Genomic DNA, 72,089 nt, shown 5'->3' on the forward strand with positions numbered 1-72,089 from the left:
CACACCTGATACACATACACACACCACTCCCACACACCCAATACAATATAAAACACACACCCACGTCACCCACAAACCCCTACGACCACAATTCACGACCGAAGGCCAGAGAGAGACACCACCATCAACAAACTAGCATCCACAGGCACACCACACCATCACCCACACAACTTCCACGCACCTCACACAACACACCACTACATATCACCACACTTATCGCCACACACACCACCCCACACATCACCTACACCACCCCATGGCACGGCAAAGACAGCCCAGGTTCTCGGAGGAGGAGCTCAGGGTCATGGTGGAGGAAATCGTCCGGGTAGAGCCACAGCTATTTGGATCCCAGGTGCAGCACACCTCAATTGCAAGGAAGATGGAGCTATGGCGAAGAATAGTCGACAGGGTCAACGCAGTGGGACAACACCCAAGAAATCGGGAGGACATCAGGAAAAGGTGGAACGACCTACGGGGGAAAGTACATTCCGTGGTCTCAAGACACCACCAGGCGGTTCAGCGGACTGGTGGCGGACCCCCACCTCCCCACCCACAACTAACAACATGGGAGGAGCAGGTCTTGGCGATTCTGCATCCTGAGGGCCTCGCAGGAGTCGGTGGAGGAATGGACTCTGGTAAGTCAAATCTTAACTATTACATCCCCCACTCTATCTGCATGCCATCACATACCCCCACCCTCACCCCTATCACTCCAACTCCTCACAAATGTACCAATATCACAAACCACACATCCCAACACCAAGCCCTGCATGCAACAACAACGCATGGACACCCATCACTAAAGCATGCCCACTGCACACACCCATACACCCCCCTAAACCATCATCACACAAGCTCACACACAGGAATGCCAGCACTGGGGTACACTGTCACCCACCCATTGCACACCATGCCACACACAGATGCAATAATCATGCCTTTCCACCCCTGCAGGACCACTACCCAACATCACCAGACGGGAGGGTCCAGACATGTTTACTCCACCCACAGAAGAGGCCCACAGTGATGACAGCACCTCTGTCCAACTGGATCTAGATGACCAGCCCGGACCATCGGGGGCCTCGGGACGGTCGGTTCCCCTCACACAGGCACAGGCCACCACAGACCTTCCCCCTTCTGGAAACACCAGCACAGCACCCACCCAGCGGGCCCATACCTCCGTCCCCAGGACACATGAATCAGCTGTGTGTCCACCACTACAGGGAACCCAGGATAACCCACCACCCCAACAACAACAGGGACCTGGGGGCAGTGGCAGTGGGCACACGGTCCAGGGGACGGAGGCACAGGAACACATGGGAACTGGGAGGGCTGCTGTGCGACAGGGGGCAGACAGGCCCTGGGAACCCACTCTCCACGAGGCCCTCACTACCATCATGGGAGCATACCACCACTCCCAGGAGACGATGGCAACGGTACTGGCCAAGTTTCAGGAGACCCAGCGGATGCAGGAGGAACAGTATTTGGGCTTCAGAGAGGAACTCAGAACCATCAGCTCCACCCTGGGCACCATCGTAGGGGTGCTGAAGGAAGTATTCAGCACCAGGAGGGACACTGTGGCACTACAAGGGGCCCCTGACACTAGCATGGACGATGAACTGCCCACCACCTCCGCCGGTGCTATTGGACAGGAGGCACCGCCACAGGACCCCCACACCAGCACCCCTCCCCCTGCAGACGGAGAACCACCCCGCAAACGGTCCCTGAGATCCAGGAACAAGACAGAGCACGATGCCAAGACCCCCGCCAAGAAATGAGACCACCCTGATTGTCATCCCACTGTCCCACTTTGTCACCCTGTCCATATTTAAACTGCCCCAGCTCCACTTCTTATGCCCATATGGGCAATGCACCTGTGAGACTAATAGACTGGACTCTGCCTTGGACACTCCTCCGCCATCACCCCTCACCATTTAACTTCCCCCTCCAATATTTTGTATTTAAATAAACACACCTAAAGCACCAAAAGATCTGGAGTCTGTCTGTGATTTCGAAATAGTGTATTTGCAATTACAGTGACAAAATGTTCTTGAAATAGTATTGTCAACATACCTATGTCACACAGCTCTAGTCCATGAGGAATCTAAGCAGATGACACACGTTGGGACCCACACCTGTGAAACCGTAAGGGAAAGTGACAACTCAGTGACCATACACTGGGTGAAAACAACAGACAGGATAGAGGTAGTAGTGTAAAAGTACATGTAGTAGGCAGGAATGTATTCTCACCTGTGTTTCACTGGAAATTTTGCTGGATCACTGAGTCCCTGTTCTGCATGTCTTCTTCCTCTGCTTCATCCTCATCACTGTCCACAGGCTCCACAGCTGCCACAACACCGCCATCTGGACCATCCTCCTTCAGAAAAGGCACCTGGCATCACAAAGCCAAGTTGTGAAGCATACAGCAGGCCACGATGATCTGGCACACCTTCTTTGGTGAGTAGAATAGGGATCCACCTGTCATATGCAGACACCTGAACCTGGCCTTCAGGAGGCCGAAGGTCCGCTCGATCACCCTCCTAGTTCGCCCATGGGCCTCATTGTAGCGTTCCTCTGCCCTGGTCCTGGGATTCCTCACTGGGGTCAGTAGCCATGACAGGTTGGGGTACCCAGAGTCACCTGCAAATGGCGAGGGACAACTGTTAGACACACACTAACCTGTAGGGATAAACCCAGACAACCATTCCCACTGTCTTGCTTCCAGGGGCTCACCTAATAGCTACACACAGTGCATCTGGAGTTGACCCATCACATAAGGGATGCTGCTATTCCGCAGGATGTAGGCGTCATGCACTGAGCCAGGGAACATGGCATTCACATGGGAGATGTACTGGTCGGCCAAACATACCATCTGTACATTCATGGAATGATAACTCTTCCGGTTTCTGTACACCTGTTCACTGCTGTGGTGGGGGACCTAAGCCACATGGGTCCCATCAATGGCACCTATGATGTTGGGGATATGTCCAAGGGCATAGAAGTCACCTTTCACTGTAGGCAAATCCTCCACCTGAGGGAAAACGATGTAGCTCCGCATGTGTTTCAGCAGGGCAGACAACACTCTGGACAATACGTTCGGAAAACATAGGCTGGGACATCCCTGATGCCATGGCCACAGTTGTTTGAAAAGACCCACTTGCAAGGAAATGGAGCACTGATAGCACCTGCACTTGAGGGGGGATTCCTGTGGGATGGCGGATTGCTGACATCAGGTCAGGCTCCAACTGGGTACACAGTTCCTGGATTGTGGCACGGTCAAACCTGTAGGTGATAATCAAATTTCTTTCCTCCATTGTCGACAGGTCCACCAGCGGTCGGTACACCGGAGGATTCCGCCATCTCCTCACATGTCCCAATGGACGGTGCCTATGAAGGACAACAGCGAGCACAGAGTCAAACAACTCAGAGGTATGTACCCACAGTCTACACAGAACACCAATCATACACAAAATGTGGCCTGTATGTGTGTTGAGACTAGGCCTAGGTATGTGTGACACATTCGGAAATCAGGCCATGTGGGCCCCTGAAATGGCGGCTGCCTGACCTCTAAAGTGGGACAATGGGATGTGAGGTAACTGCGCTGGCGTTGTACACCGTTGCGGTAGGCGGTCAAAGACCGCGGCGCAATGCTGCATTGGTTAACATTGGACCCTATGGGTCCCAGGAGCCAATGACGATGTACGCCGGCGGTAATGGTACGCACCGCCGCGGACGTGACCGCCATTTTCTATCTGTATAATCACTCGATACCTGATCTTCGACAGGAGAGGAACTACACTGCAAGTGCTGCTGTGACCTCGGTCTGGAAGAGACAATGGCTCGTGCGTCTGGGGAAAGGGCCCCTGCCTTCACATCGGAGGAGTTGGAGAAGCTCGTCGATGGGGTCCTCCCACAGTACACGCTACTCTACGGTCCACCAGACCAACAAGTAAGTACACAGGGAGCATGTTGTATGGGCTATGCCTGTGTGGAGAGGGCTGGTTGTAAGAAGGAAGGGGGCAGAGTTCTGCATGCATGAAAGACGGTGGATGCATGTGCCACATGGCAAGGGTAGGGATGGGGCCCACTCACTTTGACGGCGCAGTTGGTAATTACTTCTCTTCTTCCCCTGTACATTTCATGTAGGTCAGCGCCCACCAGAAGAAAGATATTTGGCGTGCCATCGCCAAGGACGTCCGGACCCTGGGGGTCTACCACAGACAGTGGAGCACCCACTGCCGGAAAAGATGGGAGGACATTCGCCGCTGGAGCAAGAAGACGGCGGAGGCTCAGCTGGGGATGGCCTCCCAACGTGGGAGGGATGCCCATCGAACCATGACCCCCCTGATGTTCAGGATCCTGGCGGTGGCCTATCCGGAGTTGGATGGGCGCTTGAGGGCATCACAGCAGAAACAAGGGGGTGAGTACACTCTCATTCAGCTGACTTTGCGCGCAGTGGAGGTGTCTGGGTGGGGGAGGAGGGCTGTGGGTTTCCCTAGGCCAGGGTGAGTTCCGTAGGCTAGGCCCCTCCGTAAGGCATGGCCCTGTGACCCTGTGGCCCCCCCACCCCACCTCTGTAGAGTGCCAAGTACAGCTATTCATGCACCTGTGTCATCTATGTGTGCAGATGTCGTCCATAGCCTTGTAGGCCATTTCCCATGAATTACACTGTAGAGCCCAAGAGCGCGACGTAGTGCAGGGGGCTTCTGTGTCTGTCTTGTCCGCCAACGGTAGTGGTAATCCATGCACTCAACATGTCTTTCTTCTGTTCCCCCCCCCCCTTTTTTGTGGTCTCCCTGTTCTTGTGTGCATTAGCATCATCAGGCGGAGGAGCAGTGGCACCGGAGCACGAGGGAGCTGCATCCCACATGGCCATGGAGGGCCACACTATGGACTCAGAATTCACCAGTGGGACGGAGGGCGAGGGGAGCACCACGGCGGGGACAGGAGCTGACACCAGTGACACGGACTCGTCCTCTGATGTGAGCTCCCTTGTGGTGGTGGCAACATCTGTGCCCCCCGCATCTATAGGTACAGCTGCCACCCCCCTACCAGCACCGCCCTCCCAGCAGCCCCTAAGCCTTCGCCCCGTGCCCGCTCACCCAGGAGGTTGGGCATCACCTTCGCCCCAGGCACCTCAGGCCCTGCCCCAGTCACCCCTGCTGCCCTCAGTGAGGAGGCCATTGACCTCCTCAGGTCCGTCACTGTTGGGCAGTCTACCATGTTGAATGCCATCCAGGGTGTAGAAAGGCAGTTACAACAAACAAATGCATTCCTGGAGGGCATTCATTCTGGTCAGGCGGCCTTTCACCGAGCCTTTCAAACTCTGGCCTCAGCACTGATGGCAGCCATTGTCCCTGTGTCTAGCCTCCCCCCTCCAACTTCCTCCACCCAGACCCAATCCCCTGTACCTCTGCCTATCCCAAGCACACCATCAGACCAGCCTGCACACACCTCACCACACAAGGGAAGCTCAGGCAAACATAAGCACCACACATCCCACAGGCACTCACGCAAGCATCACACACATGCAGACACACCAACATCCACTGCCTCCACTGTGTCCCCCTCCTCGTCGTCTCCCTCCTCCCTCCCAGTCTCGTCTACACTCACACCTGCATGCACTACCTCTACAGCCACTACGTCCCTCACCAGCACACCCACCAGCACACCCCGCTCACGTGCAGTCACCACCCCCACTACCATACACACGTCCCCTGTGTCCTCTCCCAGTGTGTCTGTGACGCCCCCTCCGAAGATACACAAACGCAGGCACACACCCACTCAACAGCCATCCACCTCATGACAGCCTCCAGCGCATGCACCTGCACCCAAAGTCACCAAACGTACACTTCCTACTACCACCACCTCTTCCTCCACTCCCAAACCCCCTCCAGCTACCTGTCCCAGTGTGTCCCAAAAACTTTTCCTGTCCAGCCTTGACCTATTCCCCCCCGTCCAACTCATAGGTCCCGAACTAGCACCTCAGCCACAACATCTCCGGGACCAGTGGTGCCTGTAGTCACAGGTATGTGGAGTGCACAGGCCACCAGGACAGCCAGTGTGGCACGGAGCCACAGCACAGCCAGTCCCACCCCCTGTTAAGCACCAGAAGTTGTCCAGTGCCTGGCGGGAGAGGGGGAAGACTCCAGCCACCCAAGCCGCTCCCAGGGGTCCCGGTGGGAGTGTGGACTCAGCTGTGACACCTCCCAAGGTGGGGAAGGGCCACAAGAAACCCGGCAAGTCTGGGAGGAGCAGCACGGCGGAGAAGACTGCCATCTTCCCCGCTGCCCAGGAGGGCCCCGCCAGCCCTATCCTCGCTGCCCAAGAGGCCACTGCCAGCCCCATCCTCGCCGGCCAGGAGGCCATCGCCTGCCCCATCCACGCTGCACAGGAGGCCACCGCCAGCCCCATCCTCGCTGCCCAGGAGGCCACCGCCAGCCCCATCCTCGCCGGCCAGGAGGCCACCGCCAGCCCCATCCTCGCTGCACAGGAGGCCACCACCAGCCCCATCCTCACTGCACAGGAGGCCACCGCCAGCCCCATCCTCGCTGCCCAGGAGGGCCACGCCAGCCACAGCCCAGCTGCCCAGGAGGCCACCGCCAGCCCCATCCTCGCTGCCCAGGAGGCCACCGCCAGCCCCATCCTCGCTGCCCAGGAGGGCCCCGCCAGCCACAGCCCAGCTGCCCAGGAGGGCCCCGCCAGCCACAGCCCAGCTGCCCAGGAGGGCCCCGCCAGCCACAGCCCAGCTGCCCAATGAAGGACCGCCAGCCCCAGCCCAGCTGGGCAATAAAGGACCGCCAACTCAAGCACCGCTGAACAAGGCACCGCCAAATCAAGCACCGCTGAACAGGGCACCGCCAACTCAAGCACCGCTGAACAGGGCACCGCCAACTCAAGCACCGCTGAACAGGGCACCGCCAAATCAAGCACCGCTAGCCCATGAGCGGCAGGGGCACTGATGCAACTGGGATCGTCGCAGGGTGCGTGATGCACTCTGGGCACCAGTCCCCCTCCAGAACCAGTGGAGAGTTACATCCACTACCTCTGTCTTTCACAGGATGAAGCACTTTGGGCACCAGTCCCCCTCCAGAACCAGTGGAGACATGCATCCACTACCTCTGTCCTTCACAGGATGAAGCACTCTGGGCACCAGTCCCCCTCCAGAACAAGTGGAGACATGCATCCACTCCGTCTGTCCTTCACAGGATGAATTACTCTGGGCACCAGTCCTCCTCCAGAACCAGTGGAGACATGCATCCACTACCTCTGTCCTTCACAGGATGAAGCACTCTGGGCACCAGTCCTCCTCCAGAACCAGTGGAGACTGTTATCCACTTGAGAGACTGTGGCTTTGACCTCCCCAGGATAATGCAGTGGGCAACCCACCCACTTGAGAGACTTGAGAGACTGTGACTTTGCACTCCCCAGGATTGAACAGTGGGCAAACCACCCACTGTATAGACTTGAGAGACTGTGGCTTTGCACTCCCCAGGATAATGCAGTGGGCAAACCACCCACTGTATAGACTTGAGAGACTGTGACTTTGCACTCCCCAGGATTGAACAGTGGGCAAACCACCCACTGTATAGACTTGAGAGACTGTGGCTTTGCACTCCCCAGGATTGAACAGTGGGCAAACCACCCACTGTATAGACTTGAGAGACTGTGGCTTTGCACTCCCCAGGATTGAACAGTGGGCAAACCACCCACTGTATAGACTTGAGAGACTGTGGCTTTGCACTCCCCAGGATACATCAATGGGCATGGAGCCCCCTCGTGGATCTGGCGTTGTGCACTCATCCGGCTGAGGTGGCACCTCTTCCCTTCCCCCTGAGGTGCCTGTTGTATTTCTATCTGATGCCCCTGCAGTGTTCTCTCTGTTTTGATCTGGTATTGAGTGTGGGCCTCGTCCATGCATTTTGGGCCCAGTGGTCCATGGACTATAAATGGTGCAATACCTGGACTACTATTCTTGGTGTATATTTTGTTAATAGTGTATATATGTATATTTTTGCGTACTGCATTTTAATATATTACAATGGTTACACTAATTTCCTTTTGTCTTTGCATTCTTCTGGGGGGTTGGGGGTGTCACTATAATGTATAGATATGTATTAGTGTGTGTGTTGTAGTGGGTGAAGGTGGGGGTGTTGCGTGTGTGTGTCCCTGTTTTTTGCCTTCCCCCTCCCCTGTGTCGTAGGTGCAGTACTCACTGTGGTCTTCGCCGCCGGCGCTGGTGCTCCTGGTACAGGAGCAGGAAGACTATCGCAGGTAGGATTTGGAGTTCCGGGTCCATGGTGTCCTCGTTTCTCGTGGAGTGTGTAGAGGTGAGCGTTTTCCCTTCGAAATTCCTGTTTCCGCCGTGTTTTTATCCGCGGTGAATCCGCCCCAGAAAAGGTGGCGGATTGGCCTGTCATAATAGTGTGGGTGTGTAGGCGGGCGTCGCTCGCCTCGCCTACAGACGTAACACATTGGCGTTCACCCGACGCCTTTCCCAACTTCCGCCCACGTCGTCAAGGAGACGCGTGGAGGCGGAGACGGCAATCGGCCCCGGACTTCCGGGTTGCTGGCATTTTTAAAGAAAGAGACGCCGCGATCGAGCGTGGTGAGCAGGAGGAGAAAACAGAGCCGAGGAGATACCACAGACCCCGAGAGCCAGAAGGGAAACTGATGAGGACAGACCCCGACTGGAAGGAGGCGGCCGGAGCAACCCGACCGGGAGAGGACGAGACAGCCTGCCACGGCCCAGGAGGGTTGTGGCTGCACAAGGTACGTGCCCTCTTCAAGGGCAGGCACAATAAGGAGGAGAGAAGGGGAGGGAGAGAGGGGAGGGAAGAAGGAGGGGGTAGCAAGAAAGGGGACAAGGACTGGGGAAACTCCCAGGGCACCCTACTACTCGACCCTTAACCCCGAAGAGAGCTCAGAACGACCTCCTAAACCTCCTTACTAAACCTAAAAACACCACCCGTCACTTCCTATTTCCCTCACATCTCCTCCCCTCCCTGCACAAAACCCCCCACAATTAGGAAATAAGGAAACACCGTCCCACTTACCTGCTCTATCCTCTTTTTGTTCTCCCGAGGAAATCACGGTCCCAAAAGGAGGACGCCGGGAACACGCCACCTGGAGGAAAAGGAAAGGAGAACATTAAAGACCTTAGCGGCCTAAAGGAAAGCAGGAAGAGAAAGAATAAAAGAAGAGAAAAAAAGAACCACCAAGAAACATTAATTGTTCCACCTCTCCTACAACTTAAATAAAGCACGTAACTCCCTATCAAGGGTTGATACATCCGCGTCCGTGTACTCTGTAGCCCAGATCACATACCCACCCCTCACAGTGGTGTCAGAAGTGGGATTGGGTTTTCCGACGGGCATACAGAGACCGTACTACAATGGAGGTCAAACCCAGTCTCGAAGACATGATCAAACAACTTGCGGAAGGTCAGCGCCACCTCCAATTAGTGTGGGAAGCACAACAAAGGGAGGCCAAGGAGGACAGAGAGGCCCTGCAATCCGCTCTAAAAAGTCAGGCTACTATCATGGCCAGTAATCAACTGGTCCATGAGAATGCGTTAAAAAAACTGACCGACACTATCGCTGCGAGCAAAGTGCATCCCAATGTGCCTAGTTCGGTATTGCAAAAGTATCAGGAGGGGGAAGATCCCGATTCTTTTTTCACAAACTTTGAAAGGGTAGCCTCCTCAGCTCAATGGCCTGAAGAAAAATGGGGCCAATACATTGCTCCCCTCCTAACGGGCACGCTTCAATCGGCTTATCAGGCTGCAAATCCGGGTGGCACCACCCCATATTCAGAAATAAAGAAAAGTGTCTTAGAGCGTGTGGGACATGACACTGAATATTACAGGACAAGGTTCCGAAAAGTCAAATGGGGACCCAACGAAGACCCACGGACCTACTATTATAGGGTGAAGGACCTGGGACTAAAATGGCTGGGACCCCTAGGGACAGATCGCGAGGACGTTATCAAGATCATTGTCCTAGAACAATATCTAGACTCCCTACCATCCAGCACCCGAAACTGGATAAGGCAGCACCCTAAAATAGACACTGAGACAGCCGTTGACCTGGCATGCGCCTATCACAGGTCAGGTGACGTAAACATCAGTCAATCCGGCCCGTGGGTAAACCACCTATAACTCCTCCACAATTTCATCCCCGACGAACAATGGAAGAACCAGGACCCTCACGGGGTACCGAGAGAAGTCCCATGCAACAACCTCAGTGTTTCAGTTGTGGGGAGTGGGGTCATATCGCCCGCGGATGTCCAAAAAGACATGAGGGGGTAGAACCGATGGAAATAGGTGTTACTCGAGGAAGAGTCCTATGCCTGGGAAAAAGTGATGTGTCATTCAAACACCCCCTTCGGATAAATGGTTTGCCGGTCATGGCCTTGATTGACTCCGGATGTAGTCAGTCGGTAATCCGTCGTAGTATCATTCACCCTGTACAACCGATTAACGATCAATGGGTAACAATCTGCTGTATTCATGGAGATCGCGCTCAGTATCCCCTTTCAACGGTCGAAGTAGAATGGAACACTCACCTTGACCTTCTTCCCGTGGGACTCATGGATAACTTAATAGAGGAGTGCGTCATTGGAACTGACTATCAGAGGTTCCATGAGATCCTAGACCAAACACGAAAGAAGAATCCGGTAGATGAGTGGTGGGGTACTGCCCCTTTCTGGGAAGACTCTATATGTAGCTCCCCCACACGAAAAAAGTTAAACCGAAGAGAAAGGAGAGCAGAGAAACATAGATTTGCAACTAAACAAGTCCGGAAGGAAGAGGGAGGATTAGTGGCCCACATAGAGACTGCCCCCATATCCTTTAGAACGAGTCAGCACGAAGATCCTACCCTGGGGAATGCCTGGAAGAATGCCAAACCAGCCTCTACTGGAGAGGTAGGTCCCTACTTCTTGGTACACAAGGACTTGCTGTATAGAGTAACCACCAGCGCGAATGGGGAAAAGAGACAGCTCGTGGTTCCCGAACCATATAGGACACAGGTACTCTTCCTAGCCCGCAACCAACCGGGGGGAGGTCATTGTGGCCGGGAGAAAACGGAGGAATATTTGCTGAGACGATTTTACTGGCCAGGTGTATATGCACATATCCGAAGGTATTGTGCCCAATGCCCAAAATGTCAACTGGTAGAACCAGGAGCCATTAGGAGAGCCCCATTACAACCATTACCGATTATTGATACCCCATTCAAACGAGTTGGTATGGACCTAGTTGGGCCCCTTCTGCCGTCCAGCAAAGGACACACCCATATCCTCGTCCTGGTCGATTATGCGAGCAGATATCCCGAGGCGATTCCACTTACCAGTATCACCACGAAGGCAGTGGCACAAGCCATGATAACATTCTTTGCCCGAGTGGGTTTCCCTGAAGAGCTTCTTACTGACCAGGGAACTCCGTTCGTATCTGGACTTATGAAACAGATATGTAAGTCCCTAGGTGTTCTCCAGATAAAGACATCAGTATATCATCCACAAACGGATGGTTTAGTGGAGCGATATAATCGCACAATCAAAACCCTTTTAAGGAAAATAGTGAGCGAGATGGGAAAAGACTGGAACCAGAAACTTCCCTTAGTGTTGTATGCAATAAGGACACACGAGCAATCCTCTGCCGGGCATAGCCCGTTTGAACTTGTATTTGGGAGACAACCTCGCAATTTACTAGACATGGCGGCGGAACTGTGGGAAGAGGAGAATAACGAGGAGCGACCCATATTAGACTATATTCACAAATTAAAATCCCATCTCCAGACAGTGTGGGAAGATGTAAGACAACATTTAGAGGAAGCCCGAGATAATCAGAAAACTTACTATGATCAGGGTACCAAGCTACGGGTACTACGACCCAACGAGAAGGTGTTAATCCTACGACCCACCTCTGAACATAAGCTAATCGCCAAATGGCAAGGACCGTATCGGATAATAAAAGCGGTCACCCCGGTTACCTACTTAGTGGAACTAAATAACCACCCAAGACGAACCCAAATCTATCACATCAATTTATTAAAGAAATGGGCGGACCCAGAAAATGGCAATAATGCACCTGCAAGGGGGTACATGATCACCCCGGCTCACCCACTAGGGTTAGAACTATGTCCCACCTCCCAACTAGTCCCCACCCCAACTCTTCCCAGAATCAATGAGTCCCTTTCTGAGATGGAGACAAGGCAAATAATGGAGCTAATTCACAGTCATGCCTACTTCTTCTCTGAACTGCCGGGGAAAACTTCTTTGGTTCAGCATCATATTCGCACACCTGAGGGCAAAATTGTACGCCTACGTCCTTATCGAATCCCCGAAGCGAGAAAAGTCCTTATAGAGGAAGAAATAACCAAAATGTTATCTCTTGGGGTTATTGAGTCGTCCACCAGCCCATGGTGCTCTCCTATCGTCCTAGTGCCGAAACCGGACGGTTCGGTCCGCTTCTGCATTGATTTCCGGAAACTCAATGAGGTATCACTTTTCGATACCTACCCCATTCCCCGGGTGGATGAAGTTTTAGAAAAAATCGGGCAGGCCCGTTTTATGTCCACTATTGACCTGACGAAGGGATATTGGCAGATTCCCTTAGCCCCCTCAGACAAAGAGAAGACAGCATTCATTTCCCCTTCGGGGTTGTACCAATTTACTGTCCTCCCATTCGGTCTCCATGGTGCCCCGGCTACGTTCCAACGCTTGATGGATCGATTATTGAGACCCTTCCATGATTTTACAGCTGCCTATCTCGATGACATTGTCATTTTTAGCTCTACCTGGCCTGACCATCTCCTCCATCTAGGGAATGTATTCTCAGTGCTGGCGGCCGCAGGCCTTACAGCCAACCCAAAAAAATGTGTCCTAGGTCAGACCCAGATTGCCTATCTTGGTTATGTCATCGGTAAAGGAGTATTGAGCCCACAAAAAGATAAGGTAGCCACCATTAGACAGATACCGCTTCCCAAAACTAAGAAGGAACTCCGCTCATTCCTGGGGTTGGTAGGATACTACCGACGGTTCATACCACAGTACTCGACCATTACGGGCCCCCTTACGGACCTATTAAAGAAACAATACCCAAATGCCCTTCCTCCTTTTTCCCCCTCGCAACTACAGGGTTTTCACTGGCTGAAGGAAGCCCTTTCTACCGAACCCGTGTTACGAGGTCCCGATTTTTCCAGACCTTTCCATCTTTTTACCGACGCTTCCAATATCGGGTTGGGGGCCATATTGGCGCAACCGGATGATCAGGGACATGATCACCCAATCGTGTATATCAGTAGGAAGTTGTTACCTAGGGAAACTAACTATCCTACCATCGAGAAGGAATGTCTTGCCATAAAGTGGGCGATTGAGTGTTTACAATACTATCTCCTGGGTCGTCCATTCATTCTTTACAATGATCATGCGCCCTTAACATGGTTGTCTTCCCATAAGGATACCAATTCCCGAGTGTTGCGCTGGTTCCTTGAATTGCAACCCTTTACCTTTCAGGTCCGTCACATTCCTGGGTCACGTCAATGTCCCGCTGACTTTCTCTCCCGCTGCTCGGATTCCTCGGTCCTCTATCAGTCCCGTTCATGGGAAGGGGTGTGTAGGCGGGCGTCGCTCGCCTCGCCTACAGACGTAACACATTGGCGTTCACCCGACGCCTTTCCCGACTTCCGCCCACGTCGTCAAGGAGACGCGTGGAGGCGGAGACGGCAATCGGCCCCGGACTTCCGGGTTGCCGGCATTTTTAAGGAAAGAGACGCCGCGATCGAGCGCGGCGAGCAGGAGGAGAAAACGCAGCCGAGGAGATACCACAGACCCCGAGAGCCAGAAGGGAAACCGACGAGGACAGACCCCGACTGGAAGGAGGCGGCCGGAGCAACCCGACCGGGAGAGGACGAGACAGCCTGCCACGGCCCAGGAGGGTCGTGGCTGCACAAGGTACGTGCCCTCTTCAAGGGCAGGCACAATAAGGAGGAGAGAAGGGGAGGGAGAGAGGGGAAGGAGGAAGGAGGGGGTAGCAAGAAAGGGGACAAGGACTGGGGAAACTCCCAGGGCACTCTACCACTCGACCCTTAACCCCGAAGGGAGCTCAGAACGACCTCCTAAACCTCCTTACTAAACCTAAAAACACCACCCGTCACTTCCTATTTCCCTCACCTCTCCTCCCCTCCCCGCACAAAAACCCCCACAATTAGGAAATAAGGAAACACCATCCCACTTACCTGCTCTATCCTCTTTTTGTTCTCCCGAGGAAATCACGGTCCCAAAAGGAGGACGCCGGGAACACGCCACCTGGAGAAAAAGGAAAGGAGAACATTAAAGACCTTAGCGGCCTAAAGGAAAGCAGGAAGAGAAAGAATAAAAGAAGAGAAAAAAAGAACCACCAAGAAACATTAATTGTTCCACCTCTCCTACAACTTAAATAAAGCACGTAACTCCCTATCAAGGGTTGATACATCCGTGTCCGTGTACTCTGTAGCCCAGATCACATACCCACCCCTCACAGGGTGGTACATTGTCCTCCGCCTGTCTGTTGGCGGTGACCACTGCGCTGTTTCTTTGTACCGCCGTGGCGGTCGGAGTGTTAAAGTGGCTGTCTTTGTTGGCGGTTTCCGCCACGGTCGTAATAAATTTTTTTTTACCACCGGCCTGTTGGCGGTCTTACCGCCGCTTTAACACCGTCCGCCAGGGTTGTAATGACCACCATAGTTTGTTCTACATGGTAGGTATGTTGTCTGTGTACTGTTGGGTATGGTGGCTTACCTATGAATAGGCCATTGACATATTGGCCATCCAGGAACCCCCTCATTGATGGTGGAATGCCGGAGTATGTAGGCATCATTTACGCTGCCGGGGTAATTTTGCAAGGATGTTAGTGAAAAGCCCACAGTGGTCCACAATGGCCCGCACATTTATGGAATGGGTGTGCTTGTGGTTCCTGTGTAGGTGTTCGGTTGCTGCGGATAGCACCATTTTGACATGGATGCAAACCATTGCTCCCAGCATATGCGGGAAAACAGCAATTAGATAGAAACCTTGCTTGGTCTCCTGCTGCAGTTGCTGGGTGTTTGGGAAGCAGATGTGGTGGGGTGTAAGACATATGATTGCTTCCAGAACCTTTGGAATGAAGACCAAGAAGGATGGCTGGGAGATACCATCCACTTGTCACGCAGCCCCCTGTGGGTTGAACCTCCGTTGCCGCACTTGCCGCCTGACTACTCGCTCCCTTTTTGACAGGTGATGGGTGTGGCAGCCATCAAGTGTACCAGGGTGTGAATCACACATTTGTGGGTTAATCAAAAGTTGGTACAGTGGAATGTCCTAAGTTCCTATACATGATTTATCACAGACACTTTCAACACACGCACAGTGCAGCTGTTGGGATGGGGCACACCATTCTTATACATGGGTCCCTATGCACGGTGCATGAACGGTCAGGTATGTCCACTATACTCCTGCAGAGTCCTACAATAGCATCCATGATCTTTACAGTATTGCACAAACTCTGTGCCATGGTGGACCGTTTCTTGTATAAGGCACACACATGGTGGCTTTAGGGGGTGCTAAGGGGCACATGTGAGGTGGCACTGGACTAGATGCTGCACGACTTCTCGTCATTCTGCCCCATGGTCTTTAATGGCAGGTAATCTTTTATTCCTATGTGTGCGTCACAATGCAGCAGACAGATGAATGTGCACACTGCAGGCATGTCAGGTATGTGTAGGTGATATTTAGTTGGTTATGGCAACACTTGGGTGGCATTTGATATTGGTGCCGCCAGATGCTTTACCCCATGACTGATGTGAGGCTGTGGCTATGTGTGACTTTGTTTACATTGACATGGCCTATGCAATTCACATTGCTGAGCTAAGCATTGTTAGGTGTAATGTGTGTGTGATATGTATTTAGTTGTCAACCAGTGGACACTTGTGGTGGTTTGTGCCCAGCTTCTGTATGCAAAGGGACAGAGCTCCACCTCTCCTCATGTGGTGTGCCAGTCAGATTGTGGCTGTATTATGTAAATGTAGATGTATATGCGTGTGTGATGTGCAGTGACTGCTGTGTAGTGTGGCATGTGGCATGTGGCATATGTGTTGTTGTCTGTACATCTGTGTTCCCCTGCCAATGTGTGTTTAGTGTGGTGTATGTCTAGTTTGTTCTACATGGTAGGTATGTTGTCTGTGTACTGTTGGGTATGGTGGCTTACCTATGAATAGGCCATTGCCATATTGGCCATCCAGGAACCCCCTCATTGATGGTGGAATGCCGGAGTATGTAGGCATCATGTACGCTGCCGGGGTAATTTTGCAAGGATGTTTGTGAAAAGCCCACAGTGGTCCACAATGGCTCGCACATTTATGGAATGGGTGTGCTTGTGGTTCCTGTGTAGGTGTTCGGTTGCTGCGGGTGGTACCATTTGGACATGGATGCAAACCATTGCTCCCAGCATATGCGGGAAAACAGCAATTAGATAAAAACCTTGCTTGGTCTCCTTCTGCAGTTGCTGGGTGTTTGGGAAGCAGGTGTGGTGGGGTGTGAGACGTATGATTGCTTCCAGAACCTTTGGAATGAAGACCAAGAAGGATGGCTGGGAGATACCATCCACTTGTCACGCAGCCCCCTGTGGGTTGAACCTCCGTTGCCGCTTTTGCCGCCTGACTACTCGCTCCCTTTTTTTCTGTACCCCTGCGCTTGGCTTCTGTGCCACTTCGTTTTTTTCATTCTGTGCCCCTGTGTTTTGCTTTCTGTACTCCTGCACTCTGTTGTCCTTCTCCCGCCGTCTTTTCCCGCCGTTTTTTCCCCAGGTTTTCCCCTGGGTTTTTCCCGGTTTTTCCCTTGCTGCTGAGCCCCTGCTGCCCCACCCCCTTCACTCCCATTGGCCGGCCCGCTCCCACCTCCCAGCTGCTCCTCCCTCCCTCTGCCCTCATATGGAGGCCGCGAAGCGGGCACGCCGCTGGCGCGGCAAAGGCGGGCCTAAACCAAGCCTGTCTGCGCCCGTCCGCGCCTGGACCGCACCCAGCACCAGAACCCCTGGAACCCGCACCCCCCACAACGCCAGACTGCACTACGACGCAAGCACCCGCCACGCACTCAACACCAGACGAGACCACCCCTGCTACCAGGCCACCCGAAACGCACCCAGGGGCCTTTCACCTGCCGGAAATGCAGATTCACCAGCATCCAACCCTCCACACCACCAGCCAGAGAACCCAACCACCTCCGCTGCATCCTCCTCAACACCCGCTCCGCTCGCAAGCATGCCATCGAACTTTGGGACCTCCTAGACTCCACTGCCCAGACGTCGCCTTCCTGATGGAGACCTGGCTGAACGCCACCTCAGCACCAGACATCGCCATAGCCATCCCACAGGGCTACAAGATCTCCCGCAGAGACCGTACCAACGGAGTGGGAGGAGGAATCGCCATCATCCACAAAGACTCCATCAAAATCTCAACCAACACCAATGACACCCTCACCACTGCCGAGCACATGCACTTCCAGATCCACACCGACCCCAACACCACCCTCAGAGGAACTCTCATCTACAGACCTCCCGGACCCCGCCCACAGTTCAGTGACACCATCGCCGACCTCATCAGCACCCACGTCCTCGCTTCCACGGACTACATCCTCCTCGGGGACCTGAACTTCCACCTCGAGAACAACAACGACGCCAGCTCGACCGACCTGATCGACAACCTCGCCAACCTCGGACTCAAACAGCTCGTAACGACACCCACTCACGCCGCTGGACACACGCTCGACCCCATCTTCTCCGCAAGCCCCCACGTCTCCTTCAACCACACCACCGAACCACACTGGACCAACCACAGATGCGTCCACTTCACTTTCAGAAAACCCACCACACACCACCGCACCCAACAGCTACCACGCCGCTGCTGGGGCAAGGTCACCGAGGACCAACTGACTACCGCCCTCGCTCTGAGTCCACCCACCGACCCCACCGACCCAGACATTGCCGGGACCAACCTCACACAGTGGATCAACGACTGCGCCAACACCCTCGCCCCTCTCAAGACCTTTACAACCAACCACACCAACAAGAAAGCCGCCTGGTTCACCGAGGACCTCCGGATCTCCAAGCACACCTGTCGGAAGCTGGAGAAGAAATGGCTCCACGACCGAACACCAGACAACCACACAGCCCTCCCGCAGACATCACCAACTCATCAGGACCGCCAAGAAGACCGCCTTCAAGGACCGCCTAGACAACAACGCACACAACACCAAAGAGCTCTTCAGCATCGTGAAAGAACTCTCCAACCCCATCTCCATCACCAACGACATCCTGCCATCTCAAGACCTGTGCGACTGCCTGGCCACCTTCTTCCACCGCAAGATCACCGACATCCACGACAGCTTCAACCCCGACCCCCCCGCACCCACCACCGAGTCCACCACCCCTGTGACCACCACTCGCACCAGTCGCCTGACCATCTGGTCCAGCGACGAAGACACCATCAAAAGCATGAACTCCATCCACTCCGGATCCCCATCGGACCCCTGCCCTCACCATGTCTTAAACAAAGCCAGCGCAGCCATCGCGCCCCACCTCCGGAAAACAATCAACTGTTCCTTCGAGACAGCAACCTTCCCAGAAAGCTGGAAGCACGCCGAGATCAACGCCCTTCTGAAGAAGCCCAAGGCGGACCCCAAGGACCTCAAGAACTTCCGTCCCATCTCCCTGCTCCCTTTCCCGGCAAAAGTGACCGAGAAGATTGTCAACAAACAGCTGACCCACTACCTCGAAGTCAACAACATCCTGGACCCGTCCCAATCTGGTTTTCGCAGTAACCACAGCACCAAGACCGCCCTCATCGCCGCCACTGACGACATCCGGACCCTGATGGACAAAGGAGAAACAGCCGCCCTCATCCTCCTGGACCTATCAGCGGCCTTTGACACGGTCTGCCACCGCACCCTATCAGCACGCCTCCATGATGCCGGTATCCAAGAGAAGGCCCTGGCCTGGACAACATCTTCCTCTCCGGCAGAACCCAGAGCGTCCGCCTCCCACCCTTCCGCTCCAAAACCACCGAGATCATCTGCGGCGTCCCACAGGGATCCTCCCTCAGCCTGACACTGTTCAATATCTACATGGCCCCCCTCGCCCACGTCGCACGACAACACAACCTCAACATCATCTCCTACGCCGACGACACCCAGCTGATCATATCCCTCACCGAAGATCCCCACACCGCCAAAGCTAACCTCCAGCGGGGAATGAAGGCCGTAGCCGACTGGATGAAGGACAGCAGACTGAAGCTGAACTCAGACAAGACGGAGGTCCTCATTCTCAGACCCACACCATCAGCCTGGGACGACTCTTGGTGGCCCACGTCACTAGGCACAGCCCCGGAGCCCACAGACCACGCACCCAACCTGGGGGTCATCATCGACTCCACTCTCTCCATGACCAGGCAAGTCAACGCCGTCTCCGCGTCCTGCTTCAACACCCTCCGTATGCTCTGCAGGATCTTCAAATGGATCCCCCTCGACACGAGAAAAACCGTTACCCAGGCCCCCATCACCAACAGACTCGACTACGGGAACGCCCTCTACTCAGGAACTACAAACAAGCTCCTGAGACGACTCCAACGCATCCAGAACGCCTCGGCCCGACTCATCCTCGATGTCCCCCGCCGCAGCCACATCACACTCCACCTGAGAGGCCTGCACTGGCTCCCCGTCAACAAAAGGATCACCTTCAAGCTCCTGATCCACGCACACAAAGCACTGCACAACACCGGACCCACCTACCTCAACAACCGACTCAGCTTCCACACCCCCACCCGAAGCCTCCGCTAAGCCAACCTCGCCCTCGCCACAGTCCCCCGCATCCGAAAAACCACCACCGGCGGCAGATCCTTCTCCTACCTCGCCGCCAAGACCTGGAACACTCTCCCCACCATCCTACGACAGACCCAGGACCTGCTGGCCTTCAGAAGACTCCTCAAGACCTGGCTCTTCGACCAGTAGCACCCCCCCCCTCCCCAGCGCCTTGAGACCCTCACGGGTATGTAGCGCGCTTTACAAATGCAGTGATTGATTGATTGATTGACTTGTGTGCCCGTTGTCTGAAAAAATCCTGACGCAAGCATATGGAGGACAGTGAGGAGCTTGGTCATTGGTGTTATGCTTGTTGGAAAGAAAGAAAGAAAGAAAGAAAGAAAGAAAGAAAGAAAGAAAGAAAGAAAGAAAGAAAGAAAGAAAGAAAGAAAGAAAGAAAGAAAGAAAGTGAAACAAGGAAAGAAAGAGGCCAAGAATGAAATAATGCAACAAAGAAGATGAAAAAAGGCAGGAAAAAAGGCAAGAAATAATGGAAGAAAGAAAGAAACTTTGAAAGAACATCAGGAAATAAAAGAAAGAAAAGGAAGAAGAAAGAAAGAAAGAAAGAAAGAAAGAAAGAAAGAAAGAAAGAAAGAAAGAAAGAAAGAAAGAAAGAAAGAAAAAAGGAAGGAAGGAAAGAAAAAGAAAGAGCAAAGAAGGAAAGGAAGAAAATGAAATGAAGGAAAATATAAATTAAACCGGGGAGCAAGAAAGCAGGAAAGAAAGAAAGAAAGAAAGAAAGAAAGAAAGAAAGAAAGAAAGAAAGAAAGAAAGAAAGAAAGAAAGAAAGAAAGAAAGAAAGAAAGAAAGAAAATGTGTTACAAGTGCTGCAAATTAAACACAATAAATGCTGATTTTCTCCCTGGGAAAAGTTTATTAAAGAACAATTGGTGAAACTGAGTCAAGAATAAATGTGTTCTGAAGAATTGTCTGCCTATTAATTCACATATTATAATATTGACGCTTTTGGTCTGCTGTTTGCATAGTAAAAAATATGATAACTTAATACAAAACAGTTTCAAATGGACACAATGGCCCTCATTACAACCCTTGCGGTCGGTGTTAAAGCGGCGGTAATATCGGCAACAGGCTGGCGGAAAAAAAAATTGAATCACGACCATGGTGGAAACAGCCAACACAGACAGCCACTTTAACACACCGACCACCACGGCGGGAGAAACAAACACCGCTGCAGTAACCGCTAACAAACAGGCAGAAGACAATGTACTGCCCACTGTATTCCAAGGCACCAATCCGCCAGATTTTCCGGGGCGGTACCAACGCCAACAAAAGCACGGCGGAAACAGTCTTTGGAACGGAAACCACTCACCTCTCGACACCCAACGAGGAACCAGGACGCCATGGAGCCCGAACTACAGGTGTTACCAATGTTGGTTTACCTCCTCTTCTACCAGGAACATCAAAGACGGCGGCAACGACCACGGTGAGTACTGCACCTAGCACGCACAGGAGGGGGGGAGAGTGACACACACATGCAACACGCGACACCCCCACCCCCACCCTCACCCCCAACACCATACACACAAATACATGCATCAACATTACATATACACCCCGTAACCCTCTGGAAGAACGGAAGGACCAAATGAAATGAATGTAACGAGTGTAATCATCGAAAATCCAAATTGGGCAACAGGTCTGTAAAAGATCAATATATACAAATATGTACAGCAACTACACAAGTCCGGATAGTGTTCCATTCATTGTCTGTGGACCATTGGTCCCATAATGCATGGGCAAAGCCCACACATGATACCTGCCTCAAAACGGAGAGAACACTGCAGGGGCATCAGGTCGAAGAAAACAGGCACCTCAGGGGGAAGGGGAGGGGGGGCACCTCAGCCGGATGATGGGATGACGCCACTGCTCCACGAGGGGGCTCCATGCCCACTGTTTGCTCCTGGGGAGTGCAAAGCCACAGTCTCACAAGTCTCTCAAGTGGGTGGTTTGCCCACTAATTGGACCTGGGGAGTGCAATGCCACAGTCTCTCAAGTTGGTGGTTTGCCCACTGCTTGGTCCTGGGGAGTGCAGGGCCACAGTCTCTCTAGTGGATGCTTTTCTCCACTGGTTCTGGAGGGGGCTTTATGCCCAGAGTGCTTCATCCTGCCAAGGACTGGGGTATTGGATGCTTTTCTCCACTGGTTCTGGAGGGGGCTTTGTGCCAGAGTGCTTCATCCTGCCAAGGACTGAGGTAGTGGATGCCTTTCTCCACTGGTTCTGGAGGGGGCTTTGTACCCAGAGTGCTTCATCTTGCCAAGGACAGAGGTAGTGGATGCCTTTCTCCACTGGTTCTGGAGGGGGCTTTGTGCCCAGAGTGCCCCACGTGCAGTGTGCCCGGTACAATTCCCTCACCTGGGTGTGCGTGCCACGAGATTTGCGAGGTTCAGGTAGCATGTTACGCCATGGAGGCAGCGGCATACCCCACACTGCTGTGGCTGTGCCTTCCACCTGCAGGTGCAAACAATGATGGAAGAAATGCCTCATGTAAGCTGCCCAGGGTCCAGGAACTCTCCTCCAGCCTCAGACGACTGGCCACTGGGGATGGTAGCCATGTCAGCGGTGGTGCCTGTGTCCGGGGATGCCGCGTGGCCGGTGGCGGTGCTTGCGGCAGTGCACCTGCTGAGGGACACTGCAGGACGTCTCCTGCAGCCTCGGACAGCTGCCCAATGGGGAAGAGGCTGGGGACTGTCGTTGAGGCTGCAGACGTGCCAGGGGCGGTGCAGGTGGCGGTGCTTGCGACGGCGGTGTGTGTTGCGGCGGTGCTGGCGGCAGGTGCATGGCTCAGCACCTGCTGAGGGACACAGCAGGACATCTCCTGCAGCCTCGGACGGCTGCCCACTGGGGAAGAGGCTGGGGACTGTCGTTGAGGCTGTAGACGAGCCGGGAGCGGTGCAGGTGGCGGTGCAGGTGGTGGTTGTGGTGGCGGGGCAGCTAGCGGTGTTCGCCGCCGTACAGGTTGGCGTGGTCGTGGACAGAAAGTGTGACACTGGTCCCTCAGTCGGTGCCACCATGCCCTCTCCTGACCTGCTCTTCAGCTTTTGGCCCTTCCCCAGCTTTGATGGTGCTGCAGTTGTCTTGCCACTATCCCCTTTGTTTTTTGCTGAGCCCTGCGTGGCTGGTACTTTCGGCTTCTCCCTCTGGGATGTGGGCACCTTTTTCACCTTGGCAGGAGGCGGAATGTCCTTGCCCTCGCTACGTAGCACACTGGCAGCCCTGATGGGTGGCGCACTCGATGACCCCGCAGTTGCTGGCACCACTGTGCCTGGGGATTTGGTGGCTGAGGTGCTGGGCTGGGACCTGGAAAGCCTGGCCCTAGGGGAAGAACGTGGGTGGTGAAGGGAGGAGGTCAAGGTTTGCCAGGAAACGTTTTTTAGACACACTGGGACGGGAAGGTGGAGGGGGTTTATGAGTCGAGGTAGAGGTTGTAGGAGGTGTACGTCTGCTGAATTTGGGTGAATGTCCATGGGCCGGAGGCTGTTGTGAGGTGGATGGCTGTTGGGTGGGTGTGTGCCTGCGTTTGTGTACTTTGGGAGGAGGGCTCACTGACACACTGGGAGAGGACACTGGGGATGTGTGAATGGTAGTGGGGGTGGTGAGTGCACGTGAGCGGTGTGTGGGGATGGGCGTGCTGGTGATGGAGGCAGTGGCTGAGGATGTAGTTCATGCAGGTGTGAGTGGAGACGAGACAGGGAGGGAGGAGGAGGACGTGGAGGAGGGGGACACAGTGGAGGCAGTGGATGTTGCTGTGTCTGCATGGGGCTGGTGCTTGTGTGAGTGCCTGTGGGATGTGTGGGGCTTATGTTTGCCTGAGCCACTCTTGTGTGTTGATGAGTGTGCATGCTGGTCTGATTTTGTGCTTGGGATAGGCTGAGGTACAGGGGATTGGGTCTGGGTGGAGGAAATTGGAGGGGAGAAGCTGGACACAGGGACAATGGCTGCCATCAGTGCTGAGGCCAGAGCCTGAAATGCTCTCTGTTGGGCTGTCTTCCCAGAATGGATGCCCTCCAGGTATGCATTTGTTTGTTGCAAATGCCTCTTTACACCCTGGATGGCATTCACAATGGTAGATTGCCCAACAGTGAGGAATCTCAGGAGGTCAATAGCCTCCTCACTGAGGGCAGCTGGGCTGACTGGGGCAAGGCCTGAGGTGCCTGGGGCAAAGGAGATGCCCACCCTCCTGAGTTAGTGGGCACGGACACACGCTGAGGGGCTGCTGGGAGGGCGGTGCTAGTAGGGGGGGGTGGCGGCTCTACCTGTTGATGCGATGGGCACAGAGGTGCCCGCCACCACAAGGGAACTCCCATCCAAGGAGTCGCCGTCACTGCTGTCTGCTCCTGTCCCCGCCGTGGAGCTCCCCTCGCCCTCCGTCCCACTGGTGGCTTCAGACTGACTTCAGGGCCAAGTGGGTTGCAGCTCCCTCCTGCTCCGGTTCCAATGCTCCTCCGCCTGATGATGCTGTTGCACACAAGAACAGGGAGACCACAAAAAGGGGGGTGAAAGACAGAAGAAAGACATGTTCAGTGCATGCAACACCACTACCGTTGGCGGACACAATACACAGAGAGCAGCCCTCTGCACTACGCCATGCACTGACAGTTCCTTGAAATTTCAGCTGACCATGGGGTACGAGGCTTAAGACCAATTGCTGCACACCTGGAAGTCACAGGAGCCTGACTAGGTGTTGATGGCTATTACCACTGGTGGGTTTCGGGGGCCACATAGCCTGCCTCACAAGGGACCTTGCCTACCAAGTTCGCCCTGGCCTAGGGGAAGCCACTGCCCACCTCCCCCACCCAGACACCTCGTAATGCGCGCAGAGTCAGCTGAATGAGAGTGTACTCATCCCCTTGTGGCTGCTGTGATGCCCTCAAGCGCCCATCTAACTCCAGATACGCCACCGCCAGGATACGGAACATCAGGGGGGTCATGGTGCGATGGGCACCCCCCCACGTTGGGAGGCCATCCCCAGCTGGGCCTCCGCCGTCTTCTTGCTCCAACGGCGCAGGTCCTCCCATCTTTTCCGGCAGTGGGTGCTCCGTCTGTGGTAGACCCCCAGGGTCCGAACGTCCTTGGCGATGGCACGCCAAATACCCTTCTTCTGGTGGGCGCTGACCTAGAGGAATGGTACAGGGGGAAAGGAAATTACTTACCCGTCCGGACCATTATACTCATTGCCCCCCAGTTCCCACCCTTGCCTTGACGCACATACACTCCCCATCTGCACATGCAGGCCTCAGCCCCCCCATGTATCTTCCATCCACACCACTCAAAACAGGCATTGCCCATGCAGCATGCTCACAGTGTACTCACCTGTTTGTCTGGAGGACCGTACAGTTGCGTGTACTGGGGGAGGACCCCATCCACTAGTTCCTCCAACTCCTCCGAAGTGAAGGCAGGGGCCCTTTCCCCAGACACATGAGCCATTGTCGCTTCCAGACACAGGTCACAGCAGCACTTGCAGTGTAGGTCCTCTCCTGTTGAAGGTCAGGTATCAAGTGAGTGAACAGACAGAAAATGGAGGTTACCTCCGCGGCGGTGCGTACCGTCACCGCTGGTGTACATCGTCATTGGCTCCTGGGACCCATGGGGCCCAATGTTAACCAATGCAGAATTGCGCCGCAGTCTTCGACCGCCCACTGCGACGGTGTAGAACGTCAGCGCAGTTACCTCATATCCCCTTGTCCCACCTTACAGGTCAGGCAGCCGCCATTTCAGGAGGCCACATGGGATGGATGTTAACTGCGTCACACCTATCTAGACCGGGAATATAGACAGATACCGGCACATTGCGGATTAATAACGTTTCTGCAAATAACACATTGTGATACCTCAGTGTTGGATGACTCTCTGCTCTCTGTTCTCCTCCATAGGGCACGTCCGCTGGGGCAGGTGATGAGATGGCGGCATCCTCCGGTGTACAGACCCCTGGTGGACCTGTCGACAATGGAAGAGAGACACATCCTAGTCACCTACAGACTTGATCGTGCAACAATCCAGGAACTGTGTGCCCAGTTGGAGCCGCCATCCCACAGGAATCCCCCCTCTAGTGCAGGTCTTGTCTGTACTCCATTTCCTGTCCAGTGGGTCTTTTCAAACAACAGTGGCCATGGCATCAGGGATGTCCCAGCCAATGTTCCCTAACGTGTTGTCCAGAGTGTTGTCTGCCCTGCTGAAACACATGCGCAGCTACATCGTGTTCCCTCAGGTGGAGGATTTGCCCACAGTGAAAGGTGACTTTTATGCCCTGGGACATATCCCCAACATCATTGGTGCCATGGATGGTACACATGTGGCATTTGTACCCCCCCCCCAGGAATGAACAGGTGTACAGAAACCGGAAGAGCTACCATTCTATGAATGTGCAGAAGGTGTGTTTGGCAGACCAGTACATCTCCCATGTCAATGCCAAGTATCCTGGCTCAGTCCATGACGCTTACATTTTGAGGAATAGCAGCATCCCTTATGTGATGAGGCAACTCCAGAGGCACCGTGTGTGGCTAATAGGTGAGCCTAAAGTCCCCACACACTTTCATTTGCTGTCTCGGTATGGGGCTGTCCCTAAGGGTTAGTGTGTGTCTAACAGTTGTCCCTCGACATTTGCAGGTGGCTCTGGTTACCCCAACCTGTCATGGCTACTGACCCCAGTGAGGAATCCCAGGACAAGGGCAGAGGAACGCTACAATGATGCACATGGGCAAACTAGGAGGGTGACCCAATGCACCTTCGGCCTCCTGAAGGCCAGATTCCGGTGCCTCCATCTGACAGGTGGCTCCCTATACTACTCACCGAAGAAGGTGTGTCAGATAATTGTGGCCTGCTGTATGCTGCACAACCTGTCTTTGCGACGCCAGGTGCGGTTTCTGCAGGAGGATGGGCCAGATGGTGGTCTTGTGGCAGCTGTGGAACCTGTGGACAGTGAAGAAGAGGAGGCAGAAGAAGAGGATATCGACAACCGAAACAACATCATCATGCAATACTTCCAGTGAGACACAGGTAAGAAGATGCCACTGCTTCCCACATCTCATTCTATTGTTGGAACTAGCATAAGCCTGTCATTTTCATTTAGTGTATGGACCCTGACTTGTCACTTTGACTTTCCATTTCACAGATCTGAGCCCCACTTTGTGCCCTCTGCTGTGTTTACTGCTGGCCTACAGCTGAGTTACATTGGTATGTGAACAAGTAAATTGACATTGCTATATTCCATAGTTATTGGAATTACACATTTGTGAAAGCACAGACTGACTCCAGATTGCTTTGTGATTGAAGTATGTTTATTCCTGTGCTAATAAGTGGAGGGGGTTGTAAAATGGGCTGGGGGGATGGTGGAGGAATGTCCATGACAGAGTCCAGTCTATTTGTTTCACAGGTGCATTGTCCAAAGGGGCATAGGAAGGGGAGCAATGGCAGTTTAAGGATGGACAGGGTGACATAGTGGGACAGAAGGGTGACATTCAGGGGGTCTCATTTCCTGGCGGGGGTCTTGGCAATGTTCTCTGTCTTGTTCCTGGATCTCAGGGACCGTTTGCGGGGTGGTTCTCCATCTGCAGGGGGTGGGGTGCTGGTGTCCTGTTGTTCCTGTGGCAGTGCCTCCTGTCCACTAGCGCCGGCGAAGTGGAGGGCTGTTCATCGTCCAGGCTAGTATCAGGGGCCCCTTGTTGTACCACTGTGTCCCTCCGAGTTTTGACAAAGTCTGCCAGCACCCCTGCAATGGTGACCAGGGTGGTGTTAATGGACTTCAAGTCCTCCCTGATCCCAAGGTAGTGTTCCTCCTGCAGCCGCTGGGTCTCCTGAAACTTGGCCAGTACTGTTGCCATTGTCTCCTGGGAATGATGGTAAGCTCCCATGATGTTGGAGAGTGCCTCGTGGAGAGTGGGTTCCCTGGGCCTGTCCTCCCCCTGTCGCACAGCAGTCCTCCCAGTTTCCCTGTTATCCTGTGCCTCTGTCCCCTGAACCGTGTGCCCACTGCCACTGCCCTCAAGTCCCTGATTTTCTTGGGTTGGTGGGTTTGCCTGGGTTCCCTGTAGTGGTGGACACACTGCTGATTGACGTGTCCTGGGGACAGAGGGATGGGCCCGCTGGGTGGGTGCTGTGCTGGTGTTTCCTGAGGGGGGAGGCTCTGTGGTGGCTTGTGACAGTGTCAGGGGAACCGACTGTCCTGAGGTCCCTGATGTGCCGGGCTGGTCATCTTGATCCAGGCGTGCAGAGCTGCTGTCATCACTGTGGGCCTCTACTGTGGGGGGACTGGATATGTCTGGCATCTCCTGTCCAGTGACGTTGGGTAGGGGTCCTGTTGGAGTGTAAATGCATATTTATTGTATCTGTGTGTGCCATCGTGTGCAATGGGTGGTTGACCCTCTACTCCAGTGCTTGCATTATTGGCTTTGTCCTTGTGTGATTGGTGATTTTGGGGCATGAGTGAGTCTCTGTAGTGGACATGCTTGGGTGATGGGTGTCCATGCATTGGTGTTACATGCAGGGCTTGGTTTTGGGATGTGTGGGTTGTGTTGGTGGGGTATCTGTGGGTTGTTGGGGTAATGGGTGTGGGGGTAAGGGTGGGAGTATGTGATGGCATGCAGGTGGGGTGGGGGGGCATAAGGTAGTAAAGATTTGCCTTACCAGAGTCCAGTCCTCCTGCTACTCCTGTGAGGCCCTCAGGATGCAGTAATGCCAAGACTTGCTCCTCCCATGTTGTTAGTTGTGGGGGAGGAGGTGGGGGTCCACCGCCAGTCCTCTCTACAGCAATCTAGTGTCTGGAGACCACGGAACGCAGCTTCCCCCATAGGTCGTTCCACCTCTTTCTGATGTCATCCCGTGTTCTTGGATGCTGTCCCATTGCGTTGACCCTGTTGACAATTCTGCGCCATAACTCCATCTTCCTAGCAATGGAGGTCTGCTGCACCTGTGATCCGAATAGCTGTGGCTCTACCTGGACGATTTCCTCCACCATGACCCTGAGCTCCTCCTCAGAAAACCTGGGGTGTCGTTGAGGTGCCATGATGTGGTGTGGGTGATGTGTAAGGTGGTGTCTGTTGTGATGTGTGAGGGGGTGTGTTGGTGTGTGTTGTTTGAGGTGCGTGGATGCATGTGTAAGTGATGGTGTTGTGTGTATGTGGATGCTGGTGTTGTTTTAGGTAGTGTCTCTCTCTGGCCTGCTTTCAAATTTCTGGTAGTAAGGGTTTGTGGGTAATGTGGGTGTGTGCTTTATATTGGATTGGGTGTGTGGGTGTGGTGTGTGTATGTGTATCAGGTGTGTGTATTTCGAATTGTCTAATGTGGTTGTGTTTTGTATATGTGTGGGTATTTTGAGCGCGACGGTGTGTACCGCCAATGGATTACCGCGGTTGAAAGATCGCTGCGTTGATTCGTGGGTCGTGATAGTGTGGGCGTATTCTTGTTGGTGTGACGGTGTTGATTTTGTTATCGCCAGTTTACCTTTGGTGTGGCGTACTTGTGTGGGTCTCTGTATTGTGGCGGAATTACGCGGCCGCAGCGGTATGTTGGCGGTCTTCTGCACAGTGATAAGCGGGATTTACCGCCACGGTTGTAATGAGGACCTATATATGTTTAATAAGGTTAGTGTGATATAAATACAGAAAAAGTAGACACATTACACTGTATTTTTTTGTTCTTTTTCTGTGTTTTTTTAAATATAAATACACAGAGGCGGCCGGCAGCTTTGGGAGGGGGGAGGGTAGGGCACACACACACAAACACACACACACACACAGACTCATTCTTTCACACACAGACACGCACGCACACACGCTCATCCATTAACAACACTCATTCCATTCAAACATGCATGCACGCACCAAACATTCATTTTACAAGATCACACACAATCATTCTTTCACACACACACACGCATGCACGCACGCACATCCATTAACAACACTCATTCCATTCAAACATACACGCACGCACTGAACATTCATTTTATAAGATCACACACATTCATTCTTTCACACACAGACACGCACGCTCATCCATTAACAACACTCATTCCATTCAAACATGCACGCACGCACCAAACATTCATTTTACAAGATCACACACATTCATTCTTTCACACACGCACGCACATCCATTAACAACACTCATAACACTCAAACATGCACGCGCGCACGAAACATTCAATGTAAAACATAACACACATACATACACACACACTTACCTTTAGCCTCCAGGTCCCAGGAGGGTTGGGACTGCTGCCTTCCCTCATTGGTTGACATGAGGTCACCCAATGAGGGAAGGCAGCAGTCCCAGCCTCGTCACAGAGTGGGATGGGGTCAGTGAGACTGCTGACCCCACCCCACTCTGTGACGAAGTGTCACTGATTGACACTCGCCCTGGGCGCTTCAGTGCTTAAACCTGAAGCGCCCAGGGAGAGTGTCAATTGGTGACGCTTTCCACGTCACCCAGGGGAGGGCCTCGAGGCACCTTTGCTGGGCTGAGGAGGTCACGCCCATAGGAGCTGTGATCTCCTCAGCCCAGCAAAGTTCAGCTCAGGCAGCCAGGAGTCTGCGCAACGCATGTCTGCTCCTGGCTGCCTGACCTGAACATGAAAAGTGTCTGTCAGGTTGACCTTTGTTCAGCCTGACAGACACTCTTCATGGGGTGGGGGCGGCGTTGCCCCTACGCCTTAAAGGACGGGCTGCCACTGTAAATACAATAAAAAAAAGATTGGAACTTACAAAGGATTACTGATCCACCCTATCCCTTATCGGTTCTCTTAAAAGCAGAGCTGTCACATCTTCAACTGACTCGTGCATATTTTATTTGTAAGGTCTTCTTGCTTCCTGTGTACTTACGTTTGTTTACCTATAACTGTGGAAAAATTCCAGTACGGTATCCCTTCCAAAATCAAGATTTGTTCTTGGTGTGTTTCCTCATAAAATGTATGTCTTTTGTCAAAAGAGATCATAAATATAGAAAATAATTGTGCAGTGCTGTCCAGTCTCTTCCCTAAGCAGTTTCTGCCGCCATAACCGTTTTGCCGGCTTCTTGATAATAGACAGTTACTTCTCAAAGGGCCTTTTTTCTTGGATCTTCAGATTCGAGGAAATATGTCCTTTCCCAGTCTCCGTCCACAGGACATCTGTTTGGGTTCATATCGAGGTCTGTTTTGTTCAGTGGTTTCCCCTGTGTATTCCTCTTTCTTTCGTAGCCTTTGGATCTGGAATTCTACTTATAATGTTTATTCAGAATCTAAGAATTAATCTAAACCAAATCCCCTAATCGCATCCTGTCAGTGAAATCGACTAAAACGTAGTTTTTCTTTACAACTTGCCTTCTTGGTTTCAATAGCTGACTTTCCCTGCAAAATCATTTGGCCATCTACTTCACTTCAGCAGCCACGTATTGTTTCACTTAAAAATAAAACGTGACGCTTTGGCACTCGTGCACCAGCCAGACACACATTTTTAACTCATCTCCACATTCAGCAAGCATTGGGAAAAACAGTAGGTCTGGCCTTGGCGCCCAACCATTTGGCTCTGCCATTGCATGTTTGTTTGTGATGGTTGTTTTTTTTAAATGCTATTGATAGAGGGGCTGCCACGTCCGCAACAGTACATTCCTAAAAGCACCAAATATTTGTATCACACTTTGCCGTAGTAGCCTTTGTCAGTTAAGGTAGGGTGACCAGACGTCTCGGATTTCCCCGGACTGTCCCGGTGTCCCGACGCTTCTCTTAATTTTAAACAAATGTCCCGGTTTTTGAGGCAAAGGTAAAATCATTTGGGACAAAGGTCAGAATATCTAGGGAAGCATAAAGTAAAGGAATGCTCTCCTTTAACAGACGCCTACAAATTACGCAATAATTAAAGTAACTTATCTGTTACTCTCAAGCAACACAGCCCCTGTGTGCTCCCCAGCAGAGAGAGGAAGGGTGCAGATATACATGTATGTAAACACACACATGCATAGGCACGCATTCACAAAGCTACGCAAAAAAACGGGACATACCAGACATAAAAGTGAGAGTAAAGTCTTTAGTCCTTTTTTATGTCTGACTGTCCCGGTTTTTTCTCCTCAAAATCTGGTCACCCTCACTTAAGGGAGCTACTTTGTATGTGGACGTGCTCCTTGTGAAACGTCAGGACGCTGTTATTCAGAGGGAAGGCGAGCAATGGCTGAAGTGGAGTACTCATCGCCCGTGCTGGGTACTGTAGTGGGCGGAAATAAAATGTTAATAGCACAATAACAGACCAATGGATGAAGATGGCTGGCTAAAAGCCCTTATGCATATGTATTTTCAATGTCATTTAGTCAGTGATTTAAATGGAAATACAGAAGTGCAGGTACTCACTCTCTAGAGTACCTGCTTGCTTCTGAGAAGTGCTGGTACTCCCCCTATTAAATGTTTTGTACAAGTGCTCAGAAGTGCAGGTACTGCCCCCTTCAAATTAAAGAAGTGCAGGAGTTCAGTACCGGACAGTACCTGCCCACTTAAAGCACTGAATTTAGTAAAATCAAAAGTCATGACTACCTCCAGGCTTAAGAAGTAAGCATATTGATGAGCGTTAAGTGAGCACAGCAGCATAAAGGTTGGCTTGGCAGTATTAGCGCTCACTTTTACTGCTTTTCGTTTTAATCAAGTTTCACTTGAGGCTGACAGAGCGCTGGTTATTTTGGGCAGTCACGCCACCTCCTTATGTTTAATTGTGAATACAGAGCTCCAGTTGGCCGTGGGCTAGGAGTATCTTGTATGAATAAAACAACACTCGGGCGCGCAGCACTGCTTGCTCGATATGTCACAGCTCTCTCTGAGCCGTGAGATGTTGTCAAGCGCATAATTTTGCATTGAACACGGTTTGCTCTGACACTTCTGCTTGTTAATAACTCAGAGGTACTTTTCCTTTGACCCTATTGTTATAGCAATAAAATACCCACGATATAAGGTTAACGACACAAACAGATCCCGGAGCATCATTTCAGTGTAGCCAGAAAAACAGGTGAGAATGTCAAAACACTCTCAGTGTTATGGCTAGTAAAAACGAGCACTGGCAAATCCAATAGGTCGTTTATTGGAGTTCTGATTAAAGCATTCAAAATCCTTCTGCAGTTACGAAAACAGAACTAAAAAACAATTGCTTTCTGTATAGAATGTGTCAATGAAATAACGATTTTAATGTGTGATTGTTCAGTGTTCTTTTGTGATGTAGGGGGTGTAAAGATACACTAAACTGCCAATAGCATAAGGTGAGAGGAAAATACTCTTGTGGGTGGAGCCTACACCCATTCAGATGTATATTAGAAAGAATTGGTAACAATAGGTCTTGACGCTGGAGACCCTTGCAGTTCAGATCCGTCATAATATGGCTAAATGGGGGATTAAGGTGGGAGGCGTCACTCATTTGCTGTCCCTATATGCGGACAATACTCTCTTTTGTCTCTTGTCCCTTTGGCGATCTCTCGTTATCCTGCTGTCGTACTCCGGGCCGAATTGGGAACCCAAAGCAGCCCTGGAAATTGTTGTCAGACCAACCCCCATAGGGTTAGTAGCGAGCGAGCCTGGGGCAATGGGGATTGGGGGGTAATCCCCCCATGAAAATTTGGGGAAAAAATGGCAAAAGTGGTGCATTCTAAAACACATTTTCATTATGTATTTAATTGTATTCATTTTTAAGACAAAGGAGATTGCAACGTATAGGATTCACATCATGCATTTTTTAAGAGTGCTTGGACTGGGAAAGCATACATTCAGGATTCAGAATGCAACACAGTAGCTAGGGTTGACTTTACTAATAACAATGTATTTCTACCCAAACAAACCCTTTTTAGCTAAATTAGGATAATCAAAGATAGGGAAAAAGAATAATTTTCTAACCAGCACCATGTAGTTTGCTTGCAGTTCCTAGTTCACTGTGCTAGATTATGATTGTAACCTATGAAATGCACAGTAGCAAAAGGGTCTCTGTGACAAAAGCAGTGCCCCACTGAGCTATGCACACAAAATACTGTTCTGTGATTTGCATAGTAAACCTTCTTTGCAGCAAGCATATTAACCATCTGCGCTACCTTAGATGAGACAAAACCGCCACTAGACAAAACTTTCTCTTTAGCAAGTACATTATTCACCAGAGTTATCTTGGCACTTTTATTGTTACTTGAAAACTGTTGGCTCTACAAGGAACTCTGCAATGCTTTTAAAACTGCTGCACTGCTACAAACCCCCCCAATAACAAAAGCGGCTCCTCCCACTCTTCCATTCTCCTGGTGAAATGTCTGATGGCTGGTACGGCCAGTCCAGCCTTGGTCATACTTCACTGCAGTAGGGGAACTGTCCAGCCCACACCTCAACTAGGGAAAGTCCATAGATTTTCCACTGGGATCTCTGGCTGCTCGTGAGCTGGGCGAGTTGCATCCTATGCTCCTTCGCTGGGAATTGGATACCTTCTGGTACCTGGGAATGATTGTGGCTCATGCACCACAGAGGTGTATGCAGAACAATACAGGGAAGGCCACCAGGGGCCTTTACTTGTCAATGGAGTTTTGCAATTGCCTGCCGCTCTCTCTTATGGGTCACTTGGCCATCGCAAGGATGGTGTTTTTACCTCGTTGCTCCTACGGTATTCAGTATTCATTTGATACTCTGCACCGGGCTGTTTCCTGGTAGATTACATTCCCTCCTGTCATCGCTTATCTGAGCTAGGGGAGGAGCAGGATTGTTAGGATCTACATTCCCAACCGTTGGCAGAAGGAACCCTGGCTGTGCCTAATCTAAACCACTATTATTTGGCCTCCCAAATACAAAATGCAGCACATTTGTTAGTAGAGGAAGGCACGTGGGAGAAGTCACTGTTGGGGGATATGGAAGGGCACTCTTTCCTACCCCAGCTGATGATGGCGGGGGACGGTACATGGTATATGTGCCATACCTTGTCAAGCACACTGCCTCCCTGTGCAAACAGTTAAAGTGGTTTTGGGCAGGGCCCCATTTGCACAGGAATATGTTTTTTGGGATCTGCCGGCCTTCAGAGCACTGAGGGACTCTGTGGACCTGCCTGCCTGATGGGCAGGAGGTTGCGTGGTTTTGGGATATTTGTTTCTTAACAAGGAATTTATAGCTTTTGAGGCTGCACAGAAAAGCTTCCATATAGGGTCGGGCCAATTTTTCAGCATGCTAGTATTGCAGCTTTTGTGCTGGAGATATGGCCCATTGGCCCCAGCTACTTGAATTACTTTTAGAACTTCTTGGAGCTGGGTGGTAGCCGCCACTTGGTCCCTCCAATTGAATAAGGCCATGACAGCAGATTGCAGGTGGGATCTGCTCCCGGCGTGGGGGGCTTGGGAGGGGAAATTCGGGGGCTTCAATTGAGGATGCCCAATGGAAAAGGGTGAATGTTTTGGTGAACACTGCTGAGTAATTCACATTTCAGGCTTCTATACTTTCCCTTCTTTCATCACACATAGTGTTATTACATAGAATAGTGCCTGGTAAGATGGTGTCTTGTCACAGGTGCTGCTCTCCGGTGTCCTCTTTTTTTGCACCTAGCATGGGAGTGCCTTGTGGTCAATGAATATTGGGAGAAAGTGTTGACTCGAGTGAGGTCTGTGGTGCAAATCCCTGTGGATATGGAGCCTTTTATCCAGTGCTTAATTTGTAAATAAAGACGTGCCAGTGCCCAAAGCCCTCCTCTTAAACACGCGGCTGCTGCAATTAAATGTGGGAACAGGGAATACTGAGACAGCGTAATCCTGAAGCCATCTCGGGCCTCTTCAATCCATAAAAAACACCCCCTGCCCTTCAGCTTACTCTAGCAGCTTTCTACTTTCTCCTTTTGTGGCACTTTTTCGTTTTTCTTTTCCTCTGCCTTTCCTATATGTGCCTTTTGCTTCCAGCAAATGCTTGAGGCAGAAGAATAACGCCCGGCCCTCAAAAATAAGTGCCGGTGCTCAGCACCTGAAAAAACAAGCACAAATTAAGCACTGCTGCTATCAGTCTGTTGGTTGACATCCGTAGACCAAAAGGACAAAAAGTGGCCTTCAGATTCCTGCACTTTGTTATTGTTGGGCAAGAGACAGGTGGCAATTACATGGATGGGTCAGTGTGAACCGAGTGTGAGAAGGTGAGCGGCGGACGTGGCTGAATGGGCTGTTGCAGATGTTTGTAGTGGTGCTGGCATGACGATAAGGCAAAGGCAGGCATTGAGGTACGAGTGAGACTATTGGGTAGATTCATGGACCTGGAGGGGGCAAGGTCACCCTCCTCCTTGGAAGACGAAGGGTTGCTTGTCACAGATAAAGAATAACCTTATGATTGGTGTGGGGGGCGATGGAGTGGGAGGTACGGATATAGCTCCGGACAGGTATGCGAACATTTATAATTGGCAAATCTTTAATGTGATGATGCAATGATTCTACTGTATGATGTGACCTTTCCTGTGACGTTGTGGAATATGGCCGTTGGACATATACCAGTAGGTATTTGTTTGTACTGTTGAAACTAATAAAATATGTCTTTAACAATAGGTTTAGAAGACGGCTGCTGTAAAGCCAGACCTAAAAATAGAGAAAAATCAGCCTCTACGCATGCATCAGAAGAAGCACAATCTTAATTGCCTCACATAGACCTCTTTGCACTCCCTTATTGTGGGATGTTGCCCTGGAAACTAGGCACAGGAAGTTAATTTTGGTATGCAAATTGTAGTAGACGAACATCCACTATCAAATTTTCACCAGATCCTTGGCAGTAAATGAGAAGTTCTCTGATGTGTTATTCTCATTTACCACTGGTACCTGAGGATCTAGAGTACAAGTGCACCACAACAGCCCTTTATTTATAAAAAAATAAAAAATAATATATATATATATATATATATATATATATATATATATATGTACACATATATATATATATATATATATATATATGTATGTATGTATACATACACACTTATGTATAAACATAACTTCAAGTGACCAATGTTTTTCTTAGAAACTAACCATTGATCCTGCAGAATGCCTGGGCTACTGAATACCAGAATACCAATACTTCCTAGTCTTGATTCCACCTTTGTTCCACTGCCCTGCAATGAAGGATAGTTTGCATCTCTGCTTTCTCCCTTTATTGATAATTTCCAATCTTTACGTTCCTCCCTCTCTTTCCCTTTTCTGCCTTTTTCTTTCTCTTGCTGTGAGACACATTCTGATGAAAAATAAGTGCCTGTCTCCAAAAATGAGAACTGGTACCCACCACTTGCAACAACCAGCACACAATAAGCACTGCCGGGTTTATTAAGTGCCAGTTATTCATATTTGAGTCTTGATTTGCCAAAGAGCAGTGTGACTAAGCATTCAAGAATTGTGTATCCTTGGGTCTAGGGCCCAGCTCTACAGGGTTTTGATTCCAAACCCAGAGGTGCACGGGCCATCACTGAGTAAGGAAGTCCAGGTTACTGCAGCCCCACACAATCCAATGAGCATTACCGCATGCGAAGTTCGTGCTTTCTTGGTTACTAACAGTCCCACAGAATGTTCAGGGATGGAGTGATAATTCGAACCCAATGGAATAAACAAGGCAGTCCAGTCCAAACACAGTTTTAAATCCAGTCACCACACTAGATCCAATGTTCTTAAAAAATTGCCCAATACCAGTTGTACTGGATGCGTTCAAGATTGTTTCCGCAAAGTCCGCAAAATGAGAGAATTGCCTTTGTGACAGCCTTTGTATCTCTGAGGCAATTCGGGCATTTTGTAAAACTCAGCAGCTGAGATTAAAAACACCTCCTTTTGTAGTAAGGCTGCAACAAGTTTAACATTTTGTCAAAACACAAGTCGTTTGTATCATTTTATAGGCCAAGGGATATCTTGGATTACATGTTGATGTAGGGGATACAAGGTCATACCACAAAACTATTGTTCTAGAAACTGTGATCACGTACAGTTGGCCAGGTTCCAACCTACAACAACTAGTATGTTAGCATTAAATACATACTATTATTTTAAAGTGTGTGGTGTGCTGGAATAAATGTTACTGATAAAGCACAATTTAACTCTGGCTTAGAAGGGTTATACTTTTAATGAAGAGAAATTGAATCACACAGTAGTGAGTAACCTAGAGGATTTCAGCAGCTGCAAACCCAAATGTGTATTGTGCATTCTTTCATAGCAGCCTAATGATTTATATTTCTGGCGCTTATGGAGGTGGAACGTTGTAATTGGGTTGAAATAACTCCATGTATAAGCAATGCAACAGGTAGATTTTCACTAATGGAAAATTGGGTTCCTTCCATCTGTTCAGTACTTAATAAGGTTTCTTTTTTTGCCATTGTATTATTGTGTTAATAGCAAATTATAGGGCTAAAAAATGGCTGTTTTTTAAGGATTTGCCAAGACATGTGACTTGCTCCAAGAGTCTGTAAAGTTCAATTGGATTATATTATGGCTCTTAACTGCGTCTGCCCATGTTGTAAAACACCTAAGTTTCCATTGAGAAGATCTTATGCTGAGAACAATATGTTATTTAATGAATCCCTATTTTAGAGAGTGGGTGCATGCCATTGTTTATAACTTTAAAAACTGCTTCCACATTTTCTCTATCCATTCGACCCAGGAGGAAATCAGAGAACTCCATATTACCTTCAATTATGGACAAATTATGGACAAATGCTCCTTCAACCATGGAAAAACCAATGTTGGCACAGCTTGCCTAATCGATATGTAGTTATGACTACAGGTATACGTCTGTTATGTTGGGGATCAGGGCAATTATCTTTTTGGACCCGGGGTATTGAAAAGAAAACAGTGCTTGCATGTATTAGAGTCAATAGGCAATAGGGCTAAACCTACAGGAGACAAGAGTGAAGAATTGTAAGTTCCATTTTGAATCACATTATTCAATTTTGCGTTTGATATATTTATTTTCAGTCACCAGTTTGTGAATCTTGTTGAGTAAACCTTTGGCATAGAGGTTTAATTTTTTTTTTTTATGGTTCATACCCTGACAGGTAGTCTGCTGAATTGTTGAGTTCACGAAAATTATTTCTTTGAGTATAATGCGTGCTCGTAATAGGGTTTCTTTATCTTGTACTTGCCAATATTTGGTTCCTCAGATACTTTTTCCTCAATATTTTCTTTCCTAAACTCATATCCTTGAATGGCCATATTCTGATTGAACTTCTCTAAATGCATTAATTTGCTTGAAGTAATTACATTTTTAGGAGTTGTTTCACATGTTGTGTAAAATGAAAGCCTGAAGATTGGTAATTGTCCTCATTGTGATAGAAGGAGTATTTCTTCAAAGAATTGGGATAACTTTTAAGGGATTGAGCCATACAGTGCTCCCACTGTGTATAGCTGTATATCTGTCAAGGAAACAGCTAGTTCAGTGTATGTATTTGCATGTATAATAATAATTATTTGCTCTGTAGTTAACTATAAATATGCATCTTCATTACTGAGGGTTGTATATGCCTGTGAATCAGCCATCATGAGTTGTACAGTCTGAGCATCCCAGTTATCTGAAATAGAGCTAGAAATAATCACATCACTCATTAAAACTTTCAATACATATGGTAATTGCAGTGACTCAGTGGGTCCCATATTCTGATAAGGAATCCTTTTTCAAACCATGCCCTTGAATACAGGATTAGCTGTAATATTTGCAACATAGAGTTCTCATCAAGCTCTGGGGGAAGAAAGATAGAGTTTTAGTTCCTGAACCACAGATTGTGGTACTGTTCTTTCAGGGATGTAGTGGTCATTCAGTAGTAGTAGAACAGCAGTCGTCATCATGACACACATGATGAAAAGAAACACTCCTACAGCAATGCAAAAAAAGGACCATGCCGGTAATAAATACCTGTCATTAAACCTATGGTATGCAAGAAAAAATCAGTGGCGTAGAGTGACTGGGAAGTGTGCAGAAAAGTCATCTTTGCAGAACTCAGATTTATCTTCAAAGCAATAAAATGATAGTTCTAGAAAAGGCTTCACCTTAATTAATGCTGACTCATGCTTGACTACATAGTAAACCAAAGCATTGATTGGAACATTTGCAGCTGTAACAACTGCAGCGTGGGATTCTTCCATGGAACATGTTGTTTGGTGTGAAGCTGGAGACATAGTAGGCTTCGATATCCCTGGCTTGGGACTCAATCTATTGACGTTACTGCACTGTGGAAGGGGCATCTCATTTAGAGTAAGGGGAGGCTGTGAGGCTGTACTCCAAAGTCTCCTTGCTGTCCTAGAGAGTCTGCTGTACAGAATCAGCAAATAGAACTTCTTAATGTGGTCAATGGACACCTGTCTGTTTTTCAAGGAGGATGGCCCAAACACTTTTTTATTGGGGATCTTCCCTCGGACTAGATTACCAACCCATCAGCAGCTGGCAACACATTACCTTTGCTGGTGGCAGATTCAAAATACTTCAAACTAGCTAGCTTGCCTCTGATCTCATAGAAGTTCTGTAAAAACGTTAAACATTGGTCTAGGTCAAAGTATTATTCTTCCCCCACCTTTTCAGGATTAACTAGGTCAAGTACATATATAGCATATATAGCAGACATAGCATCCCTGTAAGCCTTTGAGGCGAACACAGGACCATTGTCTGAATGAAAGGTATGAACAGCTTCCATGGTTATACGGCACTGCAAGTCCTTTATGACCACTCAATCATTAGCATTTCTTTGTGGCCAATCCCACAGGAATCAAGAACATCAATTAGTTGCTAGCAATCTGTATTTATATTGGTCACTCAAATTTATTGGCCCTATGTGGCCCAAATATAAAATTCTGAGGGGTAGATTAGAAACAGTGAGGGGGTTCTGTTATAGTTTGTAACATCCTTAATCTTTTGACAAATTTTAAATTGTTGTACATGATCTTTGGTTTTCTTAGGTAAACCCAGCCACTTGTAGCACTGCTGTAGCACTGCAACTGTGGCACCCACCCCTGCATGAGCAGGGGCTAGGCCTTCATGAGCCGCTTTAATTAAGTCTAATCTAAACAGCCTATTTGGTATTATCCTAACCCCCCCTTCAGTTATGGAAGCCACTGGAGTATTTTCTGAATTGACGGTGTAGGAGTATCTCAGAAGGAAGCCAACTGGAGGCATTTCACTCTTTACTATTGCTTATCTCGCAAGCATATCTGTGTGGATCTTCATCCGAAACCTGGTTATGACTGCTAGCTTAAGTCTGCACCGCTGCCTTTTGCGGCTGAGTTGGCTACACATTTCTCTTTGGTGTGAATCCTGTCATGTTGATGGCTCAAAGTATGCATCACACGAATCAATGGAAGCTTGTCTTGGAGGTCAGCTACCTTTCCCAGACCTGCTTATATTTAATCAGTTTCCTTTTAAATCTTTGAATCCATTCAGACTTCAATGTTTAAATCTACGTTATAATGTTCTGTGCAGAAGGATGAAATAGACATTATTAGTGTGGGAACTGGTGGATCAGCCTTCTGCAGTGCAAGTACCAAGGCATGAGTTTATGCATGTTAGGCTGTGCTGTCACCTAAAACTTTTGTGTAGGTGTGTTGCAGCTGGAATTCACCATCTTTGATGACACCGTGAACTGCTGTGCAGGCTGTGGAGTACTTTTGTTTAGTATCACTTGCAGGTTGTGCAGAGCCTCCTGTATAAAACATGCTCTGGTATGAATCAATGGGTAATACTTGGCAAATCTGAGGTATATATTGGAAAAATTCTAGATTTGGATAATATTCATAATTTACATCAACTGTACTTAACAAAGTGGCCCACTGCACCCATCTTGAGCATACAGTGCAAGCATTAGGAATGCCTGCCTTTGTGGCAGCTTTTAGTGTAGGAATGTGAGACACCAAAATTGTTAGTTTTCCCTGCACCACAGGGAGCTCTCTCTCAAAATGGCCGTTTGCACAACAGCAAGAATGTTCTCTATGGAAGTAAAACATACTACAGCAGTAGAATTCAAGTGTGACTTGAAAACTATGGGAATTGGCTGTCCCTCATTGTAGAATACATATTTTTAACCTGTCATGCTTGGTATAATTCTAAGTACTAGGCTCATCTTGTTATTCTTAGTCTCTAAATATTTTGTCTCTTTATGTCTGCTTGTACTGCACTCAAGATATCAGTGTGTTTGGCCGCCCATTAATTTAAAGAAAATGTGGGAGAAATCAATTCATACAAGGGCTTTTTTTTCACTTAGCATAATGTGGCAAATAAGGCTGCCCAAAGTTAAGGCATCCCAATAGGGATTTTAACTTCTTTGGTGTGTCCTGAGGCTGCAAGGTAGCAGATTCCTGAAGGAAATCTGATGCCAGTCTTATGCCATTCTTGGATAATTCATACCCAAGAAAAACCACTATGAGGTGAGCAATTTTAGATTTTTTTAAATTAATTTTATTTCAGTGTGATGTCAGTATTGTCACTATTCGGCCCACTCTAGTCAGGTGTATGTTTAAGTTATCATCTATGAGGTAAATATCATTGATGTAAAATAGCACCTAGGGGTTTTAAGATCTCCATAATATGCACTGAAAATATACCAGAGCTAGTCTTGTACCCCATGGGTAGTCTCTTAAAGGAATAATAAATTCCATTGAAACTTAGATACTTGCTTTCAGGTGCTATATTTAGACTATAAAACCCACTGGAAATATCCAGGGTTGTTTTATATTCTTTCCATACCAGGTTTGGCATTAGACCCATGCGGTGCATTATAAACTGCAGATGTCTGTGTCTGTGATTACAGATTTCTTTAATCTAAAACTATTCTATAACATCAGTTTGGTTTTAAAACAAGAAAAAGAGGAGTATTAATTGGTGAATTACATGGCACTACGCCTTGATATTGCAGTTGATTTAGTATTGTTTTTACATCGCTCTTAGCTTCTGGCCTTATTGAATATTGAGCCTGTATTTGGGGCTCACTGCTTAAGGGAATAACATGTGAAACAGAGTGCTTATCCCATCCCCTTAGTTTCTGCACAAGGCTGGGGCTTGTTTTGCAGCCAACTCTCTTGCATAAATTCACCTGATATCCTCAGGCACAGTAGGGGAAAGAGCTACTCATACCACTTCCTCCCCTCGGGGTGTTTCCTTAATAAATACTGTGGGCTGGTTATCTTCTGCTAGAAGGCATCAGATACATTCAGCCAGAAGACTGCCTTATATGCAATTTGTTTATCTAAACTATTGACCCTATCTGGAGGGTTTACGTGTTTATCTGGAGTCGCAACCTGTATGAGTTTCTCAATCGGACTCACCACCAGAAACCCCTGGAGAGTCTGAGAGAGTCCTGTAGAGTGTTGTTTGAGGGTGTGCCTCCAACTGGTTAGTCTTATGGGCAATCCAGAAAACAATTTCATCACCCTTTGTGGGCCTCTTTCCCATAATAGCATTTATTGTCTGTGGACTGAGTGCCTGTACGGCAACCTCTCCCTGTACTACTAGTCCTACTGGAGCTTGTCTGCCATTCATGGTTCATAGTGCATATTGTATATGTTTCCTGTATAAGGAGACTGTATAATTTAAGATTCCTACTATTTCTGCAACTGGTAGGTTCTCTAGATGTGGATATCATGTATATCCAGTCAATACAGACCACACAGCCCCTTCATTACACAGGGAACCCAATCTAGCATTCCTGAGTGTGTGTGTGTGGGGTACCTCACAGCAAGCTAAAATTTGGTGTGCTTGGTAAGGTAAAGGGATTTCCTGATATTGGTATGCCCTATAATGCACAGGTGGTGCTGCTGGTCTGTACAAATGAAATTGCCCTAAGGTAGTATATAATGCCTCAAACTCCACCCATGAATAAAATGTGCCGAAGGCATATGCTGCATGTGTAACTATTACAGATGTAACTCCCCCACCCACATTAGGGACACATCTGTTTTTGAAACATTATGTAACTGCCTTTCTATAATTTCCTCATATCACTACAGGAGCCAGTTGAACAGATTCAATGAAACATGAGATTCAAAACCTAGAAAATCACAGATGGTAAACGTCTTCTTAGGAGTCAAGTTCAACTAATCTACAGTAAAAAGGTGTGTCCTTGTTTTCTCTGCCAGCAGCAGCGCCCCGTCCCATCACCTGCCGGAGGACCCCCAAACAAAAGGTAAGTTGGGTGCCCCGACAGGGGAGGATTGTGGGGGGTGTTGTGTTTGTGTGTGGGGGTGTGTGAATGTTTGTGCGTGCATGAATGCGGGTGTGTGTTGCGTTGTGTATGTGTGTGCATGTATGTATGTGTGAGTGCATGTATGTTGTGTGTGTGCCTCTATGTATGTCAGTGTGTGTGGATGTGTGTGTGTATGGATGTCTGTATGCATACTTGAATGTGAGAATGAGTGTGTGAATGCATGTGTGCATGTGTGAATGAATGTGCTTGAGTGAAGAGGGGGTCTGGAGAGGAAGAGGGGGGTGGGGAAGCCAGGGGAGGGGGCGGGGAAGACCCCTATCATTGACAGGAAAGGGATTCCCTGTCACTGATAGTGCCTACCACCATGGTTTTCATGGCAGTAAGAAGGCCACGAAAACCATGGTGGTAGGCGGGGTCATAATCCTGCAGGTGGCCTTGTGATGGCCGCCGGGCTGGAGACTGAAGTCTGCAGCCCAACAGTCATTACCGCCATGGTTGTCGGTGTGGTACATTGGCGGTTTGGCTGTGACCAAACTGTCATTGTCAAAATATGGCGATACTACCGCCACTATTACACAGACCGCCGGGGTCATAATGACCCTCTATATATTTTAAAGTGTTTATTTAAAAAAAAAAAATGTTGCTTACTACAGAACCCATAACCACACATAATATAATTAAAAAACACTTGTGCATGTTAGTAATAGCAAGAATAAAAATGAACAGATCTAATATATTTTCAGAATGTTCCTAGCAGCTTACCACCGAAACGCTACTTCTATGTGCAGCACTAGGAGAACATGGAATAGCTAACTTGCCTCTAATGTTTCCAGGGGCCCAAAGCACTGCATACCTGTTGACGGTGGATCAGTTGTTTTTTATCAGATTTCAATCGGGAAAGAGAGAGTTCCCTCAGAAGAAAAAAACACGGTCAGCTGGACTCAGCTTATTTCACTGCTAGATTGACTCTTGGCATAAGAGCAGATGCTTCAGCAGTTTGGTAGGACCACCCTATCACAACCCACCAATCCGCCACCTTTTCCGGGGCGGTAGCCCCGCCGATAAAAACACGGCGGAAACAGCCATTTCAAACGGAAAACGCTCACCTCCATACACCCCACGAGGAATCTGGACAGCATGGAACCCGAACTACACATCCTACCAGCCATTGTCTTCCTGCTCCTCTACCAGGAGCACGAACGCCGGCGCAGAAGACAACGGTGAGTACTGCACCTACGACACAGGGGAGGGGGAGGCAAAAATTTACGGGGACACACATATGCGACACACCCACCCTCAACCACTACAACACACACATCAATGCATAGCAACACATCACAGTTACACCCCCAAACCCCCCGGAAGAATGCAAAGGCAAAAGGAAATTATTATAAATATAGAATTATATTGTAAGACTGAGTATAAAATATATCACACATCTATAACTTTATATACATAAATTGTCCAGTCCGATATGTCTATCAGCCATTGTTCGTGGGCCACTGGACCAAAACACATGGGCAAAGCCCACACAGGATACCTGCCTCCAACGGAGAGAACACTGCAGGGGCATCAGATAGGAATACTACAGGCACCTCAGGGGGAAGGGAAGGGGGACACCTCAGCCAGATGAGTCCACGACGCCAGATCCACGAGGGGCCTCCATGGCCACTGTGCCATCCTGGGGAGTGCAAAGCCACAGTCTCACAAGTCTCTACAGTGGATGGGTTGCCCACTGTGCCATCCTGGGGAGTGCAAAGCCACAGTCTCTCAAGTCTCTACAGTGGGTGGGTTGCCCACTGTGCCATCCTGGGGAGTGCAAAGCCACAGTCTCTCAAGTGGATAACAGTCTCCACTGGTACTGGAGGGGGACTAGTGCCCAGAGTGCTTCGTGCAGCCCTGCCCGACACTGATGCAGGCCTGCGGTGCTTGAGATGAAGGGCCCAGTTCAGCGGTTCTTGAGACGGCGGTGCCCAGCGGAGCGGTGCTTGAGATGAAGGGCCCAGTTCAGCGGTTCTTGAGACGGCGGTGCCCAGCGGAGCGGTGCTTGAGATGAAGGGCCCAGTTCAGCGGTGCTTGAGATGAAGGGCCCAGTTCGGCGGTGCCCAGCGGAGCGGTGCTTGAGATGAAGGGCCCTGTTCAGCGGTGCTTGAGACGGCGGTGCCCTGTTCAGCGGTGCTTGAGATGAAGGGCCCAGTTCAGCGGTGCTTGAGGCGGCGGTGCCCAGTTCAGCGGTGCTTGAGATGAAGGGCCCAGTTCAGCGGTTCTTGAGGCGGCGGTGCCCAGCAGAGCGGTGCTTGAGATGAAGGGCCCAGTTCAGCGGTTCTTGAGACGGCAGTGCCCAGCGGAGCGGTGCTTGAGATGAAGGGCCCAGTTCAGCGGTGCTTGAGATGAAGGGCCCAGTTCAGCGGTGCTTGAGATGAAGGGCCCAGTTCAGCGGTGCTTGAGACGGCTGTGCCCAGTTCAGCGGTGCTTGAGATGAAGGGCCCAGTTCAGCGGTTCTTGAGACGGCGGTGCCCAGCGGAGCGGTGCTTGAGATGAAGGGCCCAGTTCAGCGGTGCTTGAGATGAAGGGCCCAGTTTGTGTAGTTTGGAGGAGGGGGTGACAGACACACTGGGAGAGGACACAGGGGACGTGTTAATGGTAGTGGGGGTGGTGACTGCACGTGTGCGGAGTGTTCTGGTGGGTGTGCTAGTGATGGACGTAGTGGCTGAAGATGTTGTGTATGCAAGTGTGAGTGGAGACGTCACAGGGAGGGAGGAGGGAGACGAGGAGGAGGGGGACACAGTGGAGGCAGTGGCTGTTGGTATGTCTACATGTGGATGTTGCTTGTGTGAATGCTTGTGTGATGTGTGGTGCTTATGTCTGGATGAGCTTCCCTTGGGTGTTGAGGTGTGTGCAGGCTGGTCTGTAGGTGTGTCTGGGATAGGCAGAGGTACAGGGGATTGGGTCTGGGCGGAGGAAGTTGGAGGGGGAGGCTAGAGACAGGGACAATTGCTGCCGTCAGTGCTGAGGCCAGAGCGTTGAACGATCGCTGATGGGCAGCCTGACCCGAATGAATGCCCTCCAGGTATGCATTACTCTGGTGCACCTCTCTTTGCACACCCTGGATGGCATTCAAAAGGGTAGACTGCCCAACAATGATGGTCCTTAGGAGGTCAATGACCTCCTCACTGAGGGCAGCAGGGGTGACAGGGGCAGGGCCTGAGGTGCCTGGGGCGAAGGAGATGCCCACCTTCCTGGGTGAGCGGGCACGGGGCAAATGCTGAGGGGCTGCTGGGAGGGCGGTGCTGGTGCGCTGGGTGGCGGCTGTACCTGTTGTTGCGGGGGGCACGGATGTTGCTGCCACCACAAGGGAGCTCCCTTCAGAGGACGAGCCGCTGTCACTGACATCAGCACGAGTCCCCGCTGTGGAGCTCCCCTCGCCCTCCGTCTCACTGGTGAAATCCGAGTCAGTTGCATGGCCCGCCATGGCCATGTGAGATGCAGCTCCCTCGTGCTCCGATGCCACTTCTCCTCCGCCTGATGATGCTAATGTACACATGAACAGGAAGACCACAAAAAAGGGGGGAGGAGAAATAAAGACATGTTGAGTGCATTGATTACCGCTACCGTTGGCGGACAAGACAGACACAGAAGCCCCCTGCACTACGCCGCGCACTTGGGGTCCACTACGCAATCCGTGGGACATGGCCTACAAGCCTATGGACGACAACTGCACACATAGATGACACAGGGCCATGGATACCTGTACTTGGCACCCTACAGAGGTGTGGGGCGGGGGAACAGGGCCATGCCTTACGGAGGGGCCTAGCCTACAGAAATCGCCCTGGCCTAGGGATACCCACAGCCCTCCTCCCCCACCCAGACACCTCCACTGCACGCAAAGTCAGCAGAATGTATTTGTACTCACCCCCTTGTGTCTGCTGTGATGTCCTCACGCGCCCATCCAAATCGGGTTAGGCCACCGCCAGGATCCGGGACACCAGGGGGGTCAAATGACGACTGGCACCCCTCCTACGTTGGGAGGCCATCCCCAGCTGAGCCTCCGCCGTCTTCCTGCTCCAGCGTCGGATGTCCTCCCACTTCTTCCGGCAGTGGGTGCCCCGTCTGTTGTGGACCCCCAGGGTGCGGACGTCCTTGGCGATGGCACGCCAAATTGCGACTTTCTGGTGGGCGCTGACCTATGTGACATGTACAGGGAGAGAAAAATTGTCATCACCTTCTGCATGCTCGATGTGAGTGGCCCCCCATCCCCACCCTTGCCATGTGGCACATGCTCTCATCTGTCGTTTGATGCATGCCTCAATCGCTCCCCTCCCCACCATCTTTCATCCACCCCACTCAACCCAGGCATTGCCCACTAAGCATGGTCCCAGTGTACTTACCTGTTGGTCTGGAGGACCGTAGAGTAGCGCATACTGGGGGAGGACCCCATCCACAAGTTTCTCCAACTCCTCCTCAGTGAAGGCAGGGGCCCTTTCCCCAGTCGCATGAGCCATTGTCTCTTCCAGACCGAGGTCACAGCAGCACTTGCAGTGTAGGTCCTCTCCTGTCGAAGATCAGGTATCGAGTGATTAAGCAGACAGAAAATGGCGGTCACGCCCGCGGCGGTGCGTACCTCGGCGGTGCGTACCGCGACCGCCGGCGCACATCGTCATTGGCTCCTGAAACCCATAGGGTTCAATGTTAACCAATGCGGCTTAGCGCCGCGGTCTTCGACCGCCTACCGCCGTGGTGTGCCACGCCAGCGCATTGACCTCACATCCCACTGTCGCACTTCACAGGTCAGGCAGCCACCATTTCAAGGGCCCACATGGCCTAATTACCAACTGCGTCACACATACCTAGGCCATGCACCAACACTCATACAAGCCATTCAATGCATTGGGAATCGTGTTCTGTGCAAGCTGTGGTTACGTACCTGTGGGTTGCTTGACTCTGTGCTCGCTGTTGTCCTTCATAGGCACCGTCCGCTGGGACATGCGAGGAGATGGAGGAATCTTCCCGTGTACAGACCGCTGGTGGACCTGTCGACAATGGAGGAACGACATGTCATACTGACATACAGGCTTGACCGAGCCACTATACAGGAACTGTGTGCCACGCTGGAGCCAGACCTGATGTCACCCATCCGCCAACCCACAGGGATCCCCCCTCTAGTGCAGGTGCTGTCAGTACTCCATTTCTTAGCAAGTGGGTCATTTCAAACAACAGTGGCCATATCATCAGGGATGTCCCAGCCTATGTTTTCCAAGGTGTTGTCCAGAGTGTTGTCTGCCCTGCTGAATCACATGCGGAGCTACATCGTTTTCCCTGAGGTGGGGGATTTGCCTACAGTGAAGGGTGATTTCTATGCACTTGGACATATCCCCAACATCATTGGTGCCATTGATGGGACACATGTTGCTTTGGTCCCCCCCAGCAGGATTGAACAGGTGTACAGGAACCGGAAGAGTTATCATTCCATGAATGTACAGATGGTGTGTTTGGCTGACCAGTACATCTCCCATGTTAATGCCAAGTTCCCTGGGTCAGTGCATGACGCCTACATCCTGTGGAATAGCAGCATCCCGTATGTGATGATGGGTCAACTCCAGAGGCACCGGGTGTGGCTACTAGGGGACTCTGGTTACCCCAACCTGTCCTGGCTACTGACCCCAGTGAGGAATCCCAGGACAAGGGCAGAGGAACAGTACAATGAGGCCCATGGGCGGATTAAGAGGGTGATAGAGCGAACCTTTGGCCAGGTTCAGGTGCCTCCATATGACAGGTGGATCCCTAATGTACTCACCAAAGAAGGTGTGCCAGATCATCGTGGCCTGCTGTATGCTTCACAACCTGGCTTTGCGCCGCCAGGTGCCTTTTCTGCAGGAGGATGGTCCAGATGCTGGTGTTGTAGCAGCTGTGGAGCCTGTGGAGAGTGAAGAGGAGGAAGCCGAAGAGGACGACATAGAGAACAGGATCACAGTAATACAGCAGTATTTTCAGTGACACACAGGTAAGAGTAGACACCGGCATATTACATTTACTTAATGACTCCTACCTCTCTACTGTCTGACTTTTTCCCCCAGTGTATGGTAACTGTGTTGTGACTTTCCCTTCCGTTTTCAGAGATGTGGGCCCCACTGCGTGACATCTGCGTTATTTCCCCATGGACTACAGCTGTGTGACAGCGGTTTGTTAGCATCACAATGTGAATGAACATTTTGTCACGGTCATGTCTAATACATTTGTTCTAAATCACACCCAGACTCCAGATTGTTTTGTGCAATAAGTGTTTTTATTCAAGTGCTCTAAATTGGATGGGTGGTTGCAAATCGGTGAGGGGTGATGGTGGAGGATTGTCCATGGCAGAGTCCAGACTATCAGTTTCACAGGTGCATTGTCCAAATGCCTGTGGGAAGTGGAGCAGGGGCAGTTTAAGGTTGGACAGGGTGACAATGTGGGACAGTGGGATGACAATCAGGGGGGTATCCTTTGCTGGCGGGGGTCCTGACATCTTACTCTGTCTTCTTCCTGGATCTCAGGGCCCGCTTGCGGGGTGGTTCTCCTTCTGCAGGGGGTGGGGTTCTGGTGGCCTGTTGGTCTTGTGTCGGGGCCTCCTGTCCACTAGCGCCGGCAGAGGTGGTAGGCAGTTCTTGGTGCATGCTAGTGTCAGGGGCCCTTTGAGGTGCCACAGTGTCCCGCAATGTCGTGACTACCTCATTCAGGGCCACTACGATGGTACCCGTGGCGGAACTGATGTTTCTTAGTTCCTCCCTGAACCCCATATACTGTTGCTCCTGCAGAAGCTGGATCTCCTGAAACCTGGCCAGGACCGTCGCCATCGTCTCCTGGGAGCGGTGGTATGCTCCCATGATGGAGGAGAGGGTCTCGTGGAGAGGGGGTTCCCTGGGCCTGTCCCCCCCCTGTCGCACAGCAGCCCTCCCAGTTCCCCGGTTTCCCTGGGCCTCTGTCCCCTGGACTGTGTGCCCACTACCACTGCCCCCAGGTCCCTGTTGTTGTTGGGGTGGTGGGTTAGCCTGGGTTCCCTGTAGTGGTGGACACACCGCTGATTGACGTGTCCTGGGGACAGAGGTATGGGCCAGCTGGGTGGGTGCTGTGCTGGTGTTCCCAGAGGGGGGAAGGTCTACTGTGGCCTGTGGCTGTGTGAGGGGAACAGACTGTCCCGAGGTCCCCGATGGACCGGGCTGGTCATCTAGATCCAGGGAGCCAGAGCTGCTGTCCTCACTGTGGGCCTCTTCTGGGGGTGGAGTGGACATTTGTGGACCCTCCTGCACGGTGAAGTGGCGTTCGGGTCCTGCAGGGGTATAAAAGTATGGTTATTGCTTCTGTGTGTGTCATAGCGTGCAATGGGTGGGTGCCCGTGTACCCCAGTGCTGGCATTCCTTTGTGGGGGCTGTTGTGACGGTGGTTGTGGGGGGGGGTTGTATGTGTATGTGCAGTGGGCATGCTTAGGTGATGGGTGTCCATGCTTTGTGGACGCATGCAGGGCTAGGTGTTGGAATGGGTGGGTTGTGATGGTGAGACAGTTGCAAGGAGTAGGATGTGATGGGGTGAGGGTGGGGGTATGAGTTGGCATGCAGGTGGGATGTGGAGAAGAAGTAGTTAAGATTTGCCTTACCAGAGTCCATTCCTCCGCCTACTCCTGCGAGGCCCTCAGGTTGCAGGATGTTCAAGACTTGCTCCTCCCATGTTGTAAATTCTGGGGGAGGAGGTGGGGGTCCGCCGCCAGTCTTCTGCACCGCGATGTTGTGCCTGGATACCATGGAACGCACCTTCCCCCGTAGGTCGTTCCACCTCTTCCTGATGTCGTCCCGATTTCTTGGGTGCTGTCCCACAGCGTTGACCCTGTCCACTATTCTGCTCCATAGCTCCATCTTCCTGGCAATGGTGGTGTGCTGCACCTGTGCCCCGAACAGCTGTGGCTCTACTCGTACAATTTCCTCCACCATGACCCTGAGTTCATCATCAGAGAACCTGGGGTGTCTTTGCGGTGCCATGGGGTGGTGTGGGTGATGTGTAGGGTGGATTGTGTGGTGCTAAGTGTGGTGATGTGTATTGTTGTGTTGTGTGAAGTGCGTGCAAATATTGCTGGGTGACAGTGAATTGGGCGTCTGGGTGCTCCGATGTCTTTTCTCGGTGCGTGTTCACGAATCTCTAGGAGTGGAGGTTTGTGGGTGATGTGGGTGTATATTTTATATTTAATTGGGTGTGTGGGAGTGGTGTGTGTATGTGTCTCAGGTGTGTGTATTTTGAATTGTCCAATGTGGTTGTATTTTGTAAGAGTGTGAGTATTTTTAGCGCGGCGGTGTGTACCGCCAATGGAATACCGCCGTTGAAAGACCGCCGCGTGGATTCGTGTGTCGTGATAGTGTGGACGTATTTCTGTTGGTGTGACGGTGGAGGTTTGGTCATCGCCAGTTTCTCGCTGCCCTTTGGTGTGGCGGACTTTTGTGGATGTCTGTATTTTGGCGGTTTGCCTGTTGTGGGTCAGAATGACCGTGGCGGTTTACCGCGGCCGCGGCGGTGTTATGGCGGTCTTCTGAACGGCGGTAAGCGCCTTTTACCGCCGAGGTTGGAATGACCACCTATGTTTGTAAAAAAAAAGAATGTACATGTACTTGCAGACCAAAAGAAGACTGTTGCAGACTCTTTCCATCGTGAATGTGTCCAGGCTGTGTCCAGGCTGCAGTCACTCTCTCAGTTAGTGGGCTCCTGGAGTAAATGTTAAGAATTGACACTTTCGTGCCCTCTCCTTCAAGGGTTTTGAGTAGAAGACCTGACAAGGTGTGTTCTGCAGAAGGAGGGATGATGTATATGGAAATTCATGACAATCTAGCATCCCTGAAATGGCAGTAAACTTGGGGCCTTAGAAAAGCCATTGTGCTTAGTTTATTTAGTCAAATAGCAGATTGTGCTTAACCTCTGGTCTACCGGCCCGGCAAAGGTGTCAAACCAGGCCTGTTAGGAAATCTCCATTTCACTGATAGATTGCAGTGTCTGTTTCTGAAGGCAAACGTGTGCCCAGCTTGGACAATCTTTCCTTGTTACCTTATCCAAAGTGGTTGCTTCCTCATCTCCAGGCCATATGACCACACGGTTGGCACCACAATATAAAAACACAACTGGCTCCCCTTGCATCTGTCACTGCTGCAGTCCCACCAAAGCAGACTTGAGCGTCAACATGTGCAAAGCCTCATGTCTATGAGAGACTGATTGGCAAACAACAACACAGAGGCAGGCATAGGATAATCATGTTCAGTGAAATCGGGGCTTTACTGTATCAACACCTAGTGCTGAGTCTTTCCTGGGCAACTAGCTGTACTCTTCCGTGCTGTAAATAAGACACCTTGGACTGAGAGGCATCAATCAGGCTTAACCACAGTATACTGCAATAAAGTTATTGGCTTTGCTTCCGCAGCGAGTTCTGTAGGTCGGTGCTGGCACCTGGCTTGGGTCTGAAACACGTGACATTTCTTAGGTCTGCCTGAAGAGTGCTTCTGCTCTCTGGTACTTAGTGCACATAAACAAATAGTGACTCTAAAATTGATTATACAAATGGCTTTGCAACTGCTTAGTGAGATGATTAAAAGTAGTAAGGCAAAAAGCAAGACCACCCATTTTACGTGAAAGCCTTATTGCGAGTCCCTCTGCCACAACTGTTACTCTAGACTACTATGACCAACCAATAGCATGAACCTGTCTTTCTGTTTGTTGCTTTAAACATTGCCCGATGTTGCAAATTAACCTCTCCAACCATGCAAAGATCAGACTGGACTTCTTGGGGTTTTCACTAAATGTCCACTGTTTTGTTGTTTTCCATTAATATTTGGTACTTTGTATTATCAAATAGAGTTTGCCCAGATTACTGTCTGTTGTACAGCATTAACAAGCCCACAGTTTTCAGTAATGTTAAAAGTCAATAAATAAGAGGTGCTCACCCGTGAAAATTATTGTGGGCATTCTTGAAACAATGTCTGTTTAACTATTCTTGCCTTCTTCTTGTTACTGTAATGGCATATGACAATCTCAGTTTGTTTGGTGGTTGCAGCTTAGGTTCTTTCACTCTACTGAAAAATGTTGTATATCTGCTCGAGAGCTTTGTAGGTGCCAGTGGTCATTGCATGTTGGATATTAGTTATTAGACTCTGTTAATGTCTGTGCTACCATTCCCATCTTCTTCTTGTCATTATTCCCGTAATGGCATGTGATCATCTCAGTTTGTATGGTGGTTGCAGCTTAGGTTCTTTCACTCTTTTGCAGAAAGTTCCTTTTCTACTCAATGGCTTTGTAAGCGCTTTATAAAAACCTGCGATTTTAGGGCACTAAGGCCAATTGGTGTGAGGGTTCCGATGCACTCCAAATGATGTTGCTACCTACCCAAGGAAACAGTCATTCAGCTTCCAGGTCATCAGACACAGTTTCTAAGTCTGAGCTGTTAGCCTGCAAATCTCTGCTGCCAGGTGTGCTAGGCTTTTTAGTTCAGCCGAAACAAACCGAGACTGTAATACCCACATAAAAGCCTGGACTGGGAAAAGTGCCCATGATAATATGGGATGAGGTGGCCACCCTAACAGGCTTGCCTGTTTTTGGCGCCCTCGCAGCGTATGGATACATTTAAACGTTATGCTTTGGCTCCGAAATGTAAAAAAAGCTTTGGTCATCTGGAAAAAATGCACCACTGTTGCTAGCTGATCTGTGAATTGTTGGCGTTTTCAGTCGTTTATTTGTGCAGCTGTTTTATCAGCTTCCTGGCTCCTATCAGGGTGCGGCTCGGCGTGTGCTGGAAAGCGATGAAACGGCGTCCAGGATGGTTTGCTGCAGAATCGCGAAGAGCTTGAGAAATGAGTGATTCTGACGGGAGATAGAGAGGGAGGTACCCGGGGGCTGAAGCGATAAACTACAGCTCCTGCTCCGGCTGGATGGTGGCCCAGAAAGCCAGGGCGCGTGCAGTCTTTTTCAGCCTTCGAGTGGCTTTTTATTAACGTGAAAACGGTGCAGAGTATTTCATTTCCAAAGCCTTGGTTCAAACCTGAACCAGTTCGTGGTTCAAATGCTACTCAGAGGCGGTGGTTAAAAGTCGCGTTTGTTGGGACAGGGAAGGTTGGACGCTTCTGGGCGCTATGGGGCGCTCCGCCAGCCTGCCCTCGGGGGGACAGCTTGGCTCTTGAGGTGTAGGCATCCTGCACCATGGGAAGAGCACAGAGAGCGAAAACAGCGTTCTTCCGCTGAAATGTGCACAGGATCTCCATCCTTGTGTTGGGTGCGTGAGAAGCGTGTGCCACACTACCAAAAACAAATCTCTAAGGGTAGCTGAACCTCCACCAACGATTTCAAATACACGAATCTGCAATATTTATGGCGGATGGATGGGACTGTCTTCGTTTTTTTAATCTGTTTTTTATTGACCACCATAGAGTACATGTAATAGCAACAGTACAGTTCAATGTATTTTACATTTTGCTGTTATTGTTGTAGAACTGTCAGAAGAATTTGTAGGTGTTGTGACAGCCGAGAGGAAACACAGGCACGAGGATAACGGTACACGCTATGCAGGCACCAGCGGCAACAAAAACAGCCCAAATTATTTGCTAGAAACCTGAGCAAGAGTAAAGAGTTTAGGGGATAAAGCATCGTGAAACAGTAAACTCGTACCAGGGTGCCGCTTCCGAGCACTGAACAGTATCTTTAACGCATCTGTGTGAAGTAGAAGAAACCCCTGGTAAGGTCCATCTCCAGCATGTCGAAGAGGCGGCGGACTGTACGCCAGTATGATTATGGCGAGGTGCGCATGTTTAGCGGTGTAGTCTCTGTGGCAGGTGGAAGATCAATTAAGCGTGGGTGAATGGTGGTCCGCAGTTGTATCAATTTCTATCTGTGGCTCAGATTCATGTACAAACGTGTCCGTTTTTGGCGTGTGTTGGTCGGCGGGTATGCATTCCAACTAATGGCCATGGGGTACTTGCAAGACCCAGTGCGTCTTCTCCGTGGAGGGCCACACTCTCGGCCTGAGCCCAGACCGTCGTTGACTGAGACCAGGCCACGTAGCATGGTGCATCGGGTAGTTTCCATCTGCGGGTGATTAACCTCTTGACTAGGATAAGGTCTAAACCCAAAAATCTAGGTGGGACACGATTACTCTTCATCCTAGGGTACAACCCCAGTATGCAGACCTCTCATGTAAATGGGGCCGTGCGTTCTACGCAGTGCTGTAACCGCTGCATCACCATTGTCCAGTTATTTCTTAAGTTGGGGCAATATCATATGCGGTAAGTTGGCATCCAACAGGCCACAATCTGCATCATGTTTGTGGAAATATTGATTAATTTTGGCAGGTGTCAGGTAAGCTCGATAGACAGGTCCCTGTGTTAGGTCCCCCCATGCCTTTCACAGCGCACTTATTATTGAGTGATATAAAAGGAAACCACCATAAAGTAAAGTATTTAACACCTGTAAGGCTTCATATCAAAGAATGATCTTCATAGAGGTCCCCCAGTGTGCGCAGTCCCACAGTGTGCCAAGGAGTTAGTTCTGCAGATGATGTATTGTGGGTCCTGTGCGGGGTACCTAACAAAGCGATGCTGGGTGCGTAAGGGGTAGTCGGTTTGGTAAGATAAAGACTTCCGCGGAAGCAACGTGCGTATCAGTGGAGCTGTGGGCCTGAGACAATGAGTAGATGGATGAAATAAAGCAAGGAGGTCAACAAGTGTCCATGGTGCGGTCAGTGTGGCTGTATCAGTTTGATTCTGTGCACCTAGCCAACGAGACACCCATTGTAGTTGGGTAGCCAAGTAATATATTTCAAAATTAGGGAGGGCCAGTCCAACCTGATCCGTGGCTCTATAGAGTTTGGTAAGTGCCACTCTGCAACAGGAGTCAGGTCAGAGGAAGTTTCAAATCATGCGTTCTAGTGAACAGAAAAAAGACACCAGGATGTATAGGGGGAGGTTTGCAAAAGAATAGAGCAAACAGGGTTATGGAACTGTCTTCATAACACGTGATGAGCTGTATATTAAAGAAACATGGAATGGACTATCCCTTCACCTTACCCCATTCATTGTGAATGCCTATCTGTAATTAGATGTGTTCCTGCAAAAACAATTCACCATCCTTAAAGGCACTATAAGCAATTTGCACGTATAGTAGTCAAACATTAACTTGCTACATCCATAACTTCAAAGCAACATATAGATCTGCAAAGCAGCTTTGAAGTTATGGATGCAACAAGCTGGTGGGATAAAATGAAGGGATAGCCTGTTCCATGTTTCTTTAATGTGAGTTTAAATCTGTAGAATAACCAACACAGAGACATATTACTAATGATCTTATTACATATCTCAGCCACAGGTTGCGCAATCCACTATTTGAAGTGCTTTCTGAACAAAGCCATGGTAGATCTTTGGAGGCTAGATGCTATGAAAAATAAGGCCTGAAACTAGGAGGTATTTTCATTTGAAGGACTTGGATGATCTTATATACATTGGAGTATTATGAACTTCAGAGGTAATATATGGTTCACAGTGGTCATGATTTACTTGAGGTTTTGTACAATGTTGAACGTTAGTTAATATTTCAGACATGTTCGCGAGGCAAACAACCTTTACCTTCACAAGTTTTATCTTTGTGATGGTTTTCCATTTAAACAACACTTTTGAGAGCTATGGTATAAGCAATTTTGATTTAGGTCCCCTTTTTTTGATGGTTACTCTTGAATTTGGGTCCAAACAAGTATGAATTATAGAGTATACGGTTCTAGTGTAAATTTGTAAATATTGTATATTTTTTATTTAGATAAAGGAATACTGCTGGTTTACTTTTTGAGCCTGACTATTTTTTTCATATAGTACTTTTTATTGCTGATATTATGAACTGTATATTTTTAAATTGGGTTGTGGGTAATATATGTATTTATGGGTTATTTTTTATGTTGCAGCCCTGATGAAGATCCTGTGAGAGCGAAATACATTGTCGGCTGAGTTTCTTTTGGATCAAGCTGAATAAAGGGGACTTATTTTGTCTTTATGAAATTTGAAGATGTTTCATCATTGGACTGTTCTGACAAGAATTTCTACGTATAATTCAAATTCATTATAACGATTGCCTCTCTCTTGATATAGGTTTGGAATAGATTAGGTTGTGGAACTAGCAACCCTTAGAGGTGGCCAATCCTTTAGACATTGTGGAAGAGATTGCTTTGGTAGTGTTGGACCTTGTGTCCTTAGCTGTTCAGCCAGCTTTAAACACTCCCACTGCTGCTTAATGGACAGTGGACATGGACTAAGGTGCAAAGATTGAAGAATTTGTATACAAGGTGAGAGGTGTCCATAGAAAACATGCTAAAGTGTGTGGGGCATGTGGCTGAGCTGCCCAAATACTGCACTATAGTAATTGACATATGAATTACAGCGCTGAATACATTGTCTGCATCATAGAGTCTTTGCGATGTCAAACGCCAATTTGATATGATACCAGTGTTGTCTCTGCATATGTGCCTAACAAGTTAAATTTTAAAAAATAATGAAAAGAAATGTAAAAAAGTGCATTACATCCTATGGCATTTGTGACAGGTATCCCATCCACTTTATTACATTTGTGACAGAGTACCCATCTGCCAAACTCTAAATCCAAATCTAATGCGGAACCCTATTCTAAATCAGGCCCTGTGCCCTTTATAAATGCCAATAAATAGAAACAGAAATATAGAAAATAAAATATGAGTTTTGATCTTATTAAGTTTCTTATAAAATATGGAATTCATGACTAAAGTTTACTCTAAGGTATTATAGGACGGTCTTGAAACGAAATAGATATATATTTTGATTTTTTATTTATCCAAAAAGTAAGAAACAGAGGTCCTCATTTACGAGGCCCTAGTGGCACACTGCACCACTGGAGTGTCATTTTATTTGACAATCCAGTGGGGCAGTGTACTGGCCCACATTTACAAGGCCACGCAAAGCCACCTTGCATGGCGTTTCATGGCCTTGTAAATATGGACCCCTTTCACGCATAGCACTGCGTGAAAGGAGCATTCCATGGGTGTTGCTGTGGGTGTTCCCTCGCAATACCCATGGAATCTGAAAGAATCTGACATATTCCCTGCTTTACAATTCTGGGATTGTGTCAGATTCCTACGCCACCTCAGGAGTGGCATTAAAGTGGTGCAACTGGGAGAAATAACATTATTTCTCCCTGTTTTTTTCCTCTTTCTATGTGTGCTGCATTCTACAGCACACATAGAAAGAGGAAAATGCCAATAATGATTGTTTATCTGCAGGAAGATGTTCCTTCCTGCATGTAAACAATCATCCCTGCAATGCAGGCACCCTGGCACCATGGTGCCAGGTTGCCTGCGCTGGCGCTAGGCAGCAATTTGTGCACCAGCGCAGGGGACAAGGAGAGGAATGCACCGTATCTTATAGATATGGTGCATTCCTGCCCCTCTGCTTTGACACCGGCAGTGCAGCAAAAAGGCTTGGACCAAAACCTATTAAATGAGGCCTAGAGTTCTACAGCACATGGCGAATAAAGTATCAGCACAGTCCAAAGAGTAAATGTTAGTTTATTGAAATGGACAATCAAAAGGTAGCAATGGCTGTCTTTTTATGAGTCAGCAGGAACCGAGAATTAATTGAGGATATATGTTTCGGGATTATTATGGATAAGGGCAGTTCAAAGCTTGTATGATTGATGTTTCAACCACATACAAAGTTATTTCATGATGTCTTCATCTGTGACAAAGGTAGCACCTTTCATAGCTGATGTGGTAAGCAGTTAGCTAGTAAAATAGGTTTCTGGATTACTGCTAGGGTAAATGTGGTGAACAGATGGATGTTATCATTGTATAAGGACAAATCCTAAATGTCAGTCAATTAAATCAGAGGAATAGCTCTGCAGAGCACTGCTTGTCACTAAGAGGCAGTACATTGCATCAGTCAAACTATCCACTGGTAACTTCTCTGAACAGTGTAGTAATGTAGATGAGTGTAGACCTCTCTCAGCCAGTCTTGAGAAGACCTACTTGGGCAATTCTGCTCTCTAGGCAGAGGTTCAGGGGTTGTCAGTATCTCACAGGTGAGTAGCAGCGCTTTACAAAAACTGATTGATTGATTAAAGCCTGTCACTCACCAACTTCAGGAAGTACCTCAGGACATGCCTTTTCATGTGAGCCTTCACCCTTCCCTCTCCCAAGTCCCCCCTCTCCCAGCGCCTTGAGACCCTCACGGGTGAGTAGCTGTGCTTTGCAAAAACTGCTTCATCGAGATTTGCGAAGCAGCCTTCAGGAGGGGCCCTTCTACCTTTATTCTTCTTTACAAGTTATTCTTGGGGACTGGTGGCGATATGGACTTGGTGCTAAAATTTAAATGGTAGTGTCATTATAAATTGGCTTTAGAGAGACCTGCTGGTAGTGAATAAAATGTAGGTGTAATACTTAATGCGTTCTGGTCTGTCGTGGAATTTTGCTCACGAGTAAAGAATGAGACTCATATAGGGGATGTCATGATCAGATTACTTCTCAGGAATTTTCCTTACTTGTTCCAGTACATGGACAATGGTTTCTTCCCTGTACAAGGAGGTCTCTGACTTAGAAAGGTTATGTTGGCCCTACATGAAGGGGTGGGCAGCTCTCTTCAGGCCATTCTCAATATTTATAGGCAGAAATACTTCAAATCTAGGAAAATATGTGCAAATCTGGGGAAATATTTCCACACTGCTGTGGGAAAAAGTTGTGAAAATGAGTGGAGGTGACGGTGTAAAATCATACTAACATTTCATAGTCCAATGTTAAAACATAATGAGAAATGCAAAAACAGTACTCAGTTTCAAATTTCCTCAATGTTTAGAAATGAACTAATGAAAAACGCGGGGACTCTTCATCTTGAATTGGTAAGCCATGTTACCAAGATCCCCACCTTCCTCACACATATGTCTGTGGACGGACTTCAGGCCTTCTGCACCCTCGCATTTCGTTTAAAGCCCCCTTTGTTGCATATCAGGGTACCTAACAGCGATCATGTGCTTGCTCTATTTGTATAAAGGAAATATCAGTCACTTGGGTGGGGTGCCTTCCCTGCAAAGACTCACAATGCACGTCAGCTGCACAGTTCACTCCTAGCAAAGCTACTGTGACAGTGCTTAATTTGTAAATAAAAAGGTGCCGGTGCCCAAAGCCCTCCTCTTAAACACGCGGCTGCTGCAAGTGAACATGGAATACTGAGAGGGCTTAATCCTGAAGCCATCTCGGGCCTCTTCAATCCATATAAAGCCGCTCCCTACCCCTTCAGCTCACTCTTGAAGCTTTCTACTTTCTACCTTTGTGGCGCTTTTTCGTTTTTCCCTTCCTCCGTCTTTCCCATATGTGGCTTTTGTTCGCAACAAATGCTTGAGGCAGAAGAATAAGCCCCGGCCCTCAAAAATAAGTGCCGGTGCTCAGCACCGGAAACAACAAGCACCAATTAAGCACTGTACTGTGAAAATAAATAAGTATATCAGTCAGTGCCTCCAGCTTGGTCATTCTATTTAAATATCTGCACTGCAGCGCCACCTTCTTGGTCCCAGTCATCCCTCCTTCCTTTGGTATGTTTCTCTGTCTGGATGTGTCTTCAAGCAGACAAAGAAAAGCTACACATTTTTCTAGCAGGGTATTCCGGCACACATTAAAAATCTGTGGGTGATCTCCAGAATTCCCCCCTGTTAGAAATGGGGTTTTTGGTTGGCAGTCAGGTTCCCCTCTGTCCAAGCAGGAACCCTCACTCTAGTCAGGGTAAGTTACACACAATCCAAATTATCCTGTGCCCACCCTCTGGTAGCTTAGCACGAGCAGTCAGGCTTAACTTAGAAGGCAATGTGTAAAGCGTTTGTGCAATAAATCATACAATAACACAATATAGCACCACAAAAATACACCACACAGTGTTTAGAAAAATCTATAATATTTATCTGGGTATTTGCAGGTCAAAACGATCAAAGATGCAATATGAATTTGTAAAGATATCACTAAAAAGTGCTATACAGTGTCTTCAGTCTTTAAAAAGCAAACAAAGTCTCTTTCAAGCACAAAGTACCTGGTTTGGAGTGGAAAATCTCCGCAGAGGGCCGCAGAAGAGGAGATGCGTGGAAAAATGGTGTGTGGTTGGTTACGCCCCTTCACACACGGACTTGCGTCGTTATTTTTCACGCGGGGAGACGTGCGTCGTTCTACGGGAGGAAAATTGGTGTGTGCGTCGGTTTCGCCCCTTCACACACGGACTTGCGTCGTTATTTTTCACTTGGGGAAGACGTGCGTCATTTTCTGGCACGCAGACCGTCTCCTTCTATGGATCGCGGGATTACCAGATGTCCCAGGGTCTGTGCGTGGATTCCTCGGCTTGTTATCCGGCTGCGCGTTATTCCGGGAGGCTGTGCATGGAATTTTCTTTCTCTCAGCAGGCGTCGCGTCGATTTCTTCTCTGGAAGTCGGGCGGCGTTGTCCATGCGAGGCCGTGCGTCAAAGTTCTGGTCGCACCGCAGGCGTCGCATCGAGCGGCGTCTTTCCGGATCGGCGTGCAGTGAATTTTTCACCGCGGAGCAAGCTGTGCGTCAAATTCTTTGGTGCACACCGCGTCCAGTTGAAAAGGAGAAGTCTTTTTGGTCCTGAGACTTCAGGGAACAGGAGGCAAGCTCTATCCAAGCCCTTGGAGAGCACTTTTACAGCCAGACAAGAGTTCAGCAAGGCAGCAGGCCAACAGCAAGGCAGCAGTCCTTTGTAGAAAGCAGACAGGTGAGTCCTTTGAGCAGCCAGGCAGTTTGTCTTGGCAGGATGTAGGTTCTGGTTCAGGTTTCTTCTCCAGCAAGTGTCTGAGGTGGTAGGGCAGAGGCCCTGTTTTATACCCAAATGTGCCTTTGAAGTGGGGGAGACTTCAAAGAGTGGCTAAGAAGTGCACCAGGTCCCCTTTCAGTTCAATCCTGTCTGCCAGGGTCCCAGTAGGGGGTGTGGCAGTTCTTTGTGTGAGAGCAGGCCCTCCACCCTCCCAGCCCAGGAAGACCCATTCAAAATGCAGATGTATGCAAATGAGGCTGAGTACCCTGTGTTTGGGGTGTGTCTGAGTGAATGCACAAGGAGCTGTCAACTAAACCCAGCCAAACGTGGATTGTAAGGAACAGATAGAATTAAGTGCAAAGAAATGCTCACTTTCTAAAAGTGGCATTTCTAGAATAGTAATATTAAATCCAACTTCACCAGTCAGCAGGATTTTGTATTACCATTCTGGCCATACTAAATATGAGCTTCCTACTCCTTTCAGATCAGCAGCTACCACTTCAATAATGTATGAGGGCAGCCCCAATGTTAGCCTATGAAGGGATCAAGCCTCACAGTAGTCTAAAAACAAATTTAGGAGTTTTACACTACCAGGACATGTAAACTACACAGGTACATGTCCTGCCTTTTACCCACACAGCACCCTGCTCTAGGGGTTACCTAGGGCACACATTAGGGGTGACTTATATGTAGAAAAAGGGGAGTTTTAGGCTTGGCAAGTACTTTTAAATGCCAAGTCGAAGTGGCAGTGAAACTGCACACACAGGCCTTGCAATGGCAGGCCTGAGGCAAGTTTAAGGGGCTACTTAAGTGGGTTGCACCACCAGTGCTGCAGGCCCACTAGTAGAATTTAAACTACAGGCCCTAGGCACATACAGTTCACATTACTAGGGACTTATAGATTGATGATCCAATGTTACCATGTTTAAAGGGAGAGATCATATGCACTTTAGCACTGGTTAGCAGTGGTAAAGTGCGCAGAGTCTAAACACCAGCAAAAATGAGGTCAGAAAAAGAGAAGGAGGAAGGAAAAAAGTCTGGGGATAACCCTGCAGAAGGGCCATTTCCAACACCCACCCACCCCCAGAAAAAACAAAATTTGTAAACTGTCAAACATATGCAGAGAAATAAGACATTTTGAGTTTTCAGCAGAAACACCTGCAACATAGATTTGGCCTAAGCCTATAAATGGGGGTCAGTGGAGCAGTAAGGGAGGATGAGGGGGTAGAAGTTTACAGTTATAAGACAGTCTCTATCAGGAGGTGACCACTCTGGGATGAGGAAGATTGCCCCAGGGTAATGATGATTACTAGTAAATAATCTGACCATAAGCACCTAAAGTAGACATGAGGAAATGCCCAATTAGCACCACTTCTTTGATCAGCTTGCACTTTGGTGCTCCCAAAAGGATCTTGAAGCTATTTTTGTGGTGCGTTCGTGCAACTGCACAGAAATCAGGATGCATTGAAAGCCATATTTATGACCCGGTTTGCTTTGCTATTGCACCACGTTACGTGCGACACAAACCTTAAATCAGATTTTTGATGCCACCTTCAAAAACCTGAAGTAACGCACCACTTTGCAAATCGCTGTGTTGTATTACTCTGCCCTGGGAAGGCGTTCCATGGGTGTTCCAACACAACTCCTATTGATTTGGATGCATCTTCAGATTTAAAAGAACTTGAAAAACTGGGGATGCACCAAAATCTTACACCTCTTCAGGGAGGCGGGACGGGGAGGGGGTGTTTAACAGGAAGAGATATCTCCATTTCTACACATTTCTTCCTCTTTCTATGTGTGCTGCACTCTGAAGAACACATGGAAATCCGAATATGCCTCCCAGGGTTGTTTTTTTGCAGGAAGGCATCAGTTTTAGTAGTTCATTTTGTATATAAGTGTTGTAAATAAACCATTTTGCATGCTCGTGAGAAGCGCTAGGATCTGCTGCCAAATATGTGCCAGATGACGTAACATTTGGAGTCAGCTCCTGCGCGCTTACACTGTCCAATGCCACTTCCAGGCACTGGGGAGGAAAAGCAGAGGGAAGTACAGCACCTCAGATAGAGTGTACACGAAAGAGATCACATGAGTGGGCTGCATAGCCTGTCAGAACCCAACTATAACATCCCTGTAACCATTGGTTTTTATACTGCATTTCTATGTTTTCTATGTTTTTTTAAATTGTAAAGTAATTACAATATCAGTTAGTCCTGCCACTACCGCGCACTGCCGCGCACGACCGTTGGCCACAGGCCAGGTCCTGTTGCCAAGCCCTTATAACCACCCAATCATGCACAGCCTTTGGCTGTGCTCAGCAGGGGTTGACAACAGGGCCTTTCTCTGTCAGTGGATCTGTGAGTGGATGCATGGGTGCCTGAGTGGGTCTGAAAGTGAGTGTGCGAGTCTATGAGTGGGTCTGAGGGGGTGCATGAGTGTCTGAGTGGGTGTGTGAGTGGGTGCATGAGGCTTATTCGCGATTAATCTTGATTATTTGCAAATATTGCGCATGGGGAAGAAAAATCTTCTTAAACCCATAATTTGACCATCAAACACCCCTATATCACACCCCTGGAGTCAGGGTACCTTCACCCTGACCCCTTATGCTACTTTTCATTTTGTTTTTCAGGCCCAAGGACCAACTCTCAGGACCTTAAAATTGAGGCCACAACTTTCTGTTCAGGTTGTGGCCAGCCAATTACAGCGCTTCTATTCGTGCGCACATTCAAAAAACAATCCAGCAATATTCGTGAATTATTTGTGTCCTCTGATATACATATTTATTTTCCCTTTGATATCTCAAAAACTACCAAACGGATTTACACCAAACACTCCCCAGAAGCACAATCTGTATACCGACAGCTAGCTTTCTGGCAAATTTGGTGTAATTCCCTCCAGTGATTCAGGCTATAGTCATGTTCAAAGGTACTATTGGAATTAACATTGGAAGCACAACTTTTTTTACCCCACCCTCCTTTTTCTTGGCTCCCACTTGAAAGATCACCTCCAAACTTTCAGTGTGCAACAAGAATCACTGGCACACATTTTTGGAAAATTTCATGAAGATTCGTCAAACTGTGCCAAAGATATAGGCAAGTCCAAAAATGTTTTTTCTATGGGTACTTGGTCCTAACTATGACTAACCAGTAAGTAATATATATATATATATATATATATATATATATATATATATATATATATATATATATATAGGTTCAATAAACCTGTTTCAAGGATTGCCACCTTGCTTGCGTGCGTAGTGGACTACCTTTGAATAGGTTTTATATAAAACAAATCCCTTCCAAGATGTCCACTAGTGCATGTGCCTGTGTGCCAATACATTGACAGACATCTTGGAATGGCTTCATAAACAATCTTAAATGGCTGCCCCTGCATGCACAGATGTGTCCAAGCAAAAACCATCTTACAACGGTGTTTGACAAAGTATAACAACAAACATTACAAAGATGAATAGCTAGTCATGCACACACGACAGTGACTGTTTTTGTTATGCTTTAATAAAATTCATTCAAAGAGAACAAACATTTTCTAAGCCAATTGCTCAGATAAAGCAAGACTTGTTTGCTTAGCCAATGTTTGTTGTAGTATGGAATTAGAAGGGATGATTGTGATCACTTGGACTATGGACAATAAATAGAGCTATAGTAAAAGTGAGAATTCTATTTAAGAGGAATACAATTCCTTTCGTGCTCCAGACATCTCAGGGTCTGATGTTATAGTCCTATTCGAAAACCACGGGATGTGTAATTTGCATGCAGACTGATTTATGAATGGGAATTCAATATGTGATGCAACCCATATACTAATAGGTCATACCGCAAATTGTCAAAATCACAGGAAGCTGCATGCAGCATGACTAAGAAGTATTAACTAGGCAAGCTGCAACTTACAACTCCTTGTAATTGGCCTCTGTCCCTGCATTTGCTTTCAAACGGGAAACATTTTTAAAATACAGACCATGGGCCAGATGTAGGAAACTGTTTGCGACTCGCAAACGGCAAATTTTGCCGTTTGCGACTCGCAAAACGCAGTTTCCTATGCAGAAATGCATTTTGCGAGTCGGAATCGACTCGCAAAATGCATTTCCGACTCGCAAATAGGAAGGGGTGTTCCCTTCCTATTTGCGACTCGCAGTGGGATGCAATACCATTTGCGACCGCGTACGCGGTCGCAAATGGCATCGCAGTTACCATCCACTTCAAGTGGATGGTAACCCACTCGCAAATTGGAAGGGGTCCCCATGGGACCCCTTCCAGTTTGTGACTGGACCCAAAAATATTTTTTCAGGGCAGGGAGTGGTCCAAGGGACCACTCCTTGCCCTGAAAAAATACCGAAACTAAAGGTTTCGTTTTTTTTTTAAGTGCAGCTCGTTTTCCTGTAAGGAAAACGGGCTACACTTAAAAAAAAAAAACTGCTTTATTTAAAAGCAGTCACGAACATGGAGGTCTGCTGACGACAGGAGGCCTCCATGTTTGCGAGTGCCCATACTCGCTATGGGGCCGCAATTTGCGACCCACCTCATGAATATTCATGAGGTGGGTCATTGCGACCCCATAGCGAGTCGCAGTCGGTGTCTGAGACACCGTACTGCATACCAAATTGCGAGTTGCAATTTGCGAGTCGGATGGACTTGCAAATTGCAACTCTCAATTTGGTTTGTTGCTACATCTGGCCCCAAGTCCCTTAAAAGCATGCTGTTCTTTTTGGTTTTAAATGTACCCGGATGGGGAAAATTAGGGGCCGCTGATGTGATTCAGAAAGTGGGAAGTGTCCCTAAGGGACATCTCCCCATTTGCAGATCAGTTGCCAACCCATCTAAGGGATGGGTAACTCATCGATGCTCTTTAAATCTTACATGAATTGTGCAAGCGAGTATTTTACAAAAATATATAGCCACAATGTAGTTCAGCTGAGGGTTTACAACAGCACATAATAATTCCTAGTATGAAGCTGCATGAATCCTCTTTAAAATCTTTATGCTCAAATGTATTGCTTGCAAATTCACAAAGCACTTAGAGCCCCCTAGTGCCTCCTTGCGCCACATTAGAGTAATGTTTTTACGCTAATATGGCCCAATAAGGCCAAAATCGGTGTGTCAAATTCACAAAGTGGCGCAATGCATGCAATGCACCACTTTGTACCCCTTTGCGCTACATTATGCCTGCGCCAGGCATAATGTATGCAAAGGGAGCGTTACCCCGTTAAGGGTGGCCAAAGAAATGACGCATACAAATCTAAGAGATTTCTTTGCGTCATTTTTTTTTGCACTTTTAACGCCTGCTCAGAGCAAGCATTAAAAGGAGCCACACCATTGCTTAAAATGGGGCTCAATGGGCTTTGCAGGATTAGCGTAAAAAAAAATTAAACTAATCCTGCAAAGCTCTGAACTAGCATCAAAAAGGTTGACGATAGTTCACCTAACTAATGCCATGGTGTGCCGTATCTTAGATACGGCGCACACAGGGTGACATTAGGGGGGCACTAAGGGGTGCAAGAAAAGTGGCGCTGCACTGGGTGCACTGCTACTTTTCTTAAATCAGACCCTTAGAAATAACAATGAGGTGCTTATCATATGGGATGTCTTATCACCGCTTTGAATTTGTGGTGCTGTTCATGGGAGCACCGCAGACCTAGTGTATTTCACCCAGAGACTTCAGCGTTGTCGAAATATCTTAGAAAAATACTGGGCATGAAATGAGGACTGATCAGGGAATTCGGGATCAGATTTTCCAAAGCCTGGCTTTTATTATTTCACAAGGGAGCTTCAGAGTCCCACTTTCAATACCTGCAAACTGCACCCCTGAATCTACTCATGATGATTTCCAAAACAAACCAAAGAAAGCATTTGTGTATGCAACCTCACCAGAGCTGCCTTCCACCGCCTTAGCATCCTTAATTAATCCTTCTATTTGTTACTGGATTCTGAAAGGGTTAAGCTAAATGAACATCCATATAATTTCTAGACGTTCTACAGTCTAAGATTCCCAAAACTACATTCTCCTGACCCTCTGACAAAGCATCATACACACTACACATCTGAGAATATTTCTTAAATTCTTTACTCTGAAGACAGCTCATTTCATTTGGGAGGAATCTAGTTTTCTGTTAGCTGTGGTCGTGAGGGTTTCACTTGTAAAATCTGGATACTCTGCCCCCACAGTTACCTGGACCCTCTGTGTCGGAAGGAAAGGGCAAAGTTACCAGGTACTGCATCAGGCCACTTATAATGAGGTACTCAGCTTTTTATTCTTCTGAAACTAGTAAATTGAGTACCAATAGACTGGGTAATTTATAAACACAAGATTTAATTAAATGTTCTATTACTACCCTTAAACACGTGGACTGGCCTGTCCCTGGAGGAGCATCGCCATGTCCAAGCTCCCCAGTCCTACCCAGGCCAGGGCCTTTTAGTCTGAGGACATATTTTTTCTTTGCTTTATCGCTTTCTCCTGTCACTCCTCGGCTCAGCTCTGGTTTTTGCTGCATCTGAATTACTGTGATTTGTGAGCAAATGGAAAGCTGTGGGCACACTGACCGAGCTATATCATAAATGTAATAAAAACCTAATAAATATTGTTTACAGCATGCTGTACATCTCTAAGCGTGGAAGCAAGAGGGAGCTGTGGCTCAGTGCAGGCTTGCGCCCAAGCTGACCTCTCTGCCGCCATTGTGCGGTAGGAGCCACGTGCAGGAGCCACGTGCTGATTGGTGGCAGTATGCCACTGCTGTGTCTACGCTGCCAGAGACTCCAGACAATATCTAGGGCTTTTAAAGAAGACGTTCTGACACAGTCCCTGATCAATCCCAATACAACACATAGAAATCGGAAAAAACAAGGAGAAATTATTATATTTCTCCTTGTTGCACCTCCCCTGGGGAAGCGTAAAGTTTTGGCACATCCCCAAGTTTGCAGGCTCTTGTAAATCTGGGGATGCATCAAAATCCATGGGTGTTGCATGGGAAAACCCACCGCAACACCCATCGCATGCCTCCCTGGCGCAGAGTAAGGCAACACAGCGATTTGCGCTCCCTTGCCTTACTCCATATCTATGAGGCCATTCAAAGTCATGCAAAGTGGCTTTGAATGCCCTCTTAGATATGGTTGAGAGGTTTGCACCACTGCTGAGTCACTAAAAGTGACACAACGGTGGTGCAAACATCTCCTAAATATGCCACTAAGTGCCAATGAAAATCTGACACATATACCAAACGTTTCTCAGCAGCTTGGATAGTGACATACATGCTCTGTCCCTTGACTCCCTGATGTCAGAAGGATTGACATCACATTGCCTGTCCCTTGATATCACTAGAAAGGACATCCTTTGCTCAATTAATTCTCCAATAATATCATGTACTTTGCTACATACTCAGTACTAAAAGAAAACATCTCTTCTAACCCACAAACCAATGAACTGTTCCAACCTCACCAGGTTTAGCAAGCCTCTTCAGGATATTGCTTCACAAATGTCATGTGTCAGGAACCATAGGTTACATGCAGACCACTGGACTCTGATGCTAACCCTCTTCCTTCCCTCCTCAGTCAACCACGAGCCGTGGGGAAGAGCTGGCAGATATGCTGGAGGAAAAAGGATAGGAACGAGTGAGACACACAGAACAGCTGAGTAGCCAGTGGGCCACATAGAGTTATGAATCTAGGTACAATCAGGCTAGGGCACTCAGTCTAAATAGGGATATTGCTTTGATAGCTTATTGGTAAGGTGGAGCTGGGTAATGGCTAGCTCCAGACTACTATGGAGCCATCACAGAGCCAAACACAGAGGACAGGAAGTTGCGTCGGAATCCGGACAGGACACAGGAGAGCATCTGTAGAACGGAAGACTTAAAGTCTTCCTAAGTGCTTAATAGGGACAATGGTTGAGAAAGTCCAGCAGGAGAAAACACAACAAAGGGAGTTAGGGGGTTAGATTTTAGAGCGATCAGTCTTCATAAGACCCGGGCTTCTGGACTGGATAAAGGCCAGACCATTGGTATTTTATGGCTTCAACCCAAGGGAGGTTTAGGCCTTAGGTGGGTGGAATAGTTGGATGTACAGAACACTCTGAAATCTCAAAAACTCTTTATGTCTCCAATAGAGACATCAGTCTAAAGTTATCAAAACATGAGTAGAACTGTGACTCTGGGGTGGGGTTGGGAAGGAGATGATAATGGGACGTAGATGGAGGTGGTTGGAATATATTACAATAAAAATTCCTCCAGGTGTTAAGTTATATTATTTTATACTATTGGTATATTTATAGCAAACTAACTGCCCGTGAGGGTATCCAAGCACTCTGTTACCAGTCTGTGAGGCCATCCATTTAGAGCTTACTCAAAAAGCCTTGTCTTCAGCTTCTTGCGAAAGTCAAGAAGAGAGGAGGATGCTCTGATGTGTTGTGGAAGGTTGTTCCAGGCTTTCGGAGCCAGGTATGAGAAGGTTTGCCCCTGCTCTGCTTTTGTGTATGGCTGGGGTATGTGCTAGTAAGAGACCAGCAGAGCAGAGGTGTCTGGAAGATTGGTGGAAATGAATGTGGCTCTTCAGGTAGCCAAGGCCTGTGTCGTTGAGTGCTTGTAGGTGTGGGTGAGGAGTCTGAAGTGTGCTTGTGTACCAGGAGCCTGAGGAATTCCCCAAGGTGTGGTGTGAAGTGGGCTTGGTGTAGGAGGTTGAAGACATGTATGGCTGCTGCATTGTGGGAGGTATGCAGTCTTTTTGTGAGCTGGTTGGTAATCCCTGCATACAGGGTGTTCCCATAGTCTAGTCTGCTGGTGATGAGGGCTTGGGTGATCATTTTCTTGGTGTTGTCTGGTAGCTACTTGATGATTTTCTTCAGCATCCTTAGGGTTTGAAGCAGGATGAGAGCAATACTTTGACTTGGGCGGTCATTGATAGTTTGTTGTCTACAATAATTTCAATGTTTCTTGCTTGTGTGCGATGCATGGGGGAGGGGTCCAACATCTGTTGGCCACCAAGTGGAGTGCAATGGAGGTGTTTTTTCCTAAGACCACCACTTCGGCCTTGTCCGAGTTCAGTTTGAGGCAGTTGGATTTCATTCAGGTGGCCACTTCAATCATGCATGTGGTGAAATTGTTCCTTGTGTTGGGAGTTTTGTCCAAGAGAGACAGTATCAGTTGTGTGTCATTGGCATATGTGAGAATGTTTATGTTGTAAGCCTCCATGACATCAGCTAGAGAAGCCATATAGATGTTGAAGCGAAGGGCTTGGTAAGGAGCCCTGTGGGATTAGTTTTCGTATATCAGAGGAGTAAGGGGCATGTTGACGGTGTGTGGGTTTTT

The sequence above is a fragment of the Pleurodeles waltl genome, chromosome 6, assembly GCF_031143425.1.
Source record: "Pleurodeles waltl isolate 20211129_DDA chromosome 6, aPleWal1.hap1.20221129, whole genome shotgun sequence".
In the NCBI taxonomy this organism is placed as follows: Eukaryota; Metazoa; Chordata; class Amphibia; order Caudata; family Salamandridae; genus Pleurodeles; species Pleurodeles waltl.